Consider the following 58469-nt stretch of genomic DNA (forward strand, 5'->3'; position numbering starts at 1 on the left):
AACTACATAACTTTTTACAGAACTGACTGCATGACTTAAGATTTTAAAATTATCAATATAATATCTAGTAGGTGGTTAATAGTTATTATTTTTATTTTTATTAAAATAGACCTATTTATTATTTTTTTCCAACAAATGCTGTGCTAGCACTTTGTCATATACTAACTAAAAATAAACTAACTGACAATATTATTACTATGACTAGGGCCCGGATTTGAATGCAAAATGCATTATTTTATGGGAAGTCCCAAAATTTCTTAATAAATAATAAAATATAACATATTTTTATAAGTATTTAAAGTTTAAATTCTACACAATTTCTACACTATTTTCTAGTTAAAAATTATAAAATGTTCAATTTTTATACGCTTTATACCTAAGGATTGAAAATTTAAAACAAGGATATTCAAGAATACCTAGTTCATACTGTAACCAATAAATCTAAAAAGTATGTATACTGAGATATTTTTTTACAGACATTTTAAGTTCAAAATTACATAATAAAATCAAGAATAACAGTTTTAGTTATTTCGATGTACCTAAATTAAAAATATTATTTGTGGGTACATGAAACTATTACAGTACACCTAATATTATTTTATTTTATACACACGATGACATTTTTAAATGTTTTTTTTTTTTTTGGCAAAAATGAATTTAACCTACAGTAGGTAGTACTAATGCCTAATGCCTTAAATTCTAAAAGTAAGATAAACTACTTTAATCGTCATATTATCATAAAATATATCGACTTAGTAATATAATATGTCGACAGGCCCAGTCTTCGTTCAAAATCATCTTTTGTGTACAATGATTCCAAATCTAACATATCTGTTACACGGTGACTTTCTAGACATCTAAGATACAGCAGAGCATGACCCACTTAGCCGCTTTTCGTTTCTTAGCTTCACGACACGGTCGTGACACTAAATATTATATAGGTAGGTATTTTAGATTCTGAGTGGGGCGATGAATGTATACTAGTTTTACAGTACTATTTTGATGTAAGTCACATGCCTTGCATCTTCTTTTTGAGCAGTAAAAATGATTTGGTAGTTCTTTGGGTTTTACAGCTATCAAATTTGTACATTATTTTTGTCAGAGTGGATACTTCTTGACTTGGGTGATTAAATCTTAGATTATTTGAATAGAAACTTTTAACTACATGTATTGCTTGTAAAATTTACCTGATTGTACACGTGATGTCATATTATTAATTAGTGATTACCCAACTAAAACATTTTTTTGATCGTGAAGTTTGAGTTACATTTTGAGAACTTTTCAAGTCAAAAAAAGTAATTATGAAGGGAAACAGTTACTGAGGTGACATCACGATACTCCTAGTTATTAAAAATTGGAATTCTGAACCACTTGGTAAGTAACAATAAAAGTTAATATTCTTTAATTTTGTTACAAAAATTTACAAAATTTTGTTACATATTGAAAAAGTTTTATACAAAAACTCCGAATAAAGGTGCTGGCGTGACATATCAACAAATGCAGCAGTATCACACATTGTTTCTAAGTATCAAATAAATACTTCTGAAATAACAATCAATAAATATCAGGATATAAAGTATTTTACTAGTTTTATTAATCATCATAATAATATTATGTTAAATCGAAATTAAATCACAACCTTAAATACATTTGAAGTAAAGAAAAAAAATTAAATAATTATGTAAATAAAAACAGCAAATTAAAATTGTTTCAAAAGACTGTCCTGAGAGTTTGGAGTGTTTCCAGTACAAAATATTATTTTATGGCACAACACAGCGTAAAAAAAAAGAAAAACAAAATTTAATTTAAAAAAATTATGTACACATTTTTGTTAAATAAATGCATTACATTAAAATGTCAAGCTAACACGTAAACAACTCTAAACACTAAAAAAATTGCACACGGGACCTGTGATTTTATTTTAAAGATGATATTAATCATCAAGTTACCTTATAATTTCTAACATTTTTTCTATTTGTTTTGAGCAATGGAAAGACAGAAAAAAATTATATTAAGAATATGGTAACGTTTTTTTCTTTTTTTCATTAAGTGCTGTTTATTTAGTTATCATGTAAAATATAAATATACATAAATATATACATTATTATATATTTATATATAAATATATGGAAAAAATTTGTGAATTTAAATTTTTTTTGATATTATTTTCAAAACATGTACATATTAAGTCTAATAAAAAAAAAACAAATACAAATTAACAAATACAATTTTTTAAGATTATTTTTAACCCTATTTACAAAATTATTTTTGATGTCGAGTTTCAAAAGTTTCTAAAAATAGTCATAAACAATAAAGACAGTACATTCTATTACCATTACAATTAAAGCTTAAGTGTTACGTGGAAATAATTTATACACAAAACAACCTTAACTAATGCACAATAATTGTCTAGAATGATAAAAAAAATGATAATTTATATGAAAAAAATATATGTAAAATAAATATATTGCACAATTTATAAAAAGTACACACGCTAATATTAATTACATTTAATAAATTAAATCAATATCTATATTATATATATAATTATATTTTATATAAGAATTAATAATTAAATTACGAAAAAAAAAATACAAATTAAATCCTAGTTTTGTTAATTTATTAACAGACTTAATAGAGTAATACCATAAGTTAGTTTTAAGCCTAATGGTAGGTAATGTTCAGGGTAATCTGATTTGAGTAAGGATAAAAAAAAATTACCTATAAAGAATGAGGTCAGCCAGCCAATTTTTCTGTTTAAATTTGAATGGCTTATTTATAACTTGAAATGATAAATCACATTATTTTACAGTCAAAAATGTTTATCCAACATAATACACAATAAATTAGTAATAATAAATTGGACAATATATTAGGTTTTACGTTTTATTTAGTTTTAAAACGAAAAATATTTTTGTTAAGTAGAAGAACAAAAGGAATGAATAAATTTATACTTAAGGTTACATAATAAACCATACAATAGGTTTGTTAATTGGTTTATATAACATCAAGTATTATTTACTAGAAATTAAAAATCCTAATATGATACATACACTTCCTTTTACTTAATATGAAGTTTTTAAAATGTCTTCTTTACTGTCTTCTATTAATTTACCATTAAAGTGTGTGATTCAATAGGTGCTGCAGAGTCATACAATGTATCTGTGTCCTGTGTTGGTTCGCCTTGTAACTGACATTGGTTATTTAAAGTGCCGGCTCCACAATCACAAAAGAATCTATAATACAGAAGTTTTGTAGTAAATTAATTATATTATTATAGTTTTGTCTCAAAAGATTATACAATATAAAAGTACATTGTTTTTATTAAAAAAATTTCTAACCCTTATTTCTAATTGGAAAATATTAATAACTAAATAAAATATATTCATATTATGTAAACTTGGCATACCTGTCATGCCTTATGAATTCAACATCATGTCCAGCATGGCATGTTTTTATACAATTTACACAAATTGCATTTCTATCAGTCGTGTTGCATGTCTGACAACGGTAAAAATCATGCATAGGAAATGAAGTGTATGAGGATATTTTATACAAACATTGACCATTGGCAACAGCTTTTTCTACAGCATCTTGATTACTAAAAATTTTATTGCCTAAAAAATATTCGATTAGTATAAATTCTTTAAAACACAAATTATAACTCATAAATAAACTACTTACATCTAACAATAGGTTGTACACCGCTGGCTAAGCAAAGCCCACCAAAACGGTTATTAAATATTTGATTACTATCTAAGGTAGCTGTTGCATTGTTAGTAATTTCAACACCAGCAGCTAAACCATCAAAAATTCTATTGCGCCTCAATGTAGGATGGCTTTGAGTTGAAATTAAAACACCAGCTTGAGCGTTTCTAAATATTTCATTTTCTTCTAAATTACCTAAAACCATATTTTAACTTATTAATGGAGGTTCACGTTCATGAAAAATAAAAAAAATAAAAAAATGGAATTAAATACTATTTTAGTTTGTGTACAATTGTATACAAAAAATTTAATTTGATTTAATATTTCAATTTTAAATCTTATTTTTTTTTTTAGGTAATTACTTATTAAATAATATTATGGAATATTAGTATTAGGTAGTACAATAATTTAGTACTACTATTGTTGGATCAAGGTGCTTTAATTCACAAACTTATAGAAGAATGACTGGAAACTAAGAAGATAGTGGGAGAGTGGTTAACATGGAAGTCAGTGAAATCATAATTGAGCAACAATATCAAACTCAAGTTTAACATTAATGCAATGTTGTCAACCTTGAACTAATATATCACTATTGTACTCTTGGCATTTAAAATAAAAATTAACCAAGTGGTAAAAATATAATATGTAAAACTTCATGAAAAACATTGTAACAGAGGTTATAAAGATTATATAGAATTAAATCAGCTATAGTCGCATAGTCCAGATAGTCTAGAGGGGGAGGCAAATGTCAGTGTCTTAAGGTGCCACAAATGTTAAGGGCACCAAAGAATGACAAGTGATTAAAAATATATATTTAATTGTCCTGGGGTACCAATGACAGTTAACACATCATTGATACTGTTAATGATTCAGTTCTAGGCCATACCTACAAATAAATGCTGACCCTCAGTATTCATTATTTTATCTGTGATTAAAATTTAAAAAACTGTGTAAATATTTTTAAGTATGAAAATATATAATAATTTAATACAAATAAAATAAGCAAATATATAGGCTAGCACAATTTACATCAATATAAAATAACAAATATCTTACCTTTCCCACCATTGAATATACAAATTCCACCATCTCTACCATCATAGATCTTATTTCGTTTAAGTGTTGGGTTTGAGTCAGTTTTTATCCAAACACCAGCCATTGCATTATCAAATATTTCATTTTGTTCCAAAACTCCTAATCCACCATTATACACTAAAACTCCACCATTTTGACCTCCCCAGATTTTATTACCTTTAATTATTGGATTACTACCAGTTCTAAAAAAAAAAATACAATTTTACTATTAAACACAATTAACAAATGGACCAGGACAACACATTAAGTTAGAAGGATATACATTTAGAAAAGTATCACAATTTAAATATCTGAGATCAATTGTTACTCGAATTAATGAAGTCAAGACAAAGGTGTCGTCAAGCATACCTAATAAGGGATACTTATAAGTAGAGCGCGGATATTTAGGTTTTTACATATTTTTATTGGCTTTATGCAGCTCTACGAGGATGAGAAATGTGGACAATTTATCCATCAAAGAGTGGGTAGGAAAAAATTTATTTTGCATATTAAAGCATATTTTGGACATTAGAGAATATTTGGCCTATTTTACATATTTTAGAATATATTCTATTATTGTTTCTAAAACATCATGTAAATTATTAATTTATCGATTTGTGATTTTTTCTAGCAACAATATTTTCTAGGAAAAAATAAATAATTTGATATAAGAACGATAAAAATAAAAAATAATTCAGTTATCATCTTGTTTGTAATCAAATTGGTAACTTTGATTATTCTGTTCCTCTCAGTCCGTGATTGTACCCATAGAATATTGTATTTGATAACTGATAACGTGATAGGAACTGTTTTTACTTTTAAATTGTTTAACATCTTACGATTTATTTTAATTAGTTGTACATAATATTAATTTTTATTTTATTAAAATGCCAAAAATGAAACATTTAAATAAACAGTGGATAGAGCCGTATAATAAAACAAACGATACAGTATTTACGACTGATGGCGATATAGTTTATTGTCAAGTATGCAAAAAGAAGATTACTTGCAACAAAAAATCGCAACTAAAAATATTTTGTTTTTTTATATATATATATCATTATATATTTATATACCTATGTATGAATTGTTTTAAATTTTTTATATTTAAATAATTTACATGTTACCCAAAGGAATGATAGTGTATACTGTATAACTATAAAGTTATATATTGATTTTATTGAATTATTTTGAAAAAAAAAATCATATTATTAGCATATTTAAAAGTGTAAAGCATATTTAGAGAATATTTTAGGGTTTTTTTAGAGCATATTAACATCATATTTTAAGCTTTTAAGAACCTAAAACTCCGCGCTCTACTTATAAGGATTATAAAAAATATAAATATTATTTTTCTAACTTTAAAGGCTTATAAAAAAATATTATGAAAATGTATTTTTGATATTTTTTAATCAACATAAGTATGAACAAATTATGAGAAACTTTGTATTCAATTTTCGAGGTTTTTGACAGATTGAAACATTTTTTATCGACATTTGTAGAAAAAAATTATAACCTGTGTGTAACAAAAATATCTGATAAATGAAAAATGGAGACAAGTGAAAAGTATGAAAATAGTTAGGCAAAATATTTCTAATTTCCTTATTTGTATTTTTTGTTTTTCCGGTTATTTTATAAATTACTAAGGTATTTTATTTTTGACCCCTTAAAGTATCAACTAGACACAACAATAGCCATAACTGGTAACTTATTTACTTTAATTACATATACCTATGTTAATATTAATGATTTCTTTAATACTTTAAAATTTTAAATATTAACTTAAACATTGAAAATTTAAATTGACTCTGCTCAAATTCATAACCATATTAATTGATTGACAATAAATATCATATTGACATCAGCCTAAGAAGATACATCAGTGACAATGTTTAAGTGAGTTATTTTTACTATATTTTAAGAAAAATTAACAATGTTTCAATACAATTTAAAAGTGGTGACTCGGTGGTGACCTATTTTTATCTTTTAAGAATGAGATTCAGATTTTTTTGTTTAATATATTTACACCAAAAAAATATTACTCACCTTATTTGAACCCCAGAATATAAGTGATTAAAAATGTCATTGTCTTCGAGTTTTCCATGTCCATTATCATAGAAATACACACCCACTTGTTTACCAGAATGTATTCTGTTGCGGCGTAAAACTGGAGTACTACCAGTAGTAATCCAAACACCAGCTAATGTGTTCGCATATACTTCATTTTCTTCAACAAGCCCTGCACCTTTTTCGTGTACATATATTCCGCCATGTTGACCATGATGAATTTTGTTATGCCGAACAATTGGGTCACTGTTAGTACGAATTTGAATACCAGCTAATGCATTTCCTGATAAAATATTTATTAATATACTAATGTGTATATGATATTTATGAATATTTTAATACTAACCATATATATTGTTATGTTCAATAAGTCCTCTGCCTTCACCAAATATATATACTCCTCCTTGATGTCCATTATATATATCATTACGCCGTATGGTAGGATTGCTGTTGGAAGTGATCCAAACACCGGCAAAATTATTACTATGAATTCTGTTATCAATAAACTGACCGAGACCATTTTCATGGACATAGATTCCACCTGTCTGACCATGATGAATCTCGCATTGTACAACAGATGGATTAGCTCCAGCCTTGACTTCAAAACCAGCAATGCGGTTATTGTGGATATCGTTGGCTTCAAAAAATCCCTAAACATAAAAAAGAAATTGTACAAAATCAGATTAAATTAAATAAAATAATCTATTTTTAAAATTGCTAATTACCAATCCATTATCAAACGTAAATATGCCCACATCTCTTCCATGGTGTATATGGTTGCGACGCATCACTGGATTTGCATGATTTTTGACCCAAACACCAGCTAAAGCATTTCTACAAATTTCATTGTCTTCAAATGTTCCTTGAGCATGATCAGTTACATAAATACCAACATTTTCACAGTCACTAACATCACAATGGTGAATCCTAGGATTTGCACCAGCTCCACTAACACATACAGCTGCTCCTACAACTGAGGAACTTCTAATAATACAATGATCGATTGTTGGTGAACAATTTTCGCCAACTTCCAAACAAAAATGTTTGTGATGTGGTACAGTTGAAGTAACGTTTGGAGTAAATTTTAATGTGACATGTCCCAAATAGGCACTTTTAGCGCCCTCAACAAACATTACAGTTGATTCAGTTTCTCTTTCAAGAATTACTGCATCAGCAACCACACCAGGAGCAGCTCCAATTAATGTTATATCTGAATCTATCACCAAAAATTCTCCTCGATAAGTACCAGGATGTAAAAATATTTTTGCTCCACCATTTAAATGTTCATCAGCATGATCTAAACCAGCTTGAATTGTTTCAAAATGTGGCATTCTCCTAACTGGGTCTTTAGCAGTACCATTATAATGTGGTCGTACATGTAAACAACGTTTTTTTAGTTGCCTAAAACTTTCTTTCCATGGATTATGGTGTTCACTTTCTTCAAATGGAATAAAATCAAAACGGCTATTTTCTGTATGAAACAGTGGTGTATCATACTCAAATACACTTTGATACAATCTTTTCCATAGATTATTATCATTAGCTATTGCTTGAAATCGTTTACAAACTTGAGCTATTCTGCATAGATCTTGTTCATATAAGTAACTGAATATTGTCAACATAACCTCATCTGGCAGTTCACATTGTAAATAATGGGCGGCCGAATTTGAATCTGAAATATTCATATACATTTTTAATATTTTAATTTATATTCAAACATTTGTACATATAAAATGTTGATCATGGAAATTTACCAAAAATGAATTATAACCTTACACCTATTTATAATAGCAAGAAATTAAAAACAGAAAAGAATAGCACTTTAAACATCAAACCATTAAATAAATACAGTACATTAGAGTGTGAATTGAATACAAGCATTTTAGTGGTATACATTTATATTGAGGAACTAACGTAAGCACCAATATCATAAGTTAGGAACTTTATTTAGACCATGTTTAATAATAATATATAACTAGGGCCCGGATTTCAATGCAAAGTGCATATTTTTTTGGTTGATCATATACAATGCTTTCTAAGTACATAATTAGTTCCATGTAACGAGGGTTTGAAAGTTACAAATTTTATTTTGCATTTTTTTTTGCATATTTCGACATTTTTTCTTTTTTAGAGCATTTTTAGCATTATTGGGTTATTTTGTTGGTTTTTAATGCATATTTGTTCAAAATAGATATAAAACTTGGACTATTCAAAAATTTAAGATAAAGATAAATTATTTTCTTGATATTTAAGAAGGTTTATCGGGTTTTTCCATATACATTGTCATTTTTTTTTCGATTTAGTTTTTATCTTATCTTAATTTATTATTGACTGTAGATGTTTAGAATGAATAATATTTCCCCTAAAACGGCCAAAACATGCGTGTCAACATCATATCAGTCAATATTTAAAATTTTCAGTTTTTTTTTAATAAAATAATTATTATGTCTTATTTATAAATTACAATTTGTATAAAAAAAAATATATGGCATTTTTAAGGTCATTTTTGTGGTAATTTGTATTTTTTAAGGGCATTTTTAAGGTCATTTTTGTGGTAAAATGCATTTCATAAGGGCATTTTTGGCTATTTTTTAGAGCATATCTGTATGGTTTTAAGTGCATTTAAATCCGGGCCCTACATATAACATATGTTTTAAAATAATTAGGTACTAAAGCATAGTTTTTATTAATTTTCAAACAAAAAATCCAATTCAATTAATTTATAATTTGTATAAATAAAAGAAACTCAAAAGGGATATAAGTAGACAAGTATCTCTGTATTACATACATAAAAAGTAAATATAATTGTATATTATGTATTATACTTAAAGAAAAAGGAAATGCAAGTGGGATTCAATCATGGAAATATCTCAAGTTAATATATTTTATAGAAGCACATAATTAAAATACTTGCTTTGGACCTTCTCCAACTTCAAGCCTAATCTATATAAATAATACAGATAGTTATATTTGTTTGTTGGCTACTGAGTATCAGGATGCCCTCCTTCACTAAGAGCTTAGGAATTATATCTTATTTTAAAATTAAATAAGTATCAGAAGACCAATTTTTTTTGTAAGCAAAAAGAAGTACATTAGACTAATATAAAAGATATAGTAGGTAAGATAATGTAGATAATTTATAAACGTTAAATATTTAAAAAGTGAACACACAAATAATTCGGCATAGGTATATAAGGTACCTATCAGTTTTATTAGTATTGTTTTTTTTTCAAAACCAAAATCTACCGTAAAGAAAAACACCAAATCCACCGGCATCATATCACAAATGCATAAGCATACAATTGTTCATTTATATTTATTTGTTATACAACTGACAATAATATCTTCATTTAATTTAAAAATGTTATTCTTGTCTTTACTTATTATAATAATATTTCCTTTAACAGCAATATTAATACACCTAACAATTAAAATAATAATAATATGTATACATACAGACATAAGTCTAGGTATATCAAAATTAGCCATCAAAAAAATTATTCATGTACAAAAATGTGCAAATACAGAAATGTATGCAAACAAAAATATCCAAAGGGAAATATGACCAAATACAAAAATGATTATAAGAAAACATATCCAAATAGGTACAACAATTTCCAATGAAAAAAAAAATTAATTAAGTATAATTGAATACACCATTAATTTTTTATGCATATATAGTAGATATACAAACAATTTTCATTATTATATGGCGAGGTAATGCAATTATTGTAAATAATACAATTACTGTTATTTATAAACGAGATTACTTTTCCGCATAGATTATTAAAATCTTAGATCTAAAATTTAAAATATAGTGAAATATGATCTGGAAAACCAGCATAAAATTATGAAACAGGATTGAATGCATTCAATGTATCACGCGAACACTGTATCTATAGTAGTCCCGAGTATCACTATAGAAATATTTGGATTGTTAATTTCACTTATTTGTTATAATTTTTATTTTTAAATTTGTTAATCTTTATTTCATTAACTTGGTTAAAACCTAATATTAATATTTAATACTTTGTATACTATAATTTATTATTAATAATCATTGTTAATATGTAATATTGGTTTTTAAAATAAGCAACTTAAAAGTCAAATATACCCCAATAACAACTACAAAATAAAAATTGAATTTTATGTATTTATTCTACTAAATTTATAGCTGACATAACTTCGTATTAAACTTATAAAATAGGAAAGACTGCAAAAACCAAACTCTAATCTTAACTAGGGGTCTTCCTTTTTTAAGTGAATACAAACATACACTAATATCGTGAATATATGAATGTAACAAAGTAAAATACGTATGATTCATGTATGTGAATTAATAAATGCTAGAATATGTGAAAATTTTAGTATAAAATATTTTAAATGGTATCAACTGAAAATTTATATTATTTATTAGGTATTATATAAAAAATGGTTTTTCATTTTACAAAAAACAAATAAGAAATTGTTAACCGATGATTTTTAGAAGGGGGTCAGATATTGCATTATCTAACCTAACTAGTAATATGTTGTGTTATTGATTATTAAATTAATCAAATCTATATAACATTTTATAACATGAGTAAACTCATCTGAGAGAAATTTGAAAAAACAACTTCTTCAAAATAGGTACAAACTAGACTTGATTTCTTATTAAGAGCATGTCATGCCATGCCCTCATGCTTTGTCTCAGTCTTACAAACACATAACATAGTAATAGTAACATCACATAGTAAGTTCTGAATAATTAATTTAACTCTGTTATGTTTAATCTGAGTGAATCGGCCTACAATCAAATTTAGTGGTAGATTATTATCTAGTCGATGACAAAGGTTTTTTTCTATAATCCAATTTTAAAGAGAGTTATGAGTATTTTAAGATGTAAAAACAATTTACTATTTTAAAATACTCATAACTCGCTTTAAAATTTAAATTTAAAAAAAAAACCTATACCATCACCTAGATAGTATTTTTACAACTAAATTTGATTATAGGGCCATTGACTTGAAAATTAAACACATGGATTAAATTAATTATTCTAAACGTACAATGTATTGTGTTTGTAAGATTTAGACATAGGGTATGGTGAGTATGGCATCCTCTTAATAAAAATGATAACTTGAAACTTTTAGAGTTTTCCTTTCTTTCAAAGGGTTCATTGTTGGTTCATTGTTTACATGTTATATATCCCTAATTGTATTTAATAGTTTCTAAAAAAAAGAAGAATCTAAATGAATTTAATGTCGTTAATATAATTAACTTTTCAATAATTTACCTACAAAAGTATGTAATATTATTAAGTCAACATATTTTTAAAAGCAGAAAGCAATGATAAAATATTGCAAAACAGTAAATTTACCATTTATTTAAGTTTAAAATAAATCGATCACTTACTGTCAGAGCTAGTAATTGTACAAGAAGTATTTCGCCTAAGCCGTTTACGGGCAGGCTGAGATAAAGGTGGTGTAGCAGCCGACTGCAACACTGATGCGGTAGCTGATGCTGTAGGTGATGTAGGACGAGTAGCAGTTGGATGTACTGGTGCTGTAGCATTAAATCCAGCTGTACTAGCATCATGTAAGTGTAAAGGTGATTTTCGGCCACGTAGATCATAAGGTGGCACATGTTGGAAGCTAGTACTAGTACTAGCACCCCCTGGAGTTGCATAGCTACCACTTGCAGCAACTAAAGGTTCACATGTTACTCCAGCTTCAACAACTCCACCTAAATAATAATATAAATAATTAAATAATATTTAAAATAAAGTATAGACAAAAACATTTTTTGTGATAAGTATCTAATTATCATATTTTTGTTTTATAATATGCTTCTTGCCTTTACTGATGATATAGTTATAATAGGCAATACGCCCAAAGGAGCAGAGACAAGAACAAATGAATTAATAGGGGCAGTGAAACTAATGAGCCTGGAAGTGAACTAGAACAAAACAAAATATTTAGCCAGGATTAAAGGGTCAAGATACAAATTGTACCTGGTAGTAAAGAACCCTCCCAATAAGATTTCAAATATCTTGGAATAACATAAATCAACTGAATAATATGCATAATGAAGCTAAATTGATGATATCTACTGCGAACAACAATGATTATTATGCTTTGGAAGAACTCAAGTGAAAACTGCTCTTTAGAATCTAGACACTTAAAGAAACACCTGTACTCAATTTTTCTATAACCAGTTGTAGAATTTGCGGTTAAAATTGTTGGACATCTAAGGGAAATAGAGAAAAAATAGCTCAATTTGAAAGAGTACTCATAAGAATTTATGGGCCTATTTTAAAAAATCAAGTGTACAGAAGAAGAACTAATGAAGACTCAAATGCAGATGCACAACACATTTATCAAAAACCCAGAATCAATGCATACCTTAAAGAAAGCCTTGGAAGGAAAAATAAAAGAGAAAAGACCTAAGGGTCGCCCAAGACATTGTTGGACAGATAGGGTCAATGATGATCTAAACAACAATTAGTGCTCTCAGGGAGTAACAATAGTATCAGCATCGATAGATACATGGACCAGTATAGGTTGTTGAAATGCAGTACTACCTACAGTACCAGAGCTATGGGAGGACAAATGGGACATATGTCCAGGACCCCGCACTTGTTAAAGGGCTCCACAAATTTGAATTATCATCTTAATACCGTAAGACACATTGACATTTTACATAATATGACATTAACAAATTATAAATTTATAAATGTATTATTCTGTACTACATGTCACACAATAATGTATTATATTACTATTATTCCTAACACCAGTTATTTGGAAAATGATATCTTAATCTAGCCAAAAAAATGTAGCTTAATTTTAACCACAAAGTAAATCGTTATCGATACGGCGGAAGAGTAATATTTTGACGATACCTGTCGGATAGGATCCCTACAATAAATATTTATACTCTCTATAGTTATTGTTGTGTCTTTCTTAATTTGGAAAGAATTTCCGTGTATTGCCGTAGATCCGTGTGGCAGTATTATAGAAAGGACAAGAGCTATATTCTTAAAATATTTATTTGATTAGGTATCTAAAATTCATATGTTCTTACTTTAATTATATAAAATTGTTGTTGTATGTACCCAATTAGTTATTATTTTATTATTTGTAAATAATTTTGTGATAACACATAATAATAATAAAAAGGATAAGAATACCCTAATATTAATATTTTTAATGTTTAAAATTCGAAGAAAAACAATATTTTTTTTTTAAATCCTGATTTTAAAAAAAGCTAGAATTTTACCCTCCTCTGGGGTACCTAATGGCTAATACCTTGTCTAGGGCCCCGCAATACCCATCACCAGCACTGACTACCGATGCTAATACCTAGATTCTCAAAAACTAAAAATGCAGGATATAGTTTTAAAATTACCATATAAATATAATAAGTGTCATTACTCATAAGTATAATTTTAACTCAAGTTTTTATGAGATAAAGATATAGGATAGGTAGGTATTCATAAACATTGATCTAGGTAAATTTGTATTTATTTTCATCAACTAAAATTTAAAAATTGATTTATATGGAACACTATTTCACAAATTAAAACATAATGTAGCCATGTAATATCATTACAATCAACATCAAGATTACAATTTACAAGACAATTTAAAAGAAATTGATAAAAAAATACCCTTTTTAGAGTACATGTTTCATAATATACAAGTACCTAGATTCCAATGTTTTCATTAAATAGAAGAAGGTATTTAATTCAACGCTTCAATGATTTAAATGAATTTAATGTTTCAAGGCCCTGGCCCATGAACGAGTAATTTATAATGGGTTCAGCTCTGATTTCTTTTTCTTTATTAAACCTCCTTGAAATAAACTAACAAGTAAATGTATGGTTATAAATAAAAATATTCATTATTTAAAACAAGGTCTACACAAATTAACGCTAGTATTTGAGAAAAGACAATTGTTATTTAATAGTCTTTTAATATTTTATTGTAATTTTATTATTCATTATGGGTAATTGATAATAGTTTAACTAAAATTAATGAATCATAACAATATTTTTGAAACACACAATAAGTACCTATCTACTTAGTCATAACCATTTACCTACAAATTAATTTCTTTATTTATTATAAATTATTAATAGTTATCAGATACCTAGGTAAGAATATACACAGAAATAATGGTCCAATACAGACAATCAAACTTTCCGGCTGGTTAATAAAAACTAGAGCCATCAAACCAGGGTAAACTGACCATCCGGCAAAAACGTCTGGTTTACTAAAACCTAACTTTACACCTCGCTCTACACCTATACACAAAAAAAACTGAACATTATTTGACGGCCATCAAAATCCTGTCTACCGTTTGGACCCTGAAAGTTTAATATATTCTACTATACAGGTATCTCTACATACCTTTATAATATCTTAACATAGTAAACTATTGAAGAGATAACGCTAATAGACAACACTTATGAAATAAGAAGACGGTATTATTGCACTAGGCCTACAATTACAAGGTTACGACTGATAATCTAAGGATCTAGTAAAAAAAGTACAAACAAAATATCCAAAGCGACCAAAGTATCTATCTTACAATGATCGATACGGATGGATCATTTACTAGAACCTAGAAATGATGACATACCATTAAGGTATACAATCGGAAGACCCAAGTCCTAACTCTGTTCTAACCCATTTCTCTATTGGTAATTACATTTTCCCCCTCTTCCCGTGCATGGACCAGCACCAGCACACGCCCGAGTGTCAGACCGGTTGGCCGCGTCCCGTCACCCGTGAGTGACCCTGCGGTACTAAGCACCCCCCGAATAATATGATCTAAAATCCGGTGGTCGGCGGCGCGAGACTACCATTGCCGTGCAGTGGAATGCAGAAGGCCCCGCGCGGGGCCCCGTTTATCGATTCGGAAAGTCGTACGCACACGCACACGCAACACATTTTACCTTGAAAGCAATCGCTTCTCGTTGGACCGTCGAGCGAGGCTCATTGTCATGGGGGCACCTCCGAGGGACTCCCCCTCCCACCCCACCCCATATCCTGCTGGGGGAAACTGTTGGAAAAGTCTGGTAAGCAATTGGTAAGTACTCACCGGAATTCGACGTCCTAGACGGTATAGGCAGACGGTTGGTGCCTTTTCTCCTCGTCCTCCGCGTATAAGAACGAGTCGAGCTGAACGATGCGCTCGGCATTCTCTTCGAGGAAGTTTTTCGTACAATTTTTAAAACGCGTCGCGTACGGTCGGACGACGAAATGGTATATAAAACGAAACGACTGTAAAATGTACCTACAGTATAACGGGTAAAAAATGTATCACAAAATTGATTGATTATTATTATTATTTTATTATTATAATTTGTATTATTATTATTGCACGCGAACGCGAATACCTACGACGGATACATACGGACACCGCGCGCGCACACGTACACAATTTTATTTATAAATACTAAAATACAGACGTCAAACGCAGACACACATACACTGGCTTCTGCGGTCCGTCAATCTAAACCTACTCTAGATTAACAATAGTATTATTTATAAGAATATTTAAGTATTATTATTATTTTTTATAACATTTATATTACGTTGCGTACGTGTGTGTATACGCGAACGCGGCGGCGGCGGCGGCGACGACAACGACGACGACGACGACGACGGCGCTCTCACACACACACACAGTCACTGTAGTCACTAGGCTGTAGCTCACACGCACATAATACACACACCGAACACCACAACTCGGCTCTCCCGCACGCACACAATTGCGCACACGAACGCACCAACGAGCACACGGGCGCATGCACACGCTCTCGCGGTTTGGGTCGGCGGCGAAACAAAAGAAAGGAGGCACAAGGCAGCTGCTGCTGCTAGCTGGTCATGAACGACGGCGGCGGCGGCGGTGAAGTCGCACGGGCATTTTTTCTCCTCTCTCGGCAAACGTCTACTCTTTCTCTCTTGCACACACTCTTTCTCTCTTGCACACACTCTTTCTCTCTCCAACACTCTCCCGCTCTCTCCAACTCTGTGTCTCTCTCTGTCTGTTGCACGCACGCACCGAAGCGCCACACAAAGTCTCCCCACCGCACCCCTCACTGACCACCGCCGAATCGCTGCCGCTGCTACTACTACTACAGTACTACTACGATTACTACAATAAAATACTACTACTACTGCCACTACCACCCCTCGCTCACGGAGAGTACCGAGCGGCCGCCCGAGCACTCACCCACTCGCGGTCGGCGAAGGCGGCGACGAACGACGGCGGACGACGACGACGACCATTAATGAAAAAATAAAAATAATGCAGACGCGGTCGCGGTCGCACGCTTTGTGTATTTGTGTGCCACTGAGTCGGCGGCGCCCCTTCGAACCAATGCCGCGTCCCGGAACCGGTCACGTGATGCCCCGGACAACGGAGAACAGACGAACGTACCCGGTACCGCCACCGCCGTCGCACTGTCCCAGACGGGTGTACGGCACGTTCGGCGTGTGGGGGATCTCTTCTATCGTCTTCGGGCGAGCAGTGTTATATTTTTCGTATCTGTGCACGCGATTTCTAGGTTTTCTTTTCAGATTTCGCTCTCCGGACTCGGCCCAGCCGTCCGCTCCCTATCGAGGCCTCTGATGTACTCGGACTGTAAACGATTTTTTCTGTCAACTTTTACCTGAATTATTTACTCGGTGCCGATGACGTTTGACACGTCGTCGAGTAAATATTATTATTTTCATAGCACCAGCTATTATTATTTCGAAACTGCGACGTCTTTAGTATTTTACTTTTCTCACTGACAGCAACTTATTTATCGTTATAATTTGTAATGGAGCAATTAGGGGGAAACGAGACTTAGAACTCCGGGTACATGCCAAGTCCCCCAAATTCAAAATTAAGTTTTTGGTACTAAGCAAAGTTCATTTTTAGAAAATATGAAAAGATCTTCCTCGCCCCCCTCCCCCCAAATGATATTTTTGAGTAATTGAACCATTTGAACCCGAGGGGCTATCTGAATCCAAGACATTCCATATTTGATAGTACTTATCACTGATCGATAACAGATAGCACCTGTCATATTTTAATTTTAATTTTTGTTCTTTAGTTCACAGTTGCCACTATCATCTATCCTCAGGAAAATATGCATATATTACTCTATGCGTCTATCGTAGTATCGTAGCCTGTAAATATTAGGTAATATGTTTTGTGTTATTCGTTATAATAGAATAATATGTATTGTATATTAATATTTTGGATGGAGCTCTAAGCTTCCGTCTGAATTTTAAATGTTCCTTCTTAACTTCTCAAGTTGTAATTGTATATAGTTCTAAGGCGAAAAAAGTTAAATAATAGTACTCGATTATTTTACTCGTTGAATTTATGGGTTAATGTAAGAGATAATAGTCATTTAAATCATATTAAGAATTGTATGTGTTGCACTAATTCAAATAAAAGGTAAATAATTATACAATAATCATACATCAAAATATAAAATTGTCGCTTAGATGTATTACCATTTTTTTTTTATGTTCTCAGTTTCTCCACCATTATATTTCAAAAATCGAATTACTTTTAGGTTAACATAAATTAAATTGTTTTTACATTTAATAACTTATCATGTTTGCAATAATGAGTGGAGTTTTCAATTTTAATTAAAACCCAAAGGCTAAAAGTAATGATCTTCAAATTTAAATTAAGTGATAATTTTAAAAAGGCGGATTTAATACAATACATAATGTTAAGTAATTCGGTAACCTTATTCTGATAATGATGTATACGAAGATATTGAAACTAACTTTAAATTTTTGAATTATTCATCAGATTTTTACATTCAAAATAAAAACTGTTGAATAATAAAATCACACATTGCTCATTTTATTAAAATAAAACAGTAAAATGTCTTCAATTTCAACAAAAAAAAAAATTATAAGATAACTTAATTATTTATTTTAAGTTATAATTAATTAAGAGCCGTTATTACAATGTCCGGTGAAAGTTAACGGACACTTGACAGTAGGAAATAAGAATCCTGCAGTTACTAATATCTGTTATCATCCGGTTAATGTTAACCGACACTTAAGCAGACATTTTAAGAACAGCCTTTAAATTTTAATGTATTATATTATATTTGTAATCATGATATTTTTATATTTTTATAAAATTAAAAAATTAACATATTTTATAATATATTTATTAGTTGAAATATTTACTGTGCCAAACATCAACAAAAAAAGTATGAAAACTATAGATATCTACTCAATGAACTAAGATTAATTTTTTTCACAAAACAATAGTTATATCCTTGTAGTGGCCTACCTATGAATTGGTAATAGTCAAAATATCCAAATTTAGAAAAACGTTTTTATAAACAGTCACAAACTTTTTAAAGTATTATTATTGTAAATTGAATAATTCAATGTTGAATATTCTATTTTGTAATAAAATTTAGAAATAGCAATGGCATAAAGAAATCCTGATTTTCCTCCTGCTATCATTATATTTCCTTACAGATATGTTATAATTTAATTTTTTTTTTTTTTGATCAATGATGGTCCAATTAGTGCTGTGCAATTTTTGATTCGTCAGCTACATTTTCAAATCAAATTTTTGTTATTTATGTCCCAATTATTGGATGTTTGTATACAACTGGTTAATCTATGAGCTGAGTTTGGTGAGCTTTGATAATATTAAAAAATGTTTTTTTATTATTTGTTTTCAACAAAAAGTGAATATAGATAAACAATTTATTATAATTATGTTATACTACTATCCTTATTAATATATAAATGTAATGAGTTATATATTTTGATTTGGAATTTTGACCTAAATTCCTACGAGGTAGGTAAGTAGTTATTATTCAGAAAAATTGTGTTTTGGAATTATTTTAATCTTAAACCTTATTACATATTTATATAATTGGTATTTTTTATACTAATTTCATTTTAACATAACATTCTGACCACCTTAAATGTAAATCAATTCAACAAATTTTGAGTTGAAAACATTAAATAATAAAATGTTCATTGTTTCAGTACCCATGGTATTGTATATTAAGTAAAAATTCAGTTTTCAAATTAAACAAACAAAATTTGCATTTGAGTATTTGATAATAATTTCAATAACACAATGTACTCTTGGAAAATACATTATTTTACAATTTTCTTGAAATTTTCAATCTCATAAAATGTTGATAATTTAGACATATCATAGTTTAATACTTGTCAATATTATACTAAAACTTTTTAAACAAATAAATAGGCATTTAACAATCAACAAGTTATTTTGGATTACACAAATTTTAATTTTCCTGTTAATAGCCTATCAACAACATTATTCACTATATGCGGAAAAAATGACAAGACATTTTTCATATTTGATCCTAAAATGAATATTGACAAATTAAATTACCAATGTTCTTACTTAAAATGTATTCTGGAAAGCCTCTTTTTATCTGTGATATATGTCTCCAGCTTATATGTATGGAATTCACAACATTCTAGGTAATTTCATAATTTATTTATTCATAAACAATAAGTCAATAAATACCAAGTATGAGTAATATTCTGATTTTATAAATCTATTTGGTTACTAATTACTTGTTTTCTGTTCTTGTACTAAGAGATCATCCGTCAACTATAAAGAAAAGATTTCTTAGTGTATCATTCATGCTAATATTTTCACCATTATATACATGGTATTTCATTAACGACAAAACTAAAGTAAGACATACTTATTATAACATTATTTTTATTTTCTTAAAAATTTAAATAAATATTTTTAGGTACCTATTTGGTATTGGTTGGGTTTGAAATGGGATGGAATATTTATGTCTGCTGCTTCTTCACTTTTTTTAACATGTATATTATTCCTGGGTTCAATATGTTTAATTTGTTGTAAAAACATTCAATTAAAAAACATCTTTAGTAAGTTTTAAAAAGCTTACCTAGTAATATGATATACCTAACACAATTTAATAATTTAAAATTTATTATTCTCAGGTATTGAAAATATAAAATCAAAGTTAACGGATTTGATTTGGCTCAGAAATTATGTGGTGGCGCCAATATCTGAAGAATTTACCTTTAGAGCTTGCATTATACCTCTGTTACTTCAATGTTTCGAGCCAATGACCACTATTTTCATCTGTCCCATATTTTTTGGAGCAGGTAATGGAACTGTTTAATTAATATGGCTACAAATCTAATCTGTACTCTTATTTTACATCTTATTTAGCTCATTTTAATCAATGGATAGAAAGAATGCGAGCGGGTGTACCATGTTTAGATGCTTTTATTTTGTCAGGTATCTATTTAAATTCTTATAAACATTTTATTGTTTTAATCTCTATTGTCAAATCTCACGCAAGGACTATGTACTTGGATATAACTACTAACTAATGTTGAAATATTCTGAAGAAGGGTTACTTACAACTTAAAACCCTGTGTCCGCGGAAACAGGGTACACTTTATCACTCATTACTCATTAGTCATTACTCAATATCCTATAAATAATTTTGGTTTCTGTTTCCGTGGACATGCAGTGTACTCTACATAGCAAGGGAATATTTTGTAATCAGTTTTTCTGCATGACTCCCAGCTATTTAAACTGTTCCTCTACGTCAAGAATACACAAGACCAATTTGATCTCTCGCTAGACAGAGTATAATTATATTATAACAATTTATATTGATAATACATAAGATAATGTTTTGTTTTGAAAATTATCATTAAATATTTATTTCATAATTATTAGTATTTGCTGCTTTAGTGTTTCAGTTTATGTATACTACAATATTTGGGGCATATTCAGCACTGCTATTTATCTCCACTGGAAACGTTTTAGGACCAATCATGGCTCATAAATTTTGCAATCACATGGGATTTCCTGACTTCCGAGAAATGTTTCAATTTCAAGAGCCAAAACGTAGCTGTTTACTAGTTCTTTCATTAGTCGGGTTAATATTGTGGTGCATATTGATTAAATATACAACTGACCCAGGGATATATTCTAACCAAATGAATTGGACTGAAATTAACCAATGTAATACAATAAACTCGAGCAATAACATTTTGTAAAATTGTAAATACAAAAAACCTTTATTTACAAACACACAAAAAGAGAATATTATGTACAACATTATAACATTTTAATAAAATTGTTTAGCTCAAAAATGTAATATAAATGCTTCTATTTAAATTGAAGCAATAAAACACAACAAAAATGTTAAATTAAAAATAAAAAACTGGATTATAGAAGTTGTTAAGATTTTTTCATAAAAAACACAAAATATTTATTAATGTTGTTTTTAAAGAAATGTCATATATAAGAAAAAACAGTAAATAAGAAAAAAATTGCATGTGATATCACAAAAAGTAGTTAAACAGTAGGTATATGAAAAAAATGTGTTACGGTGAACACTGAATAGAAAATACTTAACAAATATTTTCAGTACTCAGGAATATACTTGTATACTAATCAACAATTTAACAAATAAGAACATATTATTATGCAAATTTGAATAGAAAATAACGTATTATCAACTTTAAATTATACATCATAATGGTAACAAATTTTTTTTTGAAATAATAACAATAATTTATTAGGTTGCTTTTTAAAATACAAGTCTGTTGTGATATTTAAATTTACAATAAACATTATTATTTTCTACTTTATTCAAAAATTTACAATTTTTTTTTTTACTTATTTCTACCTATAGGTTAAAATGGTTTGAGCCATTTAATTAAAATCCAAAAATAATTATTTGAATTATATTAAGGAATCAATTGTACTTGGGTCAGTAGACTAAATCACAGATTGAAAACATTAATCCCATTACTGAGTTGATCAGTATACAGATCACCACTTTGAGTAACGCAAATTCTTATTTAAGATCAGTACAGAATTCAAGAGTCCAATTTACTAGTCAATGAAATATTACTCGTGATATTTTCACAACTGTGGAACTTGCATACTATTTAAGTCGCCTGAAAAATATAAATATAACATTAAAATAATAAATTATTCTAACAAAATATAAATAACAAACATTTTGGTAACAACAGATATTAGACTGACTTGCATCTTGAAATCTTCTTCCAGCTTCTTCTTTCTCATTACCATCGAAATACCAAAGAGTAATTGCATACCTAAACCAAATAAATAAATAAATTGATTAAACTCTGATTGCATACTTTAGAAGAAAAAGTAGATGCAGTGTGATTCCTTTTAAAGGTAACGCTGAATAATTCTGTCCAGTGACATCGGATTAATATGCGGTTTTCGGAAGGGTATAGAGAATACATAAATACACATTTATTGATGATTTTTACATTTTTAGATCTTTCCGTGTTCGCATGCACAATACAACTTACATTTTTTTTAATGGCAACCTGTGTTTTTAACACCAAATTTTTTTAAGTCGATTTGGTCTTTTTTTACCATAGCTCTAAAATCAAAATTGACTAAATGGCCACGAGTCAAAATTTCGATCAAAATTATTGAATTTTTCAACAATCATACTAGAATTTTATGAATTTTTTTGTATCCGTAGGTTTGCAGATATTATTAAATCATTTAACCATTTTAATAATTTGCAAACCTACTGATACAAAAAAATTTATAAAATTCTTGTATGATTGTTGAAAAATTCAATAATTTTGATCGAAACTTTGACTCGTTGCCATTTAGTCAATTTTGATTTTAGAGCTATGGTAAAAAAGACCAAATCGACTTAAAAAAATTTGGTCAATCCGAATTTGGTATTAAAAACACCGGTTGCCATTTAAAAAAAATGCAAGTTGTATTGCGCATGCGCACACTGAAAGATCTAAAAATGTAAAAATCATCAATAAATGTGTATTTATGTATTCCTTATCCTTTTCCGAAAACCGCATATTAATCCGATGTCACTGGACAGAATTATTTAGTGTTACCTTTAAAAGGAATCACACTGTATATATATGCAAAACCCACCTAGTTTTAAAAGCTGGTTGAACTTCATGAGGATTTCTTCGGTCAGACCAAAAGAATAATATACGATCAAATAATGGTTCTATATCAGCTACTTGATCACTCCAACCTTCCGGAAATATTCTTAGCAAGCCACCATTTTCCTATAAAGCAAATTAATTCAATAATTTTATTATTTAGAATTATTAAATCATAGCTTATTAGAATTTATATTTTTAAAATTATTAAACCATGTTAGTGACCAATTTTATGTAAACACAAATAGAATAATTTTGAATACTGTTATACAGAATATTAATTCCATGAATCAATTTTTCGGCGTTAAAGAATAGAGATATTTTAGTAAGTTTATCAATGTAATGTTTCTGTATAATCTTAATTGTACGGTAAAAATGCTATTAAATGTTATAAGAAATTAAATATAATAATAAATCAGAAACATGAGAACATTAATTTATTTACGTTTACTGATAATATAACAAGAAATTCAAATAATTTACCTATAGAGCTAATTTTTATTCATTTATATAATCATTATAAAACTACATAAAAAAAAACAATCAATAATAATAATACAACTAATTTCATAATCCAGACTAAACATAAATATTGGATGTCTACTAATATTTAACTTGAGAGCTTACTTTAATATCCCAGTCTTTATTTAAATAGTATATCGCAGTAATGCATCGGCCATCTTTGTTTGGATTATCTACATGCTTCACATAATGAGATCCATGTCCTGGATAACAAGCGACCATAGCCTAAAATAAATTTATGTAATTTAACTAGATATAAAAGTTAATACTAAAAACCTATACCTAAATAAAGTAAGACCCAAGTATAGCTAATTATTCACTGCATATAGCTGTTTATTTGAAATCCTATGGTGTTCAGGGTTCAGCCCGTTTAATTTTAACAAAAAATTGAGAATGACAAGAAAAAAATCAACAGCATTGTAATAGTAAAAGATATACAAAACAAATAATATTTATTTGGTAATATAAGTCATTAGGGGTAAGTAGTATAGTATATGCGGGAAACCAGAGATGTTATAGCCTTGACCCTGATCCGCTAAAATGAAACTGAAAAGAGACTACATTTGTAAATCTGAGTAAAATATCTCAAACAAGTATGTATGAAATACAAGAGTAAACAGGCCAATTGGCCCACAAACTAATGGTTCAATATTTAATACATCAATTCACAGGGCTGGCTTCAGCTCTTTCCGTACCAAGTGCAAGGTTTATTTTGGAGCTCGTTTACTCTCAAATTCAAATTTAGATACCCCTTTTGATTTTGGTGACCTGTGCCTCCAAGTATGTCGATCCTGCATATTCATAATCTTATTAGAAAAATATTTCATAGATAATCGTTATGTACCTATGCATTTAAAATGATTGTAGCTATTATTTAGAAAAAAGAAATAACCTTTTTAATAAATAGTGACAGATAATTAAATTCACCTGGTTAAATTTAAGTTATAAGACTAAATAAATATTTAGTGTCATATTTAGGTAATATAATTTAGAATATTTTAGATTTAGTAATGTTAGCAAATACAAGGAAATAGTCAAATAAATAGAACCACAATTAGAATTATTTAATAACTATTATGTCATCTTAGCACATATTTGTAATTGTTGTAATTAATTTGTTAAAAGGATGTGTAGAAATGGGTACAGATAGCTATAAAATGTTATAAACATGTTGAAGTCTTAGTTTTAATCAAAAGTTATTTTTATGCAGGCATATTTTATTGAAATTAGGTGATAGTAATAACTACTTATGCTGCCACCATAAGTTTAAAAATGGCATGTCACTCGAGAAATTTTTTTTGGAAAAACAAGTTTTTACTTTTTAAGTTGTTACTTAGTATTGGTATGAGCTATTTTACTATTTTATTAAATATTAATACCTGAATAAAGTTATTTGGGTTTTATTCCAGTAGTCAGTACTCTGTAGTTTAGAATATTTGAAAGCTACATATTATAAAATATTAAATTTATAAAATTATTATTTTTTCTATAGACTAAACTAAATAAAAATGCCATATAAATGCTTATGATTAAGACAATTTTGCTTAATTTAGTTATTTTACCATGCATTTACCTAGTACTCGTGAATTTTTCAACAACTTAGATACAGCATATGTTGCAGAAACATAATAATCTTCTAGCTTACTCGGGGCAGTATGGCTCAATAAGTTTGTTGTATGACTATTTAATTTTACCAATGTTTATTGTATACATAAATGCCCTAACAATATCCTATACATTCTACGTAAAGCTAGGTCTAGACTAACAATACATTATTTATTTTGTACATCAATTTCTTGAATATAATTAATTTTTCTTAAGAGGATGCTACATGGACATTTGTTATCTCCATCTTACATATGCGTAACTTAACAAATGTTGTAGTCTGCAGATCATGTTTAACTAAGTTAGTTTAAAAATTAAAGTTAAATCATCTCTAATACAATTTAAAGGTAAGATATTATTACAGTGGGGTATTTCATAGGCTTTTTATTATACTTTAATTTTAGAAGGAGATATGTGTTTTAAAATTATAAATTACTTGTACATTTTAAAATACTCATAACTCGCTTAAAAATAAAAAATAATAAAAAGCCTATGAGAGACCTTAGATAATAACCTTATTCTCAAATTTTATAAGAGGTTAATTCACTCTAGTTTTTAAACAAACGTGATCTGCTGAGCATACAATTTGCTATGTTTCGCACTTGTGAGATGGAGACATCAAATGTCAGCAAAGCGTTCTCTTAACAACTTACTTTGGTCCTGCCATTAATGGTATAGTTTCCAAGTTTACCATTGTCATTCATTTTGTTTGATCCCATAACTACGGCATCAACATCACTTATAAGCTGTCCAATTTGTTTGCAACAATCTTCACGACCATCAACCCAAATGATCTGATCACCTCTTATAGTTTTGAGATTATTACTTGCTTTATTTCGAACCAATTGACCATCCTTGAACACTCCCATGTTATATAAATTCAAAACTTCATCAAGTACAGTCATACCACGTTGATAACCTAGGAAGTTATCTAACACACACACTCCATACAGATCCATGTCGCGTATAATGTTGCGACATAGATCAACATAGTCACTGCGCTGGGACATTGGTACATTGGTATTTTGAACACTGTGGCTGGCTCTTCTGTTTCGATTTCGTCCCATTACAAGGACATATTCTGGGAAAGAAATACAATGCAACCATTAATACATTCATACAACATTCATCGAAGTAAACTCGACCAGTACCTTCTGGTGTCCTGGCATACCTACCTCACATGATGGTGTGAATGATTGAACTTAGTGCGTTTTATTTTTACTCGATTGTGTAGTGGCTATTGATAATTTCGTGTCAGTTCACAATTGATGTTCGTAGCTATGCACTTAGATCGAGATGATGGCCGCGCAGGTGTAGATCCGCAAGAGAAATACCGCTCACACACCGGAACTCGGAAGATCTGACGACGGACGAACTCTTTTTATGGTACTATAAATGATTACCACCCGGAAACGGAAAATAAAAACTAAAAACCACCGATTCACGCACTACCAAATTTCTTTTAACACACGCACAAGAGCGCGCGCAATCAAAGAGAGACGGATACACACAAGCACACGGGCGAAGTGCGAGATCGTAGTTCGTACTTCGTACACACGTTGACACACAGACCCGATCGAATGAAAAACACACGAATATCGCGACTAGAGACGGATCACGGACGAACCACGAACACAAACTGCACGTACGCACTACGGCACGTACTACCTACATAGTACATAATATTAAAATAGTAATAATAAATAATAATAGTAATAATAATAATAATAGCACTTATCACGAAAGCGCACTATCTACGGAGAGATAACACCGGCGGTGTCAGCGAATGGAAGAAGCTGCCCGAATGCGGGTCTCGCCGGTATGTGGTCACACCGCAGTCCACGGTACACGGGGGGTACTATCACAGCAGCTATAGATACAATATGGTTGAGGGACAATTCATGATTTTTAAGAAGAAAAAAAAATAGACATCCATGAAAAGTTCTTGGGCCTAGATACTTGTGCCTTTTACTCAGTAAAAGTTCGATGCTTTCAAACACCACCTAGCGCATTCTAGTTTTGTAGTTCAAAAGTATTAATTTATATACATTGAACAGTTGAACATTTAAATGTAAAAGAATGAAAAAAGTAAAAATCAAATATGACTTAAATAATATTATATTAATTATAATAGTTTTTAAATTAACTGACAGGTTACAATAGTATTCAAACAAAATAATTAAATCATATTTTACTATTATTAGTATAACTTTATGTACCTAGTCAACAATTTAAAAAGATTTTTTTAAATTTATTTTGTTGATTTGTTGAATATGTGAGCACAAATACGTAAAAGCCGCCGAATATCTGTGATGCATTTACAATTATAGCACCCCACGTTTTAGAGACATATGCTAAAATCATATAGGTACGTACTATACTACTATATGAATGGACCCATGTCCCAATAACTTGAAGCACATATTAGCGGCAAGCGACAAGTCTCTAAATGAAATGCTTAATATGCAAAAGCGCGAAGAGAAATGTCGCATATATATTATATTTAAATTTGATATATTGTAAAAATCAAAATCAATTAGTGACCAACAGTTAAATAAACCATAGTTCTGTCCATTCATTCCAGTTAGAGAGAGAATCGTCACTTATATTATGTGCTTCAAAACGTTTACACTGATGAGATGGATATGACTCCGTACATAGTATATGCCCTAGTTAAATAAGTCATAAGAAGATTAGTTGAGTTCACCAATGGTCAGTTGAAGCTATGGACGCTATGGTAATAATAGAGATAGTGGAGTAGTGGACTATCATCACTGGTCTTGAGCTTTACAATGATATTTTCCTACTAACTACGAAGGTATTCGATATAGTGTAAACACAACAATGCAAGAAAATATTTAAATATTACCATCTAAAAATCAATAAAAATAATCTCTTAAATCTTATTATTCTTTAATGAATTAATTATCCTGAATAGTTTATTCGGTATAAGAATCTGGACATTGTAGACGGTAGTATTTAATGTGTGCTCCTGGAGCACTGCTCCTACTGTATAAGATATTTATATGTTACTGCGAATGTCCGCAATTGGTGAGTGCTGGCAGTCTTCGGTTAATGTCGTCATACACTAAAGTCATTGGTGAATGTTAGCATATTGATTAAATTTGTACTATTTGTAAACATTTTCTAGCAAATGTCGACATTTAAATACCGATATTGGTGAATGTTGGTAATACCGATATTATTTATTCTGATCTCATCTAATATTCTAGTACCTAGCTATTAACTAATATACAACTATGCAACGATACAAGGTATTGTACAAGCTGATAATTTCGATAAAATGTTTTATTATCTTACCCTGCGACTTATTAGTTATTATATCTGGATAACTTCCATGCTATATGCTGCCTCGTTAACATTTTGTATGATATTGTCATTTTAGTCATTATAGTGTTATCGTAGTATAATGATTTGCACAATAACCAAAACATTTTTTTTTAATGGAAAACATACGTGAAGTATTTTATAATAAATTTAATAATTTGGTATCTAAAAAATTAGCTACCAAAAATGGCGTTATAAATCAATTATACCTACACCAGAAACCAGTTTTCAGTATGTAAAGAAAATTTAATATCAATCACTGATGTACTAATGGATAAACAAATTTCCTTAAAGCAAGCTTCTGCGTCAAATTCATCAACCGATGGGCAAGGGTATACACGATGTAATTGCAAAACAAAGTGCCCCACAAAAAAGTGTGGTTGTAGAAATGTTGGCATTTAATACAGTTCAAAATGTCATGACTCATGACAAACTGTCATGTTTCAATACGTAGAACAATTTTCGTCGTTTTTTTAAAATAATAATTTTTGTATGGCAAAATAATCATCATTTAAATTAATAATACAGGTATAATATTGTTCAATAATATAATTATTATAATTAATAAAAGTAATTGTTAATATTTATAACTAAACATATCATTTATATTTTATATTATTGTCTATAGTATTATACTATAATATTATGTGCGAATAGGTAACCTATATCAACATTAACCAAAACCGTGTTGTGTATGTCAACATTGACCGAAATTCTAATGTAAATGTCAACATTCACTAGTACATGTCTGTAATATTTTAATTTTTTAACATTCACCAATTTAGTAGTTGTATGTGGACACTGGACATTCACTAGGTGATTGTCATAGCACTCACCAATTGCGGACATTCACAGTAACATATCCATGCTTATTAAAGTGGGCGCCCACGTTCCCCTTCCAATTTTATACTTCATTATTTAACCTGATTTTTTGTATAATTTTTTTAAGCTCTGATCATTCGGTGCTTGTATAATCTTTCTTAAGTTAATTAATTACAGTCAATAATTAACTCGTTGTGATCAGATGTACTTGTATTGACAGGTAGTGTGAACAGAATATCAGATTTATGTGCCTACTGTACTTATCATATTATATCTTTACTCCGTTCACCGAAAGAATATGGTTATTTCAAGCATACTCACTCTAAAAAGTGTGAACTTGGGTGATTGCTGAGCGATACGATCCGTTTTGGATTGTGCGCAACCACTTTCTGACACAAGCAGAGTATACTTGCAATGTAGCTATGGGTAATATTGAACTTATTAGTAATGTACCTATATTGCCTATATAATTCGCCGGGCAACACATTTTGTTGTGCGAAAAATGCTTAATACTATTAATAATATTATAATATTAAACTCTGGACTCGGTAGGTAAATTTTTTAAATTTTTTTATTTTCGTCAGCTACTTATGTATAGTTCTTTAATAAGCTAATTATTGTGAATAGTTTTGTAGGCACTCCGAATCTGGAGAGTATAGACCAAGGTCTTCAGCATTTTTAACTACTATATTATAATTTTATCAGATTTAATCTGAATTGATTTTTACACAGATACATATTTTGAATTTTGATAACCTGGTGCCCTCTGAATAATTATTCTTTAATGATCTAATTGAGAACAGCTTTTTCGGTTCAAGAATCTGGGTATTATAGGTTGCAGTCTTTAATGTATGTTCCCACTGAATAATTTTTTTTTTAAATGTTTTGCTTCTTAAAATGTATTTGCCTGTGGACACTCATGTTTCTATTCCATTTTGCTTTCATTATTTGAACTATGACTTTTTTTCATTTTGCCGAGCAACACATTTTGTTTGTGCAAAAAATTAAAAAAATTATTTTATTGTTATTAATTAATAATTATTATTAATATGGTAGCTGGTAAGTTGAATTAATATTATTCTTTAATAACCATTGATTCTGGAAAAATATTAAATAAACCTATGTAATATTGGGCTGTTGAGGAACCGAATTAAATGATAAAAGTTATTCTTTATGTTAATATACAATTATGTCCAAATTTGAACTTAAAATGTCTCTAAAAAATAACTGCATTTATACATATATTAGACTTTTTAGTTACGGAAAACCTGCTTAAATGGAACCTTGTTTTAAATTTTCAGTCCTTAGCTATAAAAATTGAAAATTGTATACATTTTTAACTAGAAAATTGTTTTTAATTTTCAATTTGATAAATATTGTCAACATTTGAACTTTAAACGCTTACAAAAAAAATCGTGCTTATATATTTTAAATATTTTTCAACTGCTATTGTAACAAGTTATCAAGAGTCTAGTATTAAAGTTGCATGCTTTTTAACCCAAAAAATAAAATTGTTTTGATATTTATAGAAAAAACAATGAAAAAAAAGGAAAATTGAAAATGTCCATCAACAGCTTAGAACGAGTCAAAATATTTTGAAAATTTTATCAAGTATATGAATTGATAAAATAAACATTTAATGTCAATTTCAAGTGTCTATAGTAATTCGTTTTTGAATTACAACAAAATAAGAAAATCGCTACAAGAGAAATCGAGCGAATATCCAATGTTGTAAAAATTTTGCTTCTGAGCTTATAAAAATGTAATTTCAATTTCCGGCAGAAATTTTTTTTTGATAAAGGTAGGCAAACTTATAATCAATCTTGTATCAAATTTTTAAATCTTTGATATAAAAAAAAAATTGTATGTATTTATCTACTAATTTTGTCAAAATTCTAAGTTCAAACGCTCTTAAAAATTATTGTGGGTTTATGCTTAACTTTTTTTTAAGTTACACCAACAAAAACTTAAGAAGAATCTGGTATAACATTTACAAGTTTTTTGTGAAAAAAAATATTTAGTTTTAAAAATACTAGCCTTTCATACTCATTCGCCCTAACGGTATTTTTTAGCCGATAAAACAGTAAAAACTCGCCCCAACAGTATGTGTCTGATAGGCCAATAGTTTATTATTCAATTACACAGAATAGATAAAACAATATTTTCATATATTCTGTAATTATAGTACTATAGTATAATACCTAATAATTGTACATTTGTACGTAATATTTTTTTTATTGAACTTAAGGGCCGGCGACTAAGGCCATTAGCTGTTGTAGGGATTATGACTGTGGTGGGGGTCAGATTGGTACGGTAGGTTGTTTTTACGATTGTTACGGTTATGGTAGGTAGCAAACACGTGTATGTCGTATGTGTCATGTGTGGCAAGGTTTTTAACTACTATGAACCCGGGTGGTCACCCATCCGGAAGCTAGTTGCTGTGGCCAATATTTACTTCTAGTCGCATTCCTCAACTGGCAGCAGCCAACGCGCCACGCCAAACCACCAAACATAATAATATACCTATCATGATTCATGGTGTTCCTATGCATTTAATATTTATAGATTACCCATGGTTATTATATCAGAATCAACATTAAACAATAGATTCTTGGAATGCGAACAATTATTATTAAAACAATTCAAGAGGGAACTATCCCACATTTATTTTGATGCCATAACAGGAAACCACACATACCTCCTTGATGTATTATAGGTACTATAGGTATATATACACCAACACATCGAACGCAACATGCCTAGACATATACGTAAACGTGTTATGATTAAACTTCAAAGAAATAATTCAATTGACACTCAAACAATATTATTATCTCTAGCTACGCTATTTAGTCATAATACTCACAATAATCTATACCTACGAGTTTATATAAGCACCTACCGTAGTATCGCCTAATCCACTACATTTAATGTAGAGTTCACGCAGTAACAGTACAACACAGTTTTAAAAACACGATTCATATAATGTACCATACATTTATTATTTATTGGCTATTACTTGTGATCACGATAACGGCTACTTTCGATAAAAAATGTCACATCAAACTGTTCAAAGATTCTTCTAGTAAAAACAACAATAACATCAACAAACATGGACCCAAAGAACCTTGTGGTGGTCACAGCATCAATTCAAATAGTCGTCAGATGAAAAATTATCCAAAAGTAATTACTAATTATTAGTTACCTAATTGTACATTCTTATATTCACAAAATGTCATGCCCTGTAATAATGTACCATAATATTATACATCAAATCACTTATTATATACTTTATAAAAACTATCGAATAGATAGGCTACTGACTTCCAGCACCGGATGAGTCATTATACCTATAGGATAAAGCCCCATTTATCTTCGGTGGAATAGATGCCCTTTTTTTCGTATGCTATATTCCTCTGAATAACCACTGAATAACGAAATAGAAAAAAATATTATGTTATAAGTATTAACTAAAGTTAGGTTAAGTTAGGCTAAGTTATTGAATGGAATAGACTATATAAATTTATGTAATTTGTTTTCAACCATTTTTTTTATTTTTTGAGTTCGTCCACCGCTATACATATTTATATATGTTTCGCTAGTCGTTATACAGTTTTAAAATTTTCTAGTTACCATCATACAAATTTGAGCCAAGTATAAAAAGGTTTTTAAAATATACGAGAGGAAATACTCTGTGACTATACTCAAACAGATTTCCTCAGCGACTGTATAGCATCAAAGATAATCTTTCATTAGAGAAGGCTATAAGAAGGCTCCCCACTACATCATTATATTATCATATTTATAAAACAATCCTTCGTGGTTTTTGTGTGCGACAGCTAGGTTAATATGATATATTATCCTCTTCTCAAAATTGTTGCCGGAATTGGCATCGCAAGGCGCAAGACAGTGGTCTTACTTCCAAGTTCCAACCACGATTAAACCTTAGGTAGGTATAAGCCTCTTATGCTGACCATAGTATGATACCGCTATTATCACCACTAGTGAAAATTCCAACCTATATGGTAATCAATTTACTTGAGGATCAAACAAATAAAATTGAGCACGCTTCATGGTACGTTTTAAATCTTGTGTGGTTGCATTACATAGCGATTTAGTTAAATACTGTAGTTACTGAACCCGCTCAAAATATATTGTTACCACTGCGGTAATGGGGGGAGCCGGGGAGGGTTGCGTAAGGGGACGAGAAGCTCCCCTACTATTCGTTTTACTTGGACAGGGGGACAGAACAAACTTATGCCCGAAAAAATCTTTTTTTAAATGTGTAGGTATTTTAATTGTGAATGATATAACCTAGAGAATTTTACAATTTGTATTATAAAAAACATTAACTCGTAATCTTATCAATGATTTAGAGTGCCTAGTACCTATTATTTATAACATGATTACTTTGATATTCTTATTACAATAATTTGTTTAGATTATATAACGCTTGCTATTATCCTAATGCACAGATTTGTACAATAAACTATTGTATTTTAAAATATCTGTGGACTAGTATTGACAATGCGTCTGAACCAAGAATCAAAATACTATAACTGATAAATTATCAGTGATAATTTTTTTTTTTTATTTCTTACTGAAATGTGTAAGTGTCGTTACATTGCTATCAAAACGGAAATTACCTATAATAATATATAAAAAAAATGTCTTTTTGAGAGATTAGATGTATGAAAAGTAATTGGGAAAATTTCTAAAAAATGTGTGACTATAAATTCACAGTTTCTCATATGTTACATTGTGAATTCAATAAAGTTAGGTAATTTATAGTATAGGTAAGTTGAAATGTAGTATTCAATATTTAAAGGGATAGGGGGGAAAAGCCTCCAACGGGTCTATGTTGAATAATGTTGTACTAGGAACACAGTTTTTAGATCGTTGAATTGAACTTCCCCACTTCATTTTTCCCAATTTGAGCACTGAAGGTACCTACAAACGTTTCCACAAAAAATGAAATAGGTACTCATGACAATCCACATTTCACTAATTTCTTGTATGTCCATTGTCCACCATTAATCTAGGTAACCTGCCATCGCCTTTTTTTCCCACCTAGGTCGTTATCAATTATTGGTTTTATCAAATTAAAAGCAAATGTACATCTGTAAGGCTCCTGAAGTACCTACCTATTAATATATGGTCTAACCTATTGATGAAAACACTTTTCATAATAATGGTACTGTAGGTACTCGGTATATTTACTAATAATTTATGTACTTATTTTATACATTTATTTTTTCGTAACCCCCTCCATGGAGAAATCCTGACCACGGGCCTTAAACATTGACTTATAAAGAACCTATAATTCAGTATTTCAGTCTGTGACCCAAACAGGTCATTTATAGTGGTGAGTGATGATAGCGTTGGACAATATAAAAATGGATTTCTATTCAATTTAAAAATATTTCCATGTTCTATATAGTTTATAATATGCGAGTTTTAGAAAAACTACGTAAGAGATCTATAGAAATATGGAGATTACAAAACTTAAATGATTTTGATTGTAAAACAAATGTCCAAAAAAACGAAAGAAGATAGTTAATCTACTCAGCTGTCTCAGCTCAAAAATATTGAACTTACATTTTCTGATTGTATGAAATTACCACACTTTACCATAGTAAATGACAAACATGAAGCAACTAACAAATGATAATAGTCCACATTTCATTTAAATACTTTTAATTGTCTTTTATTATTACCTCTGTTACCTATGTCCTACTGCCCTGTACTAAAATTGATTGTCTTGATGTTGTAGATACCATTAGACATTATAATGGAATTAAACCAGGTTAAAAGTGTCTCGGAATTATTTTGGAAGTTTATGCCACACATTGATATTCATGAAGTATTGAAGTATGAAACTAATGATGGTCAAAGTAAGATGTACTATTAATTGTGTTGATACAGTAGAAATACATTATAATATCAGATATGACTAAAAATATTAATGGATGGATAAAAAAAAGTACATTTTACAAAACCGTTTAGAGTGTTTAGACAGTATTTTATTATTGAACATTTTTATATACCCATTATTCTAATATTTGTTATCTTAATTTCATTTTATATTCCAAAGATTCAACGATTATTCCAAAAGCTGCAACTTGCACCACAGAAAATCGAACAGTAAGCCTGAGAGATGATGATAACCCAAATTTATACTTTTCACCACCCTGTACACGAGTGAAGCGATGTGGTGGTTGTTGTGGTAGCAGTTTGGTTTCCTGCCAACCAACCGAAGTAGAGATGCTCAATTTTGAAGAAAGTTAAAATGTTCTTAGCATTAAATGAATATAATATCATATTTGTTTTGTATTAATTTTATATATCTTAAATTTGTTAACCACAGGTCACCGTTTTAGAATATAACAAAACATTCACTTTCAAAGAAAAGAAAATTATTACTGTAGAGCAACATGTGAAATGTAAATGTGATTGTATTATTAAAGAGAAAGTATGTTTTTTAATAATAAATAAAAATATATAAGAAACAACAAGTGAAAATATTCAATACCTTTATTTCCATAGGACTGCAAGTCATCGCAAATGTATGATGCTAGAGAATGTCAATGTGTTTGTAATGATTCAGGTGAAGAATGCGACGAAGAAAAAAAGATGTGGGATTCAGACACTTGTTCATGTCGATGTTTCAAATTGGATGAATGTACAACAGGTGAACAATTCGATTACAATACATGCAGGTGAGATATTTAACAATCACTAAATAACTATACATTTGAATATTTCATAGTATATCAGTGTAGATATCAATAATTGGGCTACTTACAATTTACAAATATTATTAATGAATTTAATCTATTTTTATCAATATATAGAAAGTACTATCTCCCAAAATAAAATATTTTGTATAATTTGCACCAAAAATACTAATATAATTTGTATTTTACAGATGTGAACCAATATAGACGAAGACACTATTGGAATTTCTTCTTACAATTTATACACCTGCCTATATAACCATGAACTTTATGAAGACTTTACTCATAGAAGTTATCTAAATTAATATACAAGAATAAATTATCATTACTTAAATATATACTTAATCCAGCGGCTCTTAACCTGTGGTCCGCGGCCCCCTGGGGGTCCGCAACAGTCATGTCGGGGGTCCGCGGCAGCCTTACCACCTAACATAAGTTAATACGTAACATGAGTACATTATTACAAAAAAAGGTATTTGACAAAAAATTGGTAGAGGGCGTCCGGGATTTCTAAAAATATTTCATCGGGGGTCCATGTTCTACAAAAGGTTAAGAACCTCTGATTTAATCAATAATTCTGTAAAATAAATTTATCTCATAATATTTATTACATTGTAATATTGCTAAAAAATAAATAGTTTTCATAAGTTGTAAACAACTGTTAAAATAGCATGATATAGTTACAATTATTATATGCCACTTGGATGAGTAAGTACAAAACAGACTTAAATAAATTTAATTTGATTTTAAAAAGGCTCCTAGATTCATTATTAAAATTTGCAATAAAAATAATTTGTGTCTAGAAATCAGCAAGGGTAGTAAGGTAAGTACAATATAGTATATGACTATATATAAAATTACAAATGGGCCCATCTGGATTGACCTCAAAATAAAAACTGACCTGTGTTAACCTCTAAACAATGTCTACTGGTTGGTATGTTATCAAAAAAAAATGTACACATTAAAATCATAAACCTTATACCTACTTAATATAAGGCTCTCCAGGATGTTTAAATTCACAGTGGTAAAATTCTTAGAGCTGCGCAGGTGTGTCTTATAAGGCTGTAGGCACACCTGAGGCTAGATATTTTTTTAGTAGGTACCAGGTACTTGGATAAATAGAGTCAATAACTCAATTTTTCTGGAAAATCAGATATTTTTGTATCAATTTGAACATAAAAATTGCCGTGCTGGTGCTGTATCTGCTTAGTATGTCTTTTTTTATTTTTAAGGGAGTGGATGGTCAGAAATATAAAAGCTACACCTGGAACAGAAGGCTGGGCAAGCTTATGGTAGTATTACATTATTCTGTGGTAGTATTTTGTATAAATACATTACATTAATAAAATAAGTATAAGCTCTTATCTTTGTATCAAATTTAAGATTCAATATAAAATTTTGTCATCGAACATGAACATTAAGAATTGGATGCTGATATTAGACCATTAAAGGCTTGTACAGTTAAATTAATAAATTCAGAGTGAATCTTTATGCCCTTAAGTAAAAATGCAAAATCAATACATTTTATATGAATAAAGCTGAAGCGTGTTGTTGTACACTATGTTTTTATTTAACTATTTAAAATTGTATTGTTCTCAATAATACAATTGTTGGTAGTTCGTAATAAGTTTTGTCCAAAAACTTAACACCTAAATATATTATTCCTAACATCTTATTTTAAGTGAGTATTAACAAGTGCAAACATTAAACAGAAACATAAAATTACCTGTTTTTAACAATAAGTTAATTGAGCAAAGGATCTTTAACTTTCTACAAAAAAAAACAACAATATCCTAATTATTAGGCTCTAAAATAAATTATTTTTAAAAATTAATTTATTAAAATATATAATTTAGGTACCTGTTATGTATACTATAGCAGTTTGATATATATTGTATATATGAGCCATTTGGGAAGACAAAAAGACACTAAATATTGTCTAAAAATGATAAAAATATTATAAATATCAATTATAATCAGGGTAGGTATGACAAACATGGTACCAAAATCAGCAGCTGTTAACATTGATAAATATTTAGGATTGTGATTGTGTATGGTACCTTCAAGTTTTAATTTTTATGTACACCCATTACCTGCTCACCTACTATACATTATAAGATTTAATCAAATATAAAATAACATCAAGACTCTTTCAATCTTCATTTTTATCATTGATTTCAAAGATATTACTTATTAGAGTCAAAATGTTTACATTTGAATATCCATTCTTGTAGTTATCAACGTAAAAATTAAATAGATCTATCTTATAATCTACTGTAACTTCAATGATCATATTATCAAGATGCGGGATTATATCTACCACGTACAATTTGTCTCTTGTTTATAAAATACTCTCGAAATTGAGGCAAAATTTTCAGGGTTTATTAACTAAAAAAGAAGACTTATTAAAATTCTTACTTTTAAAAAAGTCATCCTATCCAACATGTAATTATTGTACCAACTACAGTTAGTAATGATAATAAGTATTAGTGATCACGTTTAATTCATTATAAGAATTTAGTATGGTACGTGGGAATATAAACCTAAGCATGACTATTACACAATGTTATATGGATTAATCATAAATACCATGACAAGGTGTAATATTAGTATCATTAAAATAAAATGCAGCATATTTAATGGTTATAACTTACAAATTTTGTTTTTAAAAAAATGGATGCAGGTATGACACTTTGTTCATGATATTTAGTATAAACCCAACTCAAATTATAAAGCAACAAAGTTACAAACTTGAATAACATTCATGTATTAATTTGTATAGATGATATATAGCAAATATGTGTCATGCTGATGTTCTCAATTATCAATTGTAAAGAAAAACACAAGTTTAACATTTAAATTAAAAAGATTTGGTTTTATTGATCTACGCAAAATTCTTTTTCTTCAAAATCTCTAACAAAGTGTCCAATTCTTGTGTGTCATCTCCGAAATGTTTGACAACCACGCATGAACATCCTACCACTTTCCTGGCTTGACCGTTGTTGTCGTACTTACACAGACCGCTCCATTCCCCTAAAGTTTTGTTGCTGTCTACTTCAATCAGAGGGGTACTGTTCTCGGCACACAATCCAGTCACTAATTTCTTGTACATGGCTTCCTCGCAGTTGTTGGCCAAGACGCATAGTACTCCTGTGCAAAAAATCAAAAACGTGAAAATTACAATAAAATAGGTCCACCAAATACTTTAACATTTACCAAGTTTCTTCTCCAGAGCCTTGGTACCCTCATGTATTCCGTGTAAAAGGCTGCCGTTAACCTGAGCATTTTTTAACACTTCTTTCAAAAGGTTGTACATTTCTCCGTGTTCACCAACCTCTACGGCATCTTCAACGTCAGACATTTTGAACTAGTGTATTGATATAGCAATAAATTTAATAAAAATTAGCAAACACTTGCTAAATTGGTTGAATTAAAAATGAGAATTTCTTCAAAAGAAGCGTAAAGTGAACACGTTTTCGAGAAGGAGAGAAAAACTAATTGATATTGTTGAGGTTAAGTTGTTTGCATTCTGTTTATTTCGGCAATCAGTGCATGCAACTAACTTTTGAACACACGGTAATTTCATCGAACCATAGATTTTATTATCTATTGCCACGATTTAAGAAATTGTAACAGCTGTTGTATAAAAGATAATGATATCACACTAGAATAAATACTAAAAAATAATAATATTACATTATATTATTATCAATTATCATAGAACAATATTTAAATATTATTGTGATAATATGATGTATACGTGAATGGTAATTATAATTTATATCAATTCTCTACATTATTATTGGGTGCAGATCATAGACGTACGAAAGGTATTTAAATAATTTCGCGTGATAACAATTATAAATATAATATTAGTTATTACTTATTGGGTGACTAATATTATCATTAATGTTATTCTAAAACTGTGTGTACGTATTTTTTTTAGCAACACTAACACGGTAGACTCAAATACGCAATTGCGAACTTCGTGTCAACAAAAACAAATAAAAGAACATTATACAAACATTAAATGAACATTTGTGTACATTTTTATTTCAATTGTGTGTTATGACAAATTAATACGTGTCCGTATTGTTCCACAAATTATAAACTATGGAATCTGTTACTACAAGGGTGAACGATGAGAGACGAAAAAGGGTAAATTATTATCCAATAATCCAATATATTGTATAACTACTTTAGGCTTTAATTACTATTAACAGTTACTTTCAAATATTGTAATATTTGTTATTTGCTAATTACTTTTAGCTAATTGGACTATATATTATTTTCATTCAATTTTCAACCTTTCCATTTATTTTATATTGCTTCATACCTATTGATTCTAGCAGAGGCGGTTTGAATGTATTGTACTTAGTGGTGCAAGGCATTATAAAGACACCCCCCCCCCCTCCCTAAATAACAAATAAATATATAGGTATACTTTAAATTGTTTCATATAGATACCTAATTTTTCACCAACTTCAGTCATAGATTACATATACTAGTAATTTTAATCTATGCTTCAGTTTAGTTGTTTACCTACACTTTAAATATTATCTGTACACAATGATTGTATAGGAATTTTTTTACTTACCTTTTTATTAATAAAATAGTAAAACTAAAACTTATACATACATTGTATTTAGTAATGAATCAAATAAAAATAAAATGTATGTACCTACTACTCTTTTATTTATATTGAAACTTTGATTACTTAAAAATATTAATATATATATTTATTTATTTTTATTGCAGGTTTTTATTTATAAGTTTGATGAATGAAAGTTAATTATAAATTATTTTTATTTATAATTTACTATGAGTAACTCTGAAAACCCCAACCATCCACCCACCCACCCAAAATATATTGGTGGTGCAGTGCACTAAAAACAGTATACTCAAACCGACTCTGGATTTAAGTAATTTCAAGATTAAACTCAATATTATTTAGTGGGTTCAGATGTTCAAAAGAACAATAACAATTCAGTATTAAAATAAAAATAAATGTTTTTTGTATATTTAACGTAATCCAAATTTATGATGGAAGTCTGTATTTTCTAATGTATGTAAATTTAGTATGAAATTCGTGAAGATAATCTGGAAATTAAATAGGCTAAACACAAGTGAAAAAAACGCACCAATACGTTTGGTTCTTATCATTAAGGTACATGACTCATTAACCCAGTGTGGGATAAAGACTAAAGAGAGATAATTTTAAACCAGTTTAGCTTAAGACACTTCTGGGATATATATTTCATTTCTTTTACACAAATTAGATTAAAGTCTGAATTTATTAGGTTATGTTATTTAGGTATTGATTAAAATGTATAATTTTAGTCTACTTAATATTAGTACATACTAAATATGTTCAAACACTACAATGGTAGAAATATAATATATTAATTTGCTCACTTTATACTTTAAACTTAATATTATAATAGATACTATTTAACTTGGTTAATTCAAAGTCTGTGTGTCATTGACAAAACCAATGTTTAAGTGTCTATGCCCTATGGCAGGGGTGGCCAACTTTGATAGACCTGCGATCGACCTCCGAGTTTTTCTAGGTGGTCGCGATCGACCAAAAAAAAAAACAAGGTTGTCAATAAACAAAAAATATATTATATGAACAGGCGTGTTACACTTTCTAAATCTAATTTTTATATTCGTGGGATATACAAAGATACACAAATTGTTCAAAAATTTAAGAAAATGCGAAAGGGTGTGCGATCGACTTAAATTCATCTCGCGATCGACTGGTTGGCCACCCCTGTCCTATGGTACTTATTCTCATTCCCCTACAATACTTTATAAGTCATAATCTAATATAGTAAATAATAACTGATTGTCTTTTGCATCAAGGTCTTCATATTAATATTGTTTATACACCATGTACGCATGTTGAATTTAAAAAAAAAAAATGTTCATTTATGTACATCTATGTGCTTATTATACTTGATGCCATTTTACAAATTAACAAAAATAATAATTACCCACAGAATACCTATAAAATATATTTAATTGGTTTAGGTACTACTACATTATAGCTTAGGAAGATATAAAATAATATAAATATTATATATAATGAAACAGTTTTTATCTATATAAAGTGTTTATATAATGTTAACTGAAATGATGTTATATCTGTTATAACTAATTTATAACTATAGTAATCTAAATTTATTATCAATGTTCATTATTACATTCATTGCTTAAAACCATAAATTTAGATAATATAGATGTTATAAAATGTATTCTATTCGGCATCATTAAAAAATAAAACTAACAATACTTATAATTTTTATCATATTAATATTAAATTAATTTAAATTTAAAACAATAATCATATTTTGCAGGTGTATGTTGGTGATTTACCCAAAGACTTCTTACGCCTAGACTTGGTTTCATTAGATGATTCTACTAATAGATTGCAACAAGAAGCTGCAGACCAGCAAGCTGCTATGGCTCTACAACAATCATTATCTTGTGTGCAAGGAGACCGTGATAGAAATAGATTAAATATTACAATAGTACAAGCACGGCTTGTCAAAAACTATGGATTAGCCCGAATGGATCCATATGTACGGCTTAGAATTGGACATTGTGTATATGAAACTCAAACAGATCCTAATGGTGGTAAAACCCCTAAGTGGCATAAAACTGTTCAAACGTAATTCAAATTAGTACTAATTTATTTTGAATGTATTAAAAAAGATTACAAATTTTTAGACTTCCACAAGAAGATGTCAATCAAATTCATGTAGAAATATTTGATGAATGTTCTTTCAAAATGGATGAACTTATTGCTTGGACAACAATACCAATTCCTAATCAAATTTTTAAAGGGGCCACAATTGAACAGTGGTACAATCTAACTGGTAAACAAGGACCAAATAATGAAGGAACTATAAATATAATTATGAGTTTTGGAGTAAGTACTAATTTTTTTTTACGAGAATTAATTTCTGTAGTTACTTAATATTATATTAACTATATATCCTTGTTGACTTTAAGACTCCACCTAGTTTGGGCTTAACAAGTTCAGTTATGATGCTACCTCAAATGCCAAAATTCAGCAACTCAAGTGCCGCTTTAACTCCCATTTACATTCAACCTTCAGCACCACAAGTGCCAACTCTTAATGCAGAAGACTTGAAACAAGTAAATTAATTATATAATTAAAATAAATTAAATATTAAATTTTATTTTTCTTTCATAGATTCAAGACATGTTCCCAAATATGGATAAAGAAACAGTTAAAACTGTTTTTGAAGCAAACAATGGTAACAAAGATCTTACCGTTAATTCTTTACTTCAATTGGTCGACTAAATGTTTGTTAAACAGTTAAACTTTTACATAAATACATAATATTATATTAGTGCCATGTCAGCATTTTGGCAACATAATTAAATAATGCCCGATAATTATCTACTGTGGGTTCTAGCCCTAATCACTTCTCACTTGCTTTATTTAATAAATCAAATGTAAATCAGTTGACACTTATTGAATTATATTACAAAAATAATATTGTATCTAGTCCGTATTAGTAGTAAACAAGTAATTAAAAGTTATTTGGTCAAATTGTCCACAATTCATTAATAATATGTGAACTGAAATCCCGAAAACATAATAACAAAATTATTATTAATCTTTTGTAGTTGATAAATATATTGATTCAGGATTGTTTTGCAGTTATTAATAAATAATATTAATATTTTGTCATTTTATTTTGTTCTGTTATTGCTATTTTAATGTTTATGATGATATTATGTACATGTTTATCTTTATTTTAATAACACATAATTTGTTTAATCAATTTATTAAAACTTACGCATTCCTAATTTGTAAATCAAAATATTTATGTATTTAAGAAGATAAAATAGATATATGATAATTTGATTGTTCTGTTGCTTTCTAACATATTATATACTATACATTTTTATTAAGAGGACGCTATTTAATTATAAACGCATATTTGTGAAGTTGTACAAACAATTTACAATTTTTAAATACTCATAACTTTCTTTAAAATTAAAATATAATAAAAAGCCCAAGAGGAGCCCTTCATAATAGTCTTACCTTTGATTTTAATAAGAGGTTATTAAGAGCACTTATTTTTAAGCTAACTGAGCTAAATGTGATCTGCTGAACGTAAAATTTGATATGTACACTCTTGTAAGACGGAGACAATACATATGGGTGTAGCGTCCTCTTAATCATATTTACAAGATTATTTTCTTTACTTCAGGCCACGAGAAGACATAATTGGCTTGTGCATCCAAATGAATGCACTCTACCATCTCGAGGTCTAATATTTTACCACTCGGCTACCAGTATGTGAATACCGCTTGTTACGGTATAGTGGTGGGAAAGTGTAGAAATAGATAAGCTTTGGCCGACCGCTTTATGAGTTCTTTCATGGCCCAGAATATACAACTTAATTGTACATTTAAGAAATATGTTATTAATTTTTTAATTGCAAATTATCTCATTCTGTATTTTTAAATATAAATATTTTAATACATTTTAAAAAAACTGTTACTTTTTGCTCAATATTTGTATTGGTATATACAAACATTTAAATTTCATTATGAAAGTGTAAGCATTTCAACTATTTGAGATATTATTACTGAAATAATATTTTTTATTATTATCATTATATTTTACACAATCTGATAGTTTATTTATAGTGCCAGTGATGAATTATTTTAAGGAATCAGAAGTCTTGAATAAAAATAGATTAATATGAACCAAATTAATATTTCACTAACAGTAAAATAAATGTTTTTTTTACTAAATATTATAAAGACAATTTTTTTTAAAGTTAATCATTATTATTACTATGCGTAATATAATATGTACTAATAAAAATAATATACTTAGTATTTTTTTGGAAATTTTTATTTTTTATTTTACTGGAATATGTCTTAGGTATGAATCTACATTTTATTTCACCTAAAAATATATTACTTATATAAATTAAAGAAATATCTAGTACCTAGTATAATTGCCTCTGGCTCGTGGTTAAAATGTGTTAATTATTTAATTAACTATTTAATGCATTAATTTTAGGCTTCAATGAAATTGACTATACTTTTTATTAATTTATGATTGTAGCTTATAATTGATTATCATTATGGTACTGAATAATTAAAATTTAGGATAACATGTATCTACTCTTAAACTTTTTAAAAATGAAAATAAAAAATCTTATCAAATTTGTTTAAATATTATATTACAAAAAACACAACTTTATTTTGTCAACATATAGTAAGTTAAAAAAATATTAACAACATTATGTAGTTGTATAACATAAAGATATTAAATAATATAAATAAAACAATAAACATTCATATTTTATATTGTAAATAACGTCAAAAAAAAAAATGTAATATTTTATTAAATAACAAAACATTGTTAAATATTAAATTATAATTCAATAAATATATATAATAGTTAAAAATAATAATGAAAGTTACTGGCAGTTGTTATTGCTTGCAGCCACTTGTGCTGCTAAATCTGCAAACTTAGCAGTGTAATCCACACTGTTCTCACTCATAAGACACTGAAATTGGGCTTCTACCTATTAACAAAAATAATTATTTTTTATTATTTATAGCGTTCATTTGAGAAATTAACAGGTTCTACGGTAAGGTAAACAGGAGGTTTCTCATAGACGGCTGGATTTCTTTATAAAATCAAATTTACACAAAAAAATTCATTTTCAACAAATTATTAAATTTCTTTTAAGTCAAATTGATCAAGAGCAAGGTTTATGTTAACCATTCTTAATTTAACATTAAAAAATAATAAAGACCCAGTTCAATAGTTGGCTATGTATGATTGGAACTTTGTAGAATAAATGTCACTAATATGAATTGAATAAAGTACCGAACATTTTGAACACTTATAAATAGTTAAAAAATTATATTATGTCTAGAAAATGCCAATATAAAATTATTTGCAGTTATTAATTTTAAAATTACAACAAAATTGGTTTTTCAAAAATGTATGTTGCTCTCTTTTTTTTGAAATGCTATGAATTTTTTACTTTTAACAGGCTAAAAGTAATAATTATATTCTATCCATCAAATTTTACCCCTCAACCCTCAACATCAGTTGCCAACTAACGGTGATCAATCACAGAGCACCTGACAAGTACCAACTACCGAGGGGGTCCAAAAGTTCTGACAACTAAGTCTGTATGTGCGAATATGAATAAACTTAAAAGGAAGAGTAATACCAAATATAAACAATTTGATACTAGAAATTTAAAAGGCTTCAAAAAGTGATGAGTTATTAATCATGACACAAAAAAAATTAACTGTTCCTACTTCTATAGATTGCCAAATAGCTAGTTAAACAATACAATTGGCTCTACACAGTTCATGACTTTTGGGTCTCTAGATTACCCACTCTTCCGAGCTTTACCTTGATGGGAATAAACAGTGGAGTATAACTATACAGATAGTAAGAATGTGCATCATAACAATTTCTTCAGAAATCAAAAAATGAAAAAGCATTATTATCAATCATTAAAATGTTTATAGGACACAATTTGGGCCATTTCATAACAGATTATATTCATGAACTCATAACTGATTTTTAAAAATACAATTAAAAGTTTTTATTTATTTTGGATAAAAATGAGAAATTAATGAACTTAAATAAACATAATATAAACTGTACTATTTATATACTCCGGAACATTTATTTTCTGAACAACTTTGGCCAAACTAGATCATCTCTCAATGCTTACTTAATGAAGAGTTTCTTACACCCTTATTACCAAAGTGAAAAAAAAGTTGAGATAACATTAATGTTAACGTTAACTCTATTCCACAAGAGAACTTTCCGATTCTGCACATGTAGAATGAGGTCTGCCGAATAACAACAACCGACCGTTAGGGCACAAGACAAAATGTAATCGTTTTCCATCAACATGAGCGGCATCACTATTATCATACACCACCTATTGAGAATTTGATGGGGGATAGAGCAGATTTGACTCAGTTTCATAACGTGGTATGTCCTCTCGAGGAACAGAATATAATTAGTAGCAATATATAATACACATACAGTATCGGAAATCCACTTCATCACTCAATACAAAGTAAATAATTAAATAAAGTGCTTTTGTTTGACATTTTACAGGCCATAAAATAAATTATTCTTACTATTAATTACTCAATATTATGTGAACATATTTATAAAGAAGAACATTAAATAGAATAGAACTTTTAATATTAGTATTTTACTTACATCATTTGAAATAACTTTTTGATCATCATTCCTTGTTGATTCAGCCATTTGTTCTTTATCTAGATGACCTAAGAAACTACTTAATGAAAAGTCCATCTGAAATTAAAAACGGTATTTAGATGAAGAAAACCAAGTAACCTTAGTCATAATTATATAAAATAATGATGAATAATTTATTAGTCATATTTTAAACAATTAAAACTTGACATACATCTGGATTAAGCCATTGATTGCTATCATCCTTCAAAAGTCTAGAAGGACTAGTGGATGGTGTTGTTAAGCTATTAGCTGATGTTGAACCACTACAGTTTGATAAAATACCAGAAAAATTTGGAGCTGAGAGTTCATTCATGGACGGCAACGCTATGTCCATTAACCTGTTTATAGCGGATGATGTGATACTTACATCATCCGGAATATCTTCATCGGGCGGTTCCCGCACTCCTAAAAGAAAATTCAAATTATTATTATCGACCTAAATGTATTGTATATTACAATAATAAATAAATAAATAAAAAAATATTTATATAAATTACTTAATATATTATTAGGTAAATTTTAAAATAAAATGCAAAAGTTGTGAGTCTTACATAAAAATTATTACAAGTACAATATTTAACAAGTACAGCTTATAACACTATGGTCAATTTAAAATAAACTAAGCAAAACTGATGGTTCAAAATAAGCTTAATGTATCATGTATTTGAATAGTTGATTTAGTTTATAGTTGGTGAAGTGCATTGATTAATTTAAGTTGTACATGAGTAAGTTCTAACCCCCCCCTCTTCAACAAAGTTTCAATAAAAAAAGAAAAAACCCCTCCCAATTTTTTTCAATAAAAATAAATAAATATTTAGTCTTCACTAAACCTAACACTACTACATTTAACATATTTCATGGTTGATAATACTACACCTATAGCCATGGCTTTACATTTTCAACAATTCATGTAAGTAAAATGTTGTTAAATTGGGTCAGCTACATAAATAATTGTCTATAGACTTTTTTTTTTTTTTTTTTTTATTTTAGAACTTTTAGCTTAAAACTATTACAGTTCAACGATTACAACATTAAATAAAATATGAGTTATATAGATAATAACAAAGTGTCTATAGACTTATAATATAGAAAAATGTATAGATTTTTCAAAAATTTGGATCATCAAGTAGGTTAGAAAAATTAATTGTGAATTAAAATCTTCAAAATTAATAATAGACCATACCATCAGCATAGGTATTGATGGAACACAACAATCAAGTGGGTGTTTTAGCGAAGGAAGGAATTTAAAGGCCCTTTAAATTATTATGTAAAATATTATCAAAATCTAGTACATAGGCAAAAAAAAGAAAAATACTAGTAAATACACTTTCATAAATAATAATTTTTGAGTTGTAATTTTATGGACTTACCCATTCCTACCATATTTTGTCGTTGTGATAGACATGGGAATTCTAATTTAAGAAGATAAGAATGAAGAGGTATTAAACATTAATTTTATCATATTTCAGTTATAACAAGAAGTTCAAGTTAGTTGTTTGGTATCCTTCTGTAATAAAGATGTTAGAAGATAGTTCTGTAAATTGAGTAGTTGTGGGGTAGGTGATCAATTTTTAGTTTGTAAGATGCAAAATGAAGAAACATTATAATACATATTCCAAAACTGTTTATATCATAATATTTTTCATTTATACTTAATTCAAATAAATGGAACACTATTATACTAACTTTTTGGTGAAAGCTGGGCTTGATCTACTTGGTTAATATCACATTTTTCGCCGTCCATAATCTGATTCTGCTCAGAACTAATTGCTGGAACAATAGGCCTGAAGTTAGATGTTTGCACAATAGTTAAACTGGTCTTTGGCTGGAGTGGCAGAAGTTTTTGAACAATGCCCACATGTTTATTACTCGGTCGTCCTGTTCGATTACAATACCTTGGTTGCAATTTCTGCAGAATAAAGTTCAAGGGTTTAATAATTAATAACTATACAAGATAAACATTAAAATTAAGAGTAAAATCCACAATTTATAAATTTAAATTAAAAACTGAAACTGTACATAAATAATCTTACATCAAGTTGAGCTTTGAATGAACCAGTCGAATGCAAAGGTTTTGGTTGCAAAGGTCGTCTAAATACTGATGATGGGTTAACCATAACTTTACAGCCACTGACTAATGAGTATGCACCACGCTGATTTTGATCCACCTCTGTTTTAATCTAAAATTACAAACACAATCGTATTTTAAGAGTTAATATTATTTTATAAAATTAACACAATTCGTTAATATTATTTTATAAAATTAACACAATTCAATTGCTTATTAAAATTTACCTCTGTCTGTCTTGGCAAACTATGTGGTTTATTGTTCACAGAACCGCATGAACAGCCCTAAAAGTTTCACATAAAATTAGGCTTATACTCATTTAATTATAGAATAAAGATTCAATGTAAACATTTAAGAATCTAGACATACTTTAGAAGAAGTTAAATTATACTGAGCAATAGAAATGAGTTTATTGAGCGATTGGGATATTCGATTGTGACTGGTAGCTTCAACACAATCTTCAAACCAATATTCAAGTTGAATTTTGGATTCACCACCACACTAAAAAAAAAACAGATATTTTATTTACAGTGTATATCTTCTATTTAATGCTGATAAAGTAATATTACTATGAGATAAAGTTCCCCAAATTTAATAGTTTCAACATTGGCCAATGTCCATCCCTGTTTGACTCTTGCAATAAATTCATCTTTCTTCTCTTTTTCTTGATCATGTGATGAAATAACTGGATCACTTTTGGGAGGACTTGCCATTAGAATATCCAAGCCTTTTTCACCATCGTAACTCACATCTGGTATCGGACACATTGTTGACGGACATGAAGTTGAATTACTCTCTTGACTCCCAGTTGATCCAGATGCAGAATTAACTGTTTCTGTGCGTACCCGTTTGACATATGGTTTTTGAACTTTGGTTGAAGGAAACTTAAAACAAAAAATGAACAATTTTTAAAATAAATAATATACAAAGTAAAAAAATATTGCAAAATTGTAATGTTACCTTTTGAAGAATTGAATCTACAGATTCTTTAGAAATTCCATGAGTGTTTCTATGAGCTAATAAACTAACATTTGTATTTTCAATATCACTAAAATTTACACTAATAGGAGTAATATTAACACCAGTAGCCGGAGCAACTCTTAGAATTCTTTTGGATTCTTGATCAACTTCTAGTGTTTTAACTCTGTGTATTTGTTCACGCTAGTAATAAAGTGATTAAGGACATTTAATTTAGACAGAATCAACTTAAATACTGACACATATAATGAATATCAAATACTTAATGGTGAAAAGGATACAAGTTTCCGATTTTCTGTTTGCCATCTATTTTCTAAAAATGCCAAAAGCATAGATAAAGGTTTCTGTAACTCAACTGTTGCTCTAATACGAGGGTTCATGGCAAGCGATTGCACTAAAGACCATGTATCCATATCACGAGGCCTTAATTCAACACTTACTTTTCCCGGTAATTTTAAGTCTCCAATTGTATCTGAAAAATTTAAATTATATTACAACAAATGTTAACAGTAAAAAAAATTAATTATACCTTCAAGACAATTGAGCTTTCTCAAAGCTCTACAATGTGGTGTTTTAACTTTCCACAATTTTCCTTTACTCCTGACTTTAGTTGAACCATGATAAATCATTTCATACAATTTTGACCAATTTTTATCATTACAAAATCCAATCCTTCGTTTAAGTTCGCCATAATTAATTAATCCATAAAGCTCTTGCACTACTTTTTGCATTTCTACAATAATACAGTGATATGAATAGTTAGTTATTAACAAATACATTTAAAACATATAATTAATCATTTGTCATTACCTTTAGGAAATTCGATATATTTGCAAATTTTATGCCATGTCTTATAGTAAAAGTGCCTTAACTGCTCTTTACTTTTAATAGCTTGTTCACAAGAACCTTTACGCCTAGCTCTGTTCACCATAAACCATTGAATAGATTCAAAATCTTTGCCAAACTCATTTAAGCCTTCAAAAAAATAATTGGTATCCTCGGCTGACCAAAGTTCACGCCTAATTTTTGAAGACTTGAAAACTGGAGCATCATTTGAGTCTGTAATAGATATGTGAAATTAACACAAATATAAAACATATGAAAGCAAAGCTAGGATGCAGACACAATCTACAAACCTAATTTGGTGCAACTGGGTCCAGGTGAAGTAGACACCGGTGTCATACGTAATTTTTTGGACACCCTAGCACTGGTTCTCAACAGCACACCTTTTTCAGAGACGACTGTTGGAGCATCGGACTCCAGATGACAGTAATCCGGTTTGATCTTCTCGTCCATATTACTGCAGTGTAATCGACGACGAAAAATCTGAGAGGACGATGTTTTGACCCAATTATTATGGATATGAAGTAGCAAATCGAATATTAAAATAAAAAAATACACAGTGCTCGGCACTTACCCAGGGCGACAATCGTCTTGGTAGCTGCCTAACCAACACCAGAACTCATGTCCACAGCTCGATGAAGTCGTCGGACTGGCTTGGAGCTTTGGATCGCGCGGGGTCAATTAGCGCCATTGTGGAAATCCTCCGGGGACGACGCACACAATTCTGGGTAATCCCGGACGATCGGAGTCGTTATTATTTGTCTGACGCGGGCGGCACCATACCTAATTTTCGGACAGCAACGAGGACATTGAAAAAACGACACGGAAAACGGCAGAGATCGAGCGCAAAAGTCTAACGCACAGAGTCACTATTGCAATACTCAGTAGTCACTTGTACGCGCAGAAAATGATAAACAGAAAAATCGCTCTAATCAAACGGACACACAACAACAAACATGGCGAAATGTACTGTTATCATTGCAACGGTGCTTCGATATTTTGATGGTGGCGTGCGAAGGAGGGGAAGAAAATGATGACCGAAAAGCGTTTGCGAAGAGACTGCGAGTCACCTATTCCGTATTTCTTGTGTTACAGGGAAAATGGCAATACAAATGCGAGTACATTATGGTAGTCGTCCAAGGTTCTTAATTATATTATTATTACACATGGACATTGGTACGCGTCGGATCCTCGGATAACGATCGCAGTGTAATTTTAAAATATTATTGTTAAAGTGTAATATACATAAATGGATAAATGTATAGTATATAGTATACTTGTATGCCCGGGTACAGGGGCGGAATGGATGCTGTTGGTCTATAGAGTGAAAACTAATTAGGGGCCCGTGTATATTTTTTTAAGCTTCCTAAAATTAGGAAAGAGTTCAACATTACAGTAAGAGTCAAATTTAAGAAAGGGCCCTACAGTGCGGTAATCGGGGCCCCGATCATAAATACGTATATGGGGGCCAAGAGTACTACTTGGTTTATAGCACCCTGGACCAGTTCACCCCTGTCTGTGTATTCAATTATACATATTACATACCATCGGTGCGCTTCAGTGCCGCAACTAGAGATGAAAGGACTCAGGGCACTCAGTTGCGAGTTGAATTTAAGGTTCCCTATTTCAAACCTTTATGTCTAAAAAAGGGTCCCGTAAATAAAATAATATGGCCCTTTTGGGGGTGCATTGCACCTTAGCACCACCGCTAATTGGAGCGCTGAGTGCCCTGATTTATTGTTTTTGCGGACGACGGGTGAGTCAAAAACATATCAGCCACGAATTGCGGAATAAAAATCCCCTGAAAAATAAAATCCCTGACTTCAATATAATACACACAAACACATGCAAATTTTTGAGCGGTAAAATAAATATTAAAAATTTTTTGAATTCGGTAAGCCACAATATTAAGAGACCATCTAATAATTAACAGTGATGAATTAACCATTGTTTGATGATTATTTTATTATTTGTATTATTTTACATATTATTGGACGATCATTCGAAATATTTGAATATTATATTTTTTAACTGTATAAGTATACCTAAATTAATTGACTATTATTTGATAATTATTTAATTAATATTATTTGACGTATTCGAAATATTTTTTTTTTACTTTGAGTATAACTACCTCCATTAACTATTGTTTGATAATTATTTTAATTTTAATTTTATATTATTTGAAATATTTCATGTATATTAAGTACAACTTGTAAAAAAAGCTTTCTAATAATATTTTATTTATATTATAGTCAAAACATTAAAAGAAACGTAGGTATGTAATATTTAAAATTTTTAATCCTTAACTAAAACAATTGAACATTTTCTAAATTTTAAGTGTCTATTACTATTTACTACACTATAAGTATATATTTTTAATTAAATATTATTAATGTTGGTAATTAGTACTAATTACACTAGGTAATTAAAGTTTAAGAGAAATATGCTTCCAATAATTTGCATGTGTGTGAGTAATAGATATTGTAGTTTGGGAATTTTTTTTTCCTAGGGTAGGAGATTTTTTCCCAGGGTTGTTCATCTGGGGATTTTATTTACGGGAATTTTTTTCTCGGGGATTTTTATTCCGATTACCACCAGCCACACCTACATATCTTCGCATAGTCCATTGCAGCTGCATAATTAAATCAACTTTTTGAGCGGAAAGCGTTCCGTACACGGAGATACCTAAATAAAAGTTAAAACCTATTAGTAATTCTAGTTACTGATAAGTTTGTTTTGTGTTGTTGTAATTTAATCAAGTGGAATTCCGCACACGACGCTACTTGTTTGTAACTTGTCTGAAACTTGTTGTACAGCTAGTTGATAGCGACGCGACTTCCCAGTATCCTATATAGCTATATTTGAGTTTCTAGTTGCCTATTTTATAGTGTCATTCCATTGGATGGAACCTATTTGATTGTAGACTTTACTATAATTTATCACATTTAATATGCATATAATATATTCATAATGCATGAACAAATTTTTAATATTAAACTTGTGGGAGAAGTGGAAAAAAATCCAGAATTGTTTAACTACCAGCTTTCTGCCTATTCTCGTAGGGATATTACAGAAAAAGTCTGGAGTGAAGTGAGAATATCAGTCAATTTATCAAGTATGTAAATTGTTGATTAATATTTATAATTTGTATCAATAATCGATCGTCTATCAAATGAAAACCAAGAATTCAAAGAAAACGACAGCTTATATAAGGCTTTACATTGTTAGTCATACATAAGGAGTTATGGTTATCAGTTGCACCAAATCCGTGTAAGAAAAGAATTCTTAGACATATGGTAAAAATATACCATATAAATTTAGAGTCTCTTGTAGCTCCTTCGTTGTTACAAGGAATCTGCAGTGAATGTTTTTTTCAAGATGCGGATGTACCCGAAATCTCCTTTAACTTTTCTTTTCCTTATTTCTAAGGTAAATTGCCATAAATTCTTCATCACTGGAATCCAGTGGCGCAACTAGACCTCTAAAACGCAGGGTGCTAAATCTGTGAATGCATCACAGAGTTGTGGGGGGCAGAGCCACCCACAAACCCCTACAACTAAACCTACAATACTCGATACATCAAAATTTTAAAATACATATTAACACACTTCACATAAATAAAAGAAAAGAAATTAATATTTCTCTTTATTTTCTACAATATCAATAACATATTGGTACATTTTAATTTCATAATCTGTTAATAAATAACTAAGATATTATACATTTTAAATCAGCATAATTTTTCTGGGTTTCATGCAGTATAAATAATTCTGCAACTATGTAATGTGATATAGTTACAAAAAAGTTCATCGACGGCCATATGAATAGATTATTAAATCGATCAAACAAATGTCAATGATGTACCTACCCTGCTATTTGTTTTCACATAAACTGTTCATTATAATAAACATATAACAAGTTAAACACAAATCTGCGATTAGATTTAAATACATTTACTCAAAAATACATAATAATAAATAAAAGACAATATTTTAACCTGACCAGTTATGCTCAATGTTATGATATAATATTGTATTTCATAATTAATACACTCTAAATTGAATGAGTAACGTTAAATTGTATATTGCTAATATATTCATGTAACTATATCTTAATTGTATGGTTACACATAAATATATGTTAAAAAAATGAACTATTTATTTGATGCAGGACCATATAATATTATTATGCATAATCTATAGTGTATCTATGCAATACAAATATTTTAGTTTTTTACAACAGAAAATGCATTTATGTATTTGCATTCAATAGCATAATATTTACATCCATTTTGTTAACTATATGCAATAATAATAATGGCCAGATCCTACGGACTTCATCGGTTAAACAATGTTTATGCAGTATTCGCTGCTGAACACAAATAGCTTAAATACTCAAATTAATTCACATGGAATCTTCTGAGTAGGTGTCCCATACGTTTAGGCGTTGACAAATAACGTAGGTTAGGTAAGAACAAATACGAGCGGCGGATAATTGTTATCGTCTCAACTACGGAAGACCTATGCTGTAGCATTGTCTCCCATGTGCGTGAAGTTGCCCCCCCCCCCCAAATGACCAATTTTTTTGAAAGTTATGTTATCATTTTGCAAATAATACGCAAATTGGTTTTCAGAATTTGCAAATAAATTACCTACAAGGTATGAAAAATATAAGATGGGGGCAACTTCACGCTACACCCCCTTTTGAGCTACGAATTTAAATATGCTGATAACATTTTGCAAATAGCCGCTAACTTATTCATAATTTCGAGTCCAAAAATCATACAAATCATTGGTGTATACAGTGGTGTATTGGGGCGTATACGGGGGTATACGGCGTATACCCACTTCTCTAGTTTTTTTTATAGCGTATACTCTCTAAATGTACGATGGTACGGGTGTATACGGCCGTATGGCCCCGTATGGCTGTATGCCTAATGAGTAGTGGAATGTTCAGTGACAAAAAAATAAATATTTTATAGGCTATAATATTATTTGTAATTTTTAATTCTCAGATAGGACATAGTACTATAATAGATATCAGGCGATAAACAAAACAATATTTTAAGAACCAAAGACTTAACCAAAAATAAAAATACCCAATATCGGATGTCTATTTTTAACTTGTCATGTTCGTAGTAATGTATTCTGTGTAATAATAAGTGTGTGTGTGAGTGGGTATGATTATAATAATATACAATATATTACTATACCTATATTATTTTATAACCTTCGTTTCTAGACCATGACCATTGATAAGAATGTCTCTAAAAATAATTTATAATGTTTCAATTTTAGAATAATAATTATTATCGTCTAAAATCACTCTCCATTCTTATTATGACGTGTTCTTTAGTAAAAGTGATAAACCAGTGATGATATATTATAATATTATTTTCATTTTTATTTCAATTACAATTTATTAGCACTTTAGCAGAGCCAAGTTGTTATTATTAAACACTAGAAGCTGCTACTGACTACTGAGAAATATTTAATCATAATTCGTAAACGTTGTTTATAATGGACAGATTTGTAATTAGAGTACCAAACTCCAAGGTAAGTGTTTTATGTTTTTTATGCAAACATTATGACATAGGTATTTTATATCATTATTATTAAGATCTAACTAATTATAATTTATTAACTTGAAGCATTACAATAGCATTAAACAAAATTGTAACCGTGTGGGAATAATATCGACCTCCATACTTATCTCATTATATTAAAGCTTTCTTTAATCAGCAACTGAGTCAAATTTTGAAATTATTCCTATTAACCACACTGTCCACACTCTTGAAGTTTTCATAACTTAGATTTTTTTCATTCCGATTGATTGAAAATATAGAAAATAATACATTTTGTGTATTTAAAATAAGATTATGATGTTAGATTAAACATTAATTTAATTTATTTAGTTATTACTATTTAAGTGTCCAGTGGATTTTATAATAGTAGGTATTATGTTTTAATTTTAATATTTCAATGAAATAAATAATAGTTCATAGGGTAGTTGCAGTTTTTAACACTTAAATTATGTATAGATTAAGTTTAATCATTTAAAGGGTTTTACTACCTAGGCACTTTATATCACTTTATGTTTCTATGTTATTTTTCTGAATTTAAGTTTCTAAAAATAGAAAGTTTCATCAATGTGTGACTACTTCCATTTCAGATTTTTCATGATTTTGGTTTGGAAAATAAGTAAAAACTAAAATAATTATCTACAATAGATTACTTTCAAAAGTATTAAGTACGCAAGTATGCGATATGTAATAAAAAATGCTGCAAAAAAAAAAATATTTTAAATGAAGTGAGGAAATTTATTTTTTGACCCAATGCTATCACTTATCACCTACTTACATGTTAAAAACAGTAGTATCCAAGGTCGTACTTAGAACAAATTTCAGGGGGAGAGGA

At 29.2% G+C, this 58469-nt stretch overlaps 7 protein-coding genes across 13 annotated transcripts; 3 read left to right on the forward strand and 4 right to left on the reverse strand.

Annotated features, from left to right (window-relative positions):
- Nucleotides 1–2875: 2875 nt before the first annotated feature.
- On the reverse strand, nt 2876–16767 carry LOC111034768 (F-box only protein 11). The gene is made up of 9 exons (XM_022316123.1): nt 15937–16767; nt 12244–12573; nt 7575–8521; nt 7196–7499; nt 6829–7132; nt 4765–4985; nt 3685–3903; nt 3410–3617; nt 2876–3236 (listed from the first exon to the last, which is right to left on the reverse strand). Exons 1-9 carry the CDS (start codon nt 16034–16036, stop codon nt 3107–3109), a joined length of 2763 nt encoding a protein of 920 aa, XP_022171815.1. The 5' UTR covers nt 16037–16767; the 3' UTR covers nt 2876–3106.
- A 1119-nt stretch (nt 16768–17886) lies between these two features.
- LOC111034769 (CAAX prenyl protease 2) lies at nt 17887–22091 on the forward strand. 5 transcript variants are annotated; one of them, XM_022316126.1, is made up of 8 exons: nt 17895–18291; nt 19398–19507; nt 20154–20336; nt 20456–20555; nt 20618–20759; nt 20835–21002; nt 21070–21138; nt 21604–22091. In XM_022316126.1, the coding sequence occupies exons 3-8, from the start codon at nt 20221–20223 to the stop codon at nt 21909–21911; spliced, it is 903 nt and encodes a 300-aa protein (XP_022171818.1). In that variant the 5' UTR covers nt 17895–18291; nt 19398–19507; nt 20154–20220; the 3' UTR covers nt 21912–22091. The 5 variants fall into 5 exon arrangements, with proteins under 5 accessions (XP_022171817.1, XP_022171821.1, XP_022171820.1 ...); XM_022316127.1 differs by having other exon boundaries at nt 17895–18030; XM_022316125.1 differs by lacking the exon at nt 19398–19507 and having other exon boundaries at nt 17887–18291.
- A 577-nt stretch (nt 22092–22668) lies between these two features.
- On the reverse strand, nt 22669–27647 carry LOC111034770 (egl nine homolog 1). Of its 2 annotated transcripts, none has more exons than XM_022316131.1 (6): nt 27125–27647; nt 26603–27030; nt 24450–24569; nt 23809–23948; nt 22912–22982; nt 22669–22820 (listed from the first exon to the last, which is right to left on the reverse strand). In XM_022316131.1, the coding sequence occupies exons 2-6, from the start codon at nt 27014–27016 to the stop codon at nt 22786–22788; spliced, it is 780 nt and encodes a 259-aa protein (XP_022171823.1). In that variant the 5' UTR covers nt 27017–27030; nt 27125–27647; the 3' UTR covers nt 22669–22785. The 2 variants fall into 2 exon arrangements, with proteins under 2 accessions (XP_022171823.1, XP_022171822.1); XM_022316130.1 differs by having other exon boundaries at nt 22705–22820; nt 22883–22982.
- Nucleotides 27648–32984: 5337 nt separating this feature from the next.
- On the forward strand, nt 32985–37305 carry LOC111034759 (vascular endothelial growth factor A-like). Its single transcript, XM_022316113.1, has 6 exons — nt 32985–33302; nt 35893–36013; nt 36214–36398; nt 36487–36591; nt 36666–36838; nt 37048–37305. The coding sequence occupies exons 1-6, from the start codon at nt 33105–33107 to the stop codon at nt 37061–37063; spliced, it is 798 nt and encodes a 265-aa protein (XP_022171805.1). The 5' UTR covers nt 32985–33104; the 3' UTR covers nt 37064–37305.
- Nucleotides 37306–39709: 2404 nt separating this feature from the next.
- LOC111034760 (40S ribosomal protein S12-like) lies at nt 39710–40363 on the reverse strand. Its single transcript, XM_022316114.1, has 2 exons — nt 40073–40363; nt 39710–40006 (listed from the first exon to the last, which is right to left on the reverse strand). The coding sequence occupies exons 1-2, from the start codon at nt 40215–40217 to the stop codon at nt 39741–39743; spliced, it is 411 nt and encodes a 136-aa protein (XP_022171806.1). The 5' UTR covers nt 40218–40363; the 3' UTR covers nt 39710–39740.
- Nucleotides 40364–40576: 213 nt separating this feature from the next.
- On the forward strand, nt 40577–44765 carry LOC111034758 (toll-interacting protein-like). Of its 2 annotated transcripts, XM_022316111.1 has the most exons (6): nt 40577–40686; nt 40803–41014; nt 43216–43529; nt 43589–43790; nt 43874–44020; nt 44079–44765. In XM_022316111.1, exons 2-6 carry the CDS (start codon nt 40970–40972, stop codon nt 44187–44189), a joined length of 819 nt encoding a protein of 272 aa, XP_022171803.1. In that variant the 5' UTR covers nt 40577–40686; nt 40803–40969; the 3' UTR covers nt 44190–44765. The 2 variants fall into 2 exon arrangements, with proteins under 2 accessions (XP_022171803.1, XP_022171802.1); XM_022316110.1 differs by lacking the exon at nt 40803–41014 and having other exon boundaries at nt 40606–40686.
- Nucleotides 44766–46235: 1470 nt separating this feature from the next.
- LOC111034764 (protein cramped) lies at nt 46236–52990 on the reverse strand. Its single transcript, XM_022316119.1, has 14 exons — nt 52625–52990; nt 52344–52533; nt 52018–52266; nt 51737–51940; nt 51489–51679; nt 51190–51390; nt 50799–51113; nt 50599–50730; nt 50457–50513; nt 50195–50341; nt 49848–50070; nt 48334–48566; nt 48123–48218; nt 46236–46443 (listed from the first exon to the last, which is right to left on the reverse strand). The coding sequence occupies exons 2-14, from the start codon at nt 52501–52503 to the stop codon at nt 46336–46338; spliced, it is 2316 nt and encodes a 771-aa protein (XP_022171811.1). The 5' UTR covers nt 52504–52533; nt 52625–52990; the 3' UTR covers nt 46236–46335.
- Between the last annotated feature and the right edge of the window lie 5479 nt (nt 52991–58469).

The sequence above is a fragment of the Myzus persicae genome, unplaced genomic scaffold (genome assembly GCF_001856785.1).
Source record: "Myzus persicae strain clone G006 unplaced genomic scaffold, MPER_G0061.0, whole genome shotgun sequence".
NCBI lineage: Eukaryota > Metazoa > Arthropoda > Insecta > Hemiptera > Aphididae > Myzus > Myzus persicae.

Excerpts from the sequence above, each read along its gene's own strand:
- LOC111034768 (XM_022316123.1), bottom strand. The coding sequence starts at position 16,036 with ATGCCGAGCGCATCGTTCAGCTCGACTCGTTCTTATACGCGGAGGACG. Across the intron at positions 12,574-15,936 it reads GTCTAGGACGTCGAATTCCG|GTGGAGTTGTTGAAGCTGGA; the intron begins GTGAGTACTTAC and ends ATTATTATTTAG. Across the intron at positions 3,618-3,684 it reads TGTACAACCTATTGTTAGAT|GCAATAAAATTTTTAGTAAT; the intron begins GTAAGTAGTTTA and ends AATATTTTTTAG.
- LOC111034769 (XM_022316125.1), top strand. The coding sequence starts at position 18,266 with ATGTGTTGCACTAATTCAAATAAAAG. Across the intron at positions 20,556-20,617 it reads TCATTAACGACAAAACTAAA|GTACCTATTTGGTATTGGTT; the intron begins GTAAGACATACT and ends AAATATTTTTAG. Across the intron at positions 21,139-21,603 it reads AGATGCTTTTATTTTGTCAG|TGTTTCAGTTTATGTATACT; the intron begins GTATCTATTTAA and ends TTGCTGCTTTAG.
- LOC111034770 (XM_022316130.1), bottom strand. The coding sequence starts at position 27,016 with ATGGGACGAAATCGAAACAGAAGAGCCAGCCACAGTGTTCAAAATACC. Across the intron at positions 24,570-26,602 it reads CCATTAATGGCAGGACCAAA|GCTATGGTCGCTTGTTATCC; the intron begins GTAAGTTGTTAA and ends AATTTATTTTAG. Across the intron at positions 22,983-23,808 it reads CAACCAGCTTTTAAAACTAG|GTATGCAATTACTCTTTGGT; the intron begins GTGGGTTTTGCA and ends TATTTGGTTTAG.
- LOC111034759 (XM_022316113.1), top strand. The coding sequence starts at position 33,105 with ATGTACCATACATTTATTATTTATTGGCTATTACTTGTGATCACGATA. Across the intron at positions 36,399-36,486 it reads TAGAGATGCTCAATTTTGAA|GTCACCGTTTTAGAATATAA; the intron begins GAAAGTTAAAAT and ends TGTTAACCACAG. Across the intron at positions 36,592-36,665 it reads ATTGTATTATTAAAGAGAAA|GACTGCAAGTCATCGCAAAT; the intron begins GTATGTTTTTTA and ends TTATTTCCATAG.
- LOC111034760 (XM_022316114.1), bottom strand. The coding sequence starts at position 40,217 with ATGTCTGACGTTGAAGATGCCGTAGAGGTTGGTGAACACGGAGAAATG. Across the intron at positions 40,007-40,072 it reads GGCTCTGGAGAAGAAACTTG|GAGTACTATGCGTCTTGGCC; the intron begins GTAAATGTTAAA and ends TTTTTTGCACAG.
- LOC111034758 (XM_022316110.1), top strand. The coding sequence starts at position 40,621 with ATGGTAATTATAATTTATATCAATTCTCTACATTATTATTGGGTGCAG. Across the intron at positions 43,530-43,588 it reads TGGCATAAAACTGTTCAAAC|ACTTCCACAAGAAGATGTCA; the intron begins GTAATTCAAATT and ends ACAAATTTTTAG. Across the intron at positions 43,791-43,873 it reads ATATAATTATGAGTTTTGGA|ACTCCACCTAGTTTGGGCTT; the intron begins GTAAGTACTAAT and ends GTTGACTTTAAG.
- LOC111034764 (XM_022316119.1), bottom strand. The coding sequence starts at position 52,503 with ATGGACGAGAAGATCAAACCGGATTACTGTCATCTGGAGTCCGATGCT. Across the intron at positions 51,941-52,017 it reads ATATATCGAATTTCCTAAAG|AAATGCAAAAAGTAGTGCAA; the intron begins GTAATGACAAAT and ends GTATTATTGTAG. Across the intron at positions 50,071-50,194 it reads CATTCAAAGCTCAACTTGAT|AAATTGCAACCAAGGTATTG; the intron begins GTAAGATTATTT and ends TTTATTCTGCAG.